The sequence below is a fragment of the Ooceraea biroi genome, chromosome 2 (assembly GCF_003672135.1).
Source record: "Ooceraea biroi isolate clonal line C1 chromosome 2, Obir_v5.4, whole genome shotgun sequence".
Classification (NCBI taxonomy): Eukaryota; Metazoa; Arthropoda; class Insecta; order Hymenoptera; family Formicidae; genus Ooceraea; species Ooceraea biroi.
The window spans coordinates 12622093-12694181 of record NC_039507.1 but is presented as its reverse complement, the minus strand read 5'-3'; the positions used below and the strand labels follow the sequence as shown (position 1 = coordinate 12694181).

Genomic DNA, 72089 nt, shown 5'->3' with positions numbered 1-72089 from the left:
ATAATGTTTCAAATAATAATATCTTATATCTATTATTTATTATATGCACAATTATCACACTCTACCAAATTACCTCCACGCGAAGACAGCCGCGCGATGGTAATCTAAACTGAACATAACGCACAACGCGAATCGAGATAACCAATCAGCGTCGCGGAAAAGAAGCAACAATGATTTCGATTTGATTTAACATGACTTTTTTAAGAGTGGACAAGGTCCGTTAGCTCAGGCGGTAAGAGCATCGATTTATTGAATCATCGAAGGGCGGGGGTTCGAATCACTCACGGACCAGCTCTTGACTTTTTTAAAGCGAATTACTCTATATATATATATATATATATAATATGTATAATATTTTTACAAATAAATAATAAAGTTATATTGAATATGCTATATCAAGTATGAATTTGAGAAGGATTTGATTTATTGAAATAAATTATTTATTACCATGTAAAACTTTCTTTAAAACATTATTTTCTAAACCTCTATATATTTTTTTATTTAATATCCACTCTTAAAAAAGCCATGTTAAATCAAATCGAAATCATTGTTGCCTCTTTTCCGCGACGCTGATTGGTTATCTCGATTCGCGTTGTGCGTTATGTTCAGTTTAGATTATCATCGCGCGGCTGTCTTCGCGTGGAGGTTAACAATTTGGTAGAGTGTGATAATTGTGCATATAATAAATAATAGATATAAGATATTATTATTCGAAACATTATTAATATTGAAAGTTTTACATGGTAATAAATAATTTATTTCAATAAATCAAATCTTTCACAAATTCATACTTGATATAGCATATTCGATATAACTTTATTATTTATTTGTAAAAATATTACATAACATATATATAGAGTGATTCGTTTAAAAAAAAGACAAGAGCTGGTCCGTGAGGGATTCGAACCCCCGCCCTTCGATGATTCAATAGATCGATGCTCTTACCGCCTGAGCTAACGAACCTTGTAGCAATTTAATATTTATTTTAATATTTTAATTTTTCAACGTTTTCTATTAACTTTTTTCTTATTGCGCCTTCTCAGAATAAATTGTTTTATAATAAAATTATTTTGAATATACTACAAATATTATAGCTAGTTATTGGGACTTAAATAATTGGACACTAGGACATATTGCTTTTTGATGGCCATGTATTAGTACATCAAGTCTACTCATATTTTAATTAAATTTTAATTCAATACTGCAAAAACTGTGAAAGTTCTTTGTTTCTATATGATACAAAATAGTAATATCTTTTTGTATATGCAAGCTATTTTTAATATAAATCTTAATATTTCGTTAAATTTTAGATATATTATCTTTGTATTTCTAAAGTGGCTAGTTATTGGGACTTTTACCTTATATATTAACGCAATCTGCGTCTTAATGCAGTCTTTATTTCTCCTGCACACTAAAATTCATTCATTTCTATTAACAATTATTGTCGTCTTAAACTTTTGTCTGCTACTGTATATAAATATACTGTATATAAATATATACTTTTATAATATAAAATTTTCATATAAAATTATAATTTTTGCCATTTGTGCATGTATGCTCACGTTAAACTTGAAGAAAAAGAATTTTTATTTCTATTTAGTCAATAAACATAAGGATATTTGAAAATAAATTAACATTTCGTCATTATAATAGATAACTACAGGATTCCCGTAGGCCAGGAAAAACAGGCCGTGATTACTTCAAACATGCCTGTCGGAAGTAAACCACCGGTAACTGCCTCGAAACACGAGAAAACCGAAGGAAACTCGACAATAACCGCGGGTGGAAAATTGGCAGTAGACGATGTAACGTTATCAAATAAATGATAATGTATATTTGAGATAATCTATATTTCAGGCAAATGAGCGTAAATTATTCAATATATCAACAGATAACAAAGTATACATAATAATTTCATTAAAGATACCATTAACATTAAGTAAAATTAAATAAACACAGACTATTTTAACAGATTAACTTTATATGCGGACAACGGAATATTCCGTGTTTTACTTTTACAAGATTATTTGTGGGCAACGAAAAATTCTCGTTTTTACTTCGTCTGCACATTTTCTGGGAGCCAGGGAAATTTCATATGTATAAAACTAGCTTAGTTATGTGCGATGTATTCTTTTAAATAGATATTTACTTCGTTATGGAAACTGAGATTTTATTTAATTGATTTTCTTTTTAATGAATACTTTTTATCTAGTGTATTTCACGAAATCGCCAAAAATAGCCCGCACATAAAGTGTTAAACATTCAGAAACAGCGATAGAATTAAACTATGAGTATAATATCAAGTTCATATCGAAGCCCGTTAAATCTTGCGTGCGCCGCCTCTTCATTAATTCAACAGCAAGTTTTGCAGGAACATCCGTCAGGAAACTAGCAAAGACTTTGAATCTTTATTAAAAGAACTCGGCGGGATTGCTATCGCGGAGTGCTCGCGTAGACCCACGGATGCTCACCGAACTTGTGAATACGTCCGAAACTTCCGAGTCGTTTGCGACTTACAAATTGGCCGAGGGAATGGTCGGGGGTTGAGTGGTCGGGATGGCGCGCGGACCAAAGTGTTTAGTTAGGCTGAAAAACAGACCTGTAGGATCGGGGGTATTTTTGGCACGGGTTCACGTACAGCAAAGTCCGTGGACGTGCTGTCGAATGCAGACGAGCGTGTTCCGCACGGTGTACACACAGGTGCGAGAGCCTGCTTTTAGCGGGCCGCGCAAGCGGGAAACGTATGGCCTGCTCATACATTTTCGTACATATTGAGGTGAGTATATTTTAGCCGGCGCTTTAGAAGGCGCCAGAAAGAAAGAGAAAGGAAGAGAAAAGAGAAACGGAACGGCGCGCTGGATACCTTGCTACTGGAAGCCTTCCAACTAGGCACGAAAAACTAGAATGGTTTGCAAAGTCGGCAGAAATATGGCAACCGTATAGCCCCGGTCTCGTACATCAAATATTACTGCGCGACCGGCTCGCGATAGTCCTGCCGTGTGCACCCTTTCACGATGTAGAGCGCGCACGCTTAACCCTGCATACGTTGAGCCCCGGGCCGGAAGGTTCGTGATAACGCACCAAATCCGTGGCGCAAGGACGGACGTAATGCCGCGGATGTCAGTCGAGCACGGCCGTGATATGATAATCCGAGAAAAGGTAGTCGCAATTTTTTTTTGGAGCGATGCACAGCTCCTATTTTATCCCTGAACTTTATCGCTGGCGGAAAAGACGCAGCCGCTTGTCTCTCGCATTTAAGAAGCACTTTGTATATTTCCTACAGCATCAATTCATCTTTTGCTTTTTTCTTTTTTACTTTTATTTATGGTTATATTAGGTTTATGACAATCGAGACGTAAATGATGTACCGAAATAATATTTTAAAACGAAAAAAAAGAAAACGAAATTGTAAATATTTTTTATGATATCATAGGAGTAAGGTTTGGATACACTGAGAAAGTATGTGAGAAAACTACTTTCTCAGGGCTGTTGAGCAGCTGAAAAAGTATCGAAAAACGTAGAGGGAGGATTTTTACAGACTCCATTTACGCGATAGATGTCCAAGAGGTCAGCTGTATCTACGGCGACGATTGAAAGTTATAGAAGGCCGACGTCTTCTACAACTTAGGGTTGAAGTAAAACGATTCTAGTCGTAGTCAGCAAATTCTCTATAGACTTTTCTAAGTTTTAATGGAGCCTGATTCTTGATAATGAAATATGCATGACTAAAATAACTAACCGTAAAGTTGCTTATGCGTCCAAGAATGACAACAATAACACAACTATGGAATAAGCATGAGAATAAAGCTAATAATTTTGCATTAATGAATAGATTGGATTTGATTATTATAATTAAAAATGTAATATCATTTAATTTAAATGCAGAAAATATCGCAATTCTAATATTTGCATAATAACAAAATATAATATTTGCATTATAACAAAATGTACTTTCATGAATTGATTCGTAAATAAAATTTTGCAATTAACAGCACACATTTTATAATAATTATAAATGAAATAAAGGAAATTGTTAGGCTTTATACGGTAATTACAATCTTCATGTAATTTTGGATTATTAATATTTCTTTTTGAGATTATTATTATAACTACATATTTTATATAAAACACATTACACATTAATTTTACAATTACTGTTAATTTCATATTTAGTTGTTATAATGCAAAGATTATAAAAGTTTATTATTAGTCTATTATTGCCTGTCCTTCCTCTCTTATATGGTATTGCATAACTATATATACGTATATTCAATGCTCCACGGATTATTTATATACCGTGAGCGGGAACGGTATATCGATTTCATACTGGCTTCTGAATACTCGAAACACGGCATGAAAATTAAGAGATGTCACGAAGATCTATTAGTGCAGTAATACACAGCCTACAATTGCACAAAAGTAATGAAGTACAGAATAATGCAACAACTTAATGATTCATGCATATAAAAATCGCAGATGTATTGCACGTAGTTATGTCTGACCACTGGTATGATAAATAAGGATTATTTTCGCAATGATAATGGAAATAATATAAATAACGAAATCTACTTTTTAGGGTAATGCAATAATGTACTGTTCCTTTGTACCATTACCTCAAAACCGCTGAGAGTAGCCTCAGTTATAATAATGTGTACATACAATACAAACTTCATGAAGCATTCAAGCAATTCACATTCGAAAGCTAGTTCTCTATCTTGTATTAAACGTGATATATATTACACATGTAGTGAGACTAAACATTTGAAACTATTTAGGAATTTTGGACAGGACTAAAACCGCGGAAATTCAATGAAAAAGATAAAGATATGTAGGAAAATAATATATAATATTATATTATATTATAATATTTAAATATTTAAATTAATATAATATTTATAATATTTATAATATAATATTTAAATTATAATATTTAGTATTATAATATTAATTATATACAATATTAATAATAAAATAGAAGTTGAATGAAAACCTATAATGTCTAACTAACAAGCGTTGTCTTAAAAATATTTAGATGATGTTTTATAACTTTACAATAAATAATTGCTCGCAGAAGATATTTCTTTATTCATTATTTTACATATACAACGTACTTTCGTTATATTAACGTACTTTCTTATGGATGTAAAGAAAATGTTTAATTCTGGTCAGAATTTAATAAATTTTTGTTAAAATGAATGCCAATTAAGCGTCGCTCTTTTCTATTATTTTTACACATGCAAGAACACGCGATATCACAAGAAACTTAAACTGTGCTTTTCCATAATCAAACAGTTTTAATGTTACCTTTTCTACGTAATAGTAATAGTGACATATGTAATATGATAATATGATAGTGTCATCGTTTCACTTTGTATCGAGAATATCATATTTTTTGCAAATACGACCTAGTATAGGCTTATTCGATGGAATTCTACATAGTTCAAACTGACTATAATGAAAATTGAAGCCGCCATTGTGGCACGGTTCAGATTCCAGCATGTTCTCGGAAAATTGAATTGTACAGTGGAGAACTATCCGGGGAGAGAAACGTGAGGGTGGATAGCGAGGAATCCCCCTGGAAAACAGGTAGGTGGAACTAATTTTCAATTTAACCGTTCATCAGAGTGACCGGCTGTGAGCAAACTCACTCGCGCGTTTGTTTCTGTGCTCAAGCAGATTGCGGCATTTATTGCTGGCGAATTAGTAACTGTCTCGATTTCTTGAAGGATTTACGCTTGTAAAGAATGCAGCGCACGGTATGCACAAACTAAAGTTAAAATTCAAATTCCTCGCATTATTTGCGTAAGTAAATTTCATTTCTGGCTAATGTCAGTTATTACACGTTGCGAAAGCAAAATTAATTCTCACACCGGGAGCTTCGACTTCCTCGAGGGCGAGTGCTTTCTTTCTTGCTTAGTTGTTTTTTCGTTTACTTTTTGCCCGCGCCGTATATTAGTTATTTTATGCAAGACTGAATATTGAATATGGAAATTCGCGGTGCTTAGGATCGCGATGGGAATCGCATGATTACGCGTAAGGTAATAACATAATGACGATGCCGGAGTAGATGGTAGAAGAATGTAAAATTGCATGAATCGATAAAAAAAAGGGTCCAAAGCCCGACGATCTATAATTTGCATAACTTGCGTCTTAACGTGTTCCCACAAAATTTGTGCAACGATTCTGCAATTTTTAAGAATTTCAGGTAATGATTCGTTACGAATGCAGGAGCGTATTTTGATCAATTATCTTTATTATCACCTGCTATGATTCCATTGGTCAATTTCAACCACGAGGAGTGACTTAGCTGCATCTGCATATGGCATAAATCACAACCCTCGGTACTCAGAATGCACGGCGGACGTGCATAGTCGTGAGACAAGACATAATTGTGTTATATGCGGTACGTCACTAATTGCTTGATACAATAATGATCTCGCGTTGGTAATTTTCCGTCACGACACAAACAGCACGAACGATATTTATCGAGGGAAAATCTTTTCTCAGAAAAATCACAATTTCTCGTATCATTTTAATGAAGAACCGAAATAGGTTTACATTTAATGACTCATCTTAGAACCATTGAGATTTTGTCGATACGGTATTCGTTAACTTTAAATGACACATCTCGCGGAATCGGGCGAACGTGTGCGTTCTTTTCTTTTTGGCCCCGGCAAAAACTGGCAGCTGTCAAATCGCGAAAAATGCATATCCTGTGAAACTACGGCGTTAGTCAGATGAAATTTCAATGGAAATAAGTTTAAACTCAATAATACCTGATATCTTTTTTTTATCCGAATCATGTATGCGTATCCAGTGTGGAGAAGAACGTGGAAAATTAGAAATCGATGTCGGGTATGTACGATATATGTATACTTGAATATATTGCCTTGTATTGTGCCGCATGACGTCGCGAAATGATGATACATTATGTTATAGCATGATAGATAAGGTCAGCAGTCGTGAAAATATTTTTGCAAGTGCACTTTTGAAATGTTAGTTTAGACAAACCAAAATAATTTATTTTTTAGAATGATGGAACACCGGGATTCTCTGTCACAGTATTTCGATTTTACGATCTCTCTAATACCCAGGTCAATTTGGATATCACCGTTCAAAGAGCTGGCGAGTAATAAGCAGCTGAATTGAATGGACGATTCTTGTATAAATAAAGAGAATTTACCATTTCTATCCTGGCCGTTACTCTCCACCGGTCCCGGGAATTTGCAGAAACAATTTTCAACGAAGATTAGGTTGGGCGGAATCTCGAAAACCTGGACTGTGCTAGACGGCACGATAGGATAATTTTATCGGTGGGCTACGTAGCTCGAATCCCATAGCAAGAAGGTTTAACTGTGCCATCATATGGACGCCTTAATAATCCAGCTGCACCTACCTCTTAATGGTACGCCATCCTTACCAAGGATTTCTGCAATCTTCGTCGGATCTCAGAAGTGTGCACGCTACATGCGTAATCCTATGATTCGACTAATCACAACTTTTAGGCAATAATAGAAAAAAAAATAGAAATCTCATACATATTATACATCCTCGTTGAAGAGAGGAAAAACAGTAATTATCAATTGCGTCTATCACATAAATCTATGGATAATCAAAGTGTTCTAAATCTCAAATTCTATTATTTATCTGGTATTATGTGCGTTTCAAGTATAATTTAGAATGTCAAGGGTTTACTTTGTTTTATCTTTATTTCTGATTAAATTTATGTCTCATCTCTCAATAAATATGGTATTTATTAATACTGGATCATAAATTTATAATCTTTAGTTGTTACGTAGTTCATATATTTCATGTATAGTACTTCATATATTTCATACTTAAACAAAAGATAGATAGAATTTAAAAAAGAGTCTAATCTTGCGATGTCTCTTGTGCGATGGCAGATATCTATATATGCCCTACTTTTTTTGCTCAGTCCATGGGAGAAGAAATAAATTCTGGCGTGAATCGCTCATCTGGAAACCGAGAGGTAAAGATAGAGGAGAAAGTGCTATTGTTCGCGCGTGGATGACAATCCCGAAAATAAAAATCCGCCTGCGGTACTTCATCCAATATCGGAAGAATGTCTTTGAAAGCAGAGAAGTGACATATTAAATACATCATCAGGATTTAATAGTTCCATGTGTGTGTGTGTGTGTGTGTGTGTGTTCATGATAATTTTATAAATTAAAATAGTAGAAGTATCTACATTTTGATAGTTGCTTTTCTAAAATATTATACATACATGTGCAACTAATCATTAATTATTTACTGTTTAATAAATCTTCATAACTCAACGTACTCAAATATAAAATGCATAAAATAAATAACAGGATTTTGCTTTTACATATTCCTCATGTATCATGAATATTTTATAGCGATAAAACATCTTTTTGACAATATTAATTAATAAAACATTTGCATTGATTAAATTATTAGAGTTGTGCGCGGTAAGCTGTATCTTCCATTCCGCAGCATCTGTCGTTAGCCTCGACAGTACCTTTTATCAATAATAAAGTAAGTATCCGATCAAAGCTCTCTCCGGCGCGGCGCCTTTTTTGCGCGTGAGACAAGTTATCGCCGTACGCTAAACTTGCTTCATTAAGACTTCCAGAAGAAAATGGCGTGCACGCCGGATTAATTATGCGCGTCACTAAATCGAAAACCGAAGTTTAGTGGCTGATGAATAAGTCGATAGCGGAGGTGCAATTATCATTATCCATCGCTTTTAATTCCGCCCCGCAAATTCCGTCCGCTTCCGACGAACGTCGGCATGCTCGCGAATTTATCGACAGTTCGCGAGAGTGAAAGAGAGAGAGAGAGAGAGAGAGAATATAAACATCGAATAAGATATTCCCGATGATCGCGATTCAGCCTGGAAAGTCATAGGAGCATTTTGCCACAGTAGTTTCTTAATATGCTAAGTGCCTGATAGCCCATAGCTATAACGTTAAAACTTTGTGACTCCTTATTGCGAGGATATGTGCTCGCCTATCGATTCGATGCGGTAATGCATATCGAGTTCGCGAGTAGGAAGTCTAAAAGCTCGCGACCCCGTCGCGGACGTTAATGCGTTCACTCCTCCTTCTCTCGCACCCCCGTAGACTACCCTATGGTATTCATTACCCCGCGCGTTTGACCGCATTCTTCGACTTGCTGGTAACTTCGCCGTTTTTCCATCTTCCGAGGTACCGTGGTGCTCCCCAAGAGAGCCGGCGATTCGAGATGCGTCTGTGAGAGTTAGTTGCCTGGCGCCTGGGGTGCTTGTGGGCAGGCCCTTCCACCGATGGGAAAGTCGATATTGTTTCCGGCAGCGCCACGTATGCAGCCATAAATTCAAAATAGATGCCGGATGTTGAGGGCACTTTCAGACATTGTGCTCCATATGACCGCTGTCACGACCGGTATTACGGAGTTTTCGCGACAAGAATTTTATTGCCAAGTTTCGACGAAATAATCCCGAGTTATACAAATACGTTTCGTTTGTATATCAGGCGGTACGAATTACCGTACATCGCATTTTAATGATATGTTTTAAATATTATTTAAATATTAATGATATGTTTTAAATATTATTTTTATAAAAACTCACGTTTCGATGGATTGCGTAATGGATATTTTGACAGAATTTCATAGATACGTAATACAAACTTTTGCAGAATTGGTATTTTCAATAGAGGATTATTTTAAATACGTTAAATTTCTACAAGATCTTTTTGCATTTTAACCACGGATGTAATTACGTGTCGATTTGATTTTACAACAGATTGCACGCTAGCATCAAGCTAGGATATCAAAGTATCGATTACATATGCTACGTATTTCTTCAAAGAATACCACGCTGTCTCGTTTTGTCTTTGTCCACTTGCATCTTGCAAACCCAAAGTGTTCTAGGAGTGACTAGATAATCACAAAATTAAATGATAGAACAAAAAGAAAGTAAAAAAAAATAAAGTCTCGTTAACAATTAAAGATGATTGCGTTGAAGTATTTTATCGCGCTTTTTCAAGTTTTACCGTCTAATTTTTCAAAAACTCTTGTCGCGTGCTAAAGTTTGCTTCGTCAGCCTGCTTGCCACAGTAGCTTCCCGCCCCTCGTTTATCTTGAAAGATCACTAAGAAGGGAACCGCTCGCGGAATATCTCGAAGCTTCAGGGACTTTCGGTTTTACGACATTGGATAATGTCGCGCGACAAGCGAAAGTGCGGGATGAAGGAAGAGGCGCGAATGCGAGTCACGTTTAGCGGTGGTGGCAAGACACAGCGATATCTTAGCTGACAGGTAAAGCGGAATTCTTGAAGACGCACGGATAAGAGGCACGTTCGCCCGTCGATGTGCATTCTACCAGATCTTAGATGAACAACGGAACATAAACCATGTCGTTTCACTACTCGTAGAAGAGAGTTAGGAAGCTGTCTTACGGCTTGAGAGCCCCAGGAAATTCAACGCAACTTGTACGTATACACGACGGAATCTTTTACCGTTTTAGACTTTGGAGGGGAAATCGTCCTCCGTGTCCGGAAGCTGCCAGAAGCATCTCACTTTGAATGTGCATCTGATATTACATATGATGCTTATATTTTCCAATGACGCTCATTTCGTCATAAATTGCTAATTTTTATTTTAATTTTTACTTTCATATTGCGCAATGTGCGCACAGATAAAGCTCCGTTTTAACTGCATATTTATTATATAACGGATGATACGGAGCGAGTGAAGGAATCTTTGGAATGTGTGAGTCCTCGAAGTTATAGAATAGAATGCTGGATCGTCGGATCTGTTGGCATCGGACCAATACATTGTGAGATCTTTGGTTCTTACATGCTTAAGAGCTCTTCCGACGCAAATATTCTTCGAGATCCAAGGGATGTTTGTGCAGCTCAGTCCTTAGATCTTTGAATTCTTGTACATTCAGATTCTTGCTTCGTTGCATCCTTCAGTCTGGAATTTGAACCCCGGAATTCGTATGTCCTCGAATCTGTGAGCTAGATTCTTGCGTGCACATTTTTGACCAAAGCATTTTTATTCAGAAAATACATTTAACTTAAAATGTATAATCCATGTTATGTTGAATATAATCTTAAAATCCATGATCGTATTGAAATAATTCCTTATAAAATTCGATTAATTTTATTTTTTAAACTTCTTGATCATTATCATTATACTAATTATTTTGGCTTGTCTATTATTTAAAAATCTTGAAACTTAACATTATATTACTTATTATATTTAATTTCCCAAATAATTTCAAAAATGGAATGAGCTATTAATGGATTAAAAAAATAATAATAATAAATCTCAAAATAATTATTGATTTATATAAGTCAACATTGTAATATAAATAATCAAATTAAAGTTCTATGTAACACTTTGCGTTCTTCATTACAAGCAGGGGCAATTTGTCAATTAGACTGTTATCGTGAATGGTGGCACTAGATCGACAAACTTGATTACTGCACGCGATGTTCAAGTAATCCTGTGATTGTCGACAGTCACTGTCAGTTTACAGAAACATTGCTGAGATTCATATACACGAATCTCATTAGTCGATGTAACATGTACGCTCGTCGTCACGAGTGGATTACATAAAACAATACCATTTTCAAGCATTGATAATAAAAATGATATACACCAACGAATATTATTTCGATTTGTCATTTTTCATGACATTTTCATGACTGCTTCTGACTTATCTTGGAAATTGCTTTTTCCAAAATAGTTTCCGAAACAATTTCCGATTATAGCGGTTTGAATACTTTTGGGTTGCGGTTCCGAAAAGGTCCAACCCTAATTTTCATGAAATTTGGTGAGATTATTTCAAATATTCCTAAATGAACATATCTAAGAGGATAGCGGAAGTTAGACCTTTTCGGAACTCATTCAGAATTCATATATTTTCCTAATTTTATTCATGGCATCAGATTTTTGAATAATTTTGTTCATAACATGAAACTTTTGAAGAGCGCCTTTTCAAGTCACTAGCTAGAATCTCATCTCGTACCATCAATCCGTTGTTCTGCGCCAGTGTTTATATTGGTTTCCTGAACCAATTGCATTCCATTTTCATGCTTTTAGGTGAAACCGTGTTTCCTTATCGACACGTTGATCAATACGTCCAATTTATCCGCGTGCATTTGTAGGATTGATATTTACGACTTGGATCGCTGCTGCCGCGGTCTCGACTTTATGACGTAAGCATCTCCATGTCACGCAACGTTCACGCTTGGCCGTACCACGAGCCACGGTATCTCTGTCACACTTTGTCAATAGCGATACGAGCGCCTATCGTCTGCGAATGTCGAACCGTAAAGGGCGACGATGTATTACTCCCTTCATATTTTCAGAAGCCGCGAAATGGATCGTTGCACGCTTCGATTTACCGCAGTAAATTATTGGAACGTTTTCCATGAAGAATGCCGTGATAGGCATACGTCGCAGGGACCGATTGATGTGCTAGCGCTCGTCTGCAAACATGTCAAAGCGGAAGACTTAATGCTTCGTGCGGACCAAACTCACGTTTAAACGCTAGCACTAATTCGTTGTAACAAGTTTGTGTGTCAAATTGATTTTTCGTGAAAGAGACCAGTTTTTAAGTATTTAATTAGTTTTCATTAGTATTAGCTCAAGGCACTTAAAAATAACAACAGTATAACATAAATTAAAAACTTGGAAATTATTCTAAAGAAATTTTTCTGTGTTTATTTATGGTTTATTATGGATAATTCTATATTATAATATATATGTAGCTTTTAATGGTTTTAATCCTCTTTATATCGATGACAAAATTACTTTCACAAATTAATCAAGTCGAATCATGGGAATAAATGTGTGTGTTAGCATATAAAAAATTATTACTTTATTCTATTTTCAATCTATGCAGGAATACCGCGATCGTATTTTATTTTTATTCTGTATTTTCTGGCTTCTTATTTCGTTTGTCTCTATTCCATGTTTCCGCTTCTTTACTTTCTTGTGCAACGAGTTCAGCCGCACGCATTCAGTTAGTCGAGCAGTGAAATGGATATCAAATGGTGAAATGGATACCAATTCTGGCAAATCATACTTTCTTTTCTTTTAACAGAAATATTATTTTTCTACAACAACGAAGAAAGAAACAAGTATATCTTATTAAATTCTCAACAATACGTTAATTTAAAATTCTATTTTGTGTTTTTTAATTATGACCACATAGATATTATTATATGCTGATGTTCTTGGCTAATTATACACAGAGATAACAAAAAAATATACCTTGAAAAATAGGGTACATACGTATAAAAATATATTTCGCTGGTAAGAAATGTTAATAACGCAACCAGTTCTCAATAAATATACAGCCACGAAGTTATTACATGTACGTTTGCAATGAGAGAGAAACTCTTCTACATCTAAATTCTACTGTTTACATAAACGTTTCCATAAATGTTGAACCCGTTAGCTTTCAGAAATTGTCGCGCTTTGGCACGATATAAAAAGTTCTAGTATAAAGAAGTTAGAAGTTATAGCATAGAAGTGTAGTAGGGGAGACTAGGGATAAAAGTAACACGGGACAAATGTAACAAACGCGATTACTAAAAAAAAAACTTTCATGTACGAATCTATCCACGGTTATACAACGTCTTTTGAACGTCCCTCTCACCTCAGTAGCGCTCGAAGCTCTTTCATGAGAGGTTCTGTGTCTGTTGCATCGATGCCATAAACACACGGTCAAAGTAAGTATTTTGTGTTTTCTTAATTTCTTAATATTGCATTGGAAATTTAGTTTACCCCTTTATTTATTGTTTATTATAAATGAGTCGCTATTCCTTTAAATAGTTTGATGCATATTTTGAGGTTAGTTTATTTTATAACATTAAATATTTGATCAATTGTGGCAAAAATCTAAGTCGGGACAAAAGTAACAGTCTGTTACTTATGTTCCGAAAACAATAATTGTTATTGGTGTTGATTTCTATTCATTTATATATATTTCTCTTACAAAAACGTTCTTATTATTATTTTAGAATGCCGAATATACGAAAAAGAAAAACAGATAGAGGCTTAGCACTAACAATAAATTCAATTATGTTTGCCATAATTGTCTTTCTGACAATGAGTGACTTTTTTCAATTTTGTAACAGATATCGAAGTATTTTATACCTTTTTTATTTTTTTAAATCTTTTTTTGTTTACCTATATGAATATCAATTCCAGAAATTTATGATTTTTCACTTTTTTAGTTAATTTTCTTCAGGTATAAATAATTGCATAACCTTAATTTATAAGAATAGTTTATGTTGTGTTATAAAAGAGAAGTTCCTTGTGATATTAAACATTTTTGTTTATTATATGTTTGTATAATTTCGTTTATTTTATGATTGAATAATTTTATGTTCGTATAATTTTGTTTTTATAATTTTATATTTCATTATTTATGTTTAAAATAATTATACATGTCGAGAATTATTTGAAAAAAGTTTATAAGGAATAAAACGTTTCACTACAGTGATCATATGTTTGTTTTAATTTTATTTTATCTTGTTAAAATCAACCTTCAGCCCTGTTACAACCAGCCCTAGGGGTAGGGACAATCGTAACAAATCTCGATTTTTATAAAATGCGATTTTTCCACGTAATTGTATAATGTGTATAAATTTTATCCATACCAAATAATAAGGAAAGAATGCATTAATCTTATGAGATAGAAAAAGTTTATAAATAAACAAGCAAATCGAAAATATCAACACAAATAAGCAAAATGTTACGTTTGTCCCTGGTTTCCCCCACAAAAATAGAATAGAATATATGTGTACATTTTACGTATGCAAATACTGCAGCAGTTGCACTTATTGCATTAAAATAAATATTGAAAGAAAGTGAAATTAGAGACTCGGGATGATTTAGAATTAGTAAACACTTGCAATAAATTTTTGTTTAATATATAAATGTTTCGTTGAAATTGTTATTGTAAGATCCTAGAAAACATATTCTACCATAGAATAGCATATTCTAATATATCTTGAAATTTCCACGAAAGAAAAACTTTTTAAATATCACTAAAATTATCAACAACTTATTCTTATATCTTTTATCGGACTTTCGTATGGAAGTATATTGTTGTAAAACTGCGTACTTTATACGAACGTATTGAAAATCGAGGTTATAGACCCCAACGTCACCCAATATAAATTCAAATTTTTCATCACCCTTGCGATGCTATCTTTTTTATGCTCGGCACACAACAAGTAGTGAGCGAGACTATATTAAATGGTGGAACACTAAAACTTGCAGACATGCGGATTGAATAATAATTTTTATAAATTATTTATATAAATTATTTATCTTCAAATATCAAAATAATAACGTCTTCTCTCTTTCTAAATTATTAATCACAATTATTAATCACAAGCACAATTTTCCAATATTCAATATGTTGCATATCTCATATGAAATAATACGATTCTTATTTTAATAAAGAAGATAAAATGATGGAATCAGCGAGGTTTGTGTTTGTGACGCGTAGGGATTCCTCGCGGTCGATTTCCTGAAATTAAGGCGACTGAGGTGACAGAGTACTTTACATTTTCTAGCTGCTACTAGCAGTCTTCGATCGATACCGGTCCGCGACAATTACAGTTCATTAAGCGGCAGCTTCAATCGACAAGCCGGTACGGAGGTGGCTGGCAATGAGGCTCCGTCCTTCGTCGCAATTTAACTTGGTCGTCGCGTCTTCATCGTCAGGCGTCAAGCGCATTGTGATTTACATCTCAAAGAAAGCGCCGAAGAGGCTTAACTTAACCATCGGCCGTCATTTATGCTTCTGCCGCCGTAAATCTGCAAATGTAATCATACCTTGCGCGACGAATAAATCAAGATGGTGCCGATGAAATCTGAATTGGAACGCTTGATACGCTCCTCGGTCCACGGCGTGGGATCCTCCCGCGGATCTGTCCTCGCGAGAAGTTTTATAACTACCGGAAACGAAAGGAACGGAGGAATACTTGTTTAGCGTGGTACGATCACCGTTCGCATGAGCGTAATCCCGCGAAGCGGAATTCCTAATTAAACTCCAAGCACCGAAAACAATTTACATTGATAAATACCAGCGATTTCATGTTAAATTAAGCACATTCCATCTGCTCGCCTTCCAGCAACCGCTTCGTTTCGATATCTTTGCGCGCGCTCGCGCCCGCGCCCGCGCCCGCGCGCGCACCGTCGCCCTCCGCTCCGCCTCCGTTCTGCTTAATTAACGTTCTCGAATGTATGTATATAGTAACCGTGATCGTCTAATGTAACGCCGTTACAGCCTTACAGGGGCCATTCCGCAACGCGCAAGTTTCGCGATGACGCGCTTACTTGGAGCTGCGGGTGGCGGCGTGTCCTCGGAGGATCCTCAATGGAATATTATCCCAGGGAACACCCGGTTAAACGGCGCTATCATCTTGAGAGACTCGTTTCGGCCCGACCATTAGCGCATTCGAGAACGTCAAACTTTGCATATCCGCCACGTCGGGTTCGCTCGCTGGCGAGCAGTCACTGATAACCGCCGCGCCGTCTCGTGTAAGGAGCGATACGAGGGAACCGGGGTTTCGATTCATCCCGAAGAACCCGTCGGTCCCTCCGAAACAGATCACGTAAGTCATGAGGGGATGGTTGTTCCATCTAATGGCAGTTCTCTCGCCACTAGTCGTCACCGTGTTTGATACGGCTGCTTAAGGAAACCAATTAATCCGCCAAGCGATACTATTAATTGCAATTAATTGGGTCTTTAAGATATCACTGTGATGCGTTAAAGCGGAGGTATCTCCGAGATCGTTCCGTAAACTTCCTCGTACCCGGGGATACTCCTCAATCGCTTTCTCTCCCTGAGCAAATGTCCTTCTTGCGTGAGTAAGCGAAAATTTGGCCGTTACTCGGTTCTTTATATGTAAGTTTTGTGTTGAAGGAGCTCCTTCCTCTTTATCTCTGGCGTTTCTTCCGGCAACTATTAAAACTGCCCGATCTTTTTCCATCGATCAGTCGCAAAAACGCGCGATGCTCGTGCATCGCGCCGCCACTCCGAGACAAAAGCTGTTACGAGTAGAGGGTGTAAATGAATGAGCCGTCCTGTCGTGAAAAATGGTCTCGGCCAAACTCCGAGGTATCTGCTAACGATTGGTCACTACAGTTGCACGTTGACGTGTTTTCTCTGCTACGAAAAACACAATAGATCAGGCCATTCTGTTTGTCATCTCGCATTTTTCGCGAGCTGAAATTCGCGACCAGCGGATATCTGAAGCATTGATTCATCAATCAAATCGTACAATGTACACCTGTGTTTTTCATTGTGGCGATACCGCGCTCCAATTTACGTCGATTAATTTGTCTCAATCAGCGACAGTCATTTATGCCTTCAATGATGTACCGAAATCCTGTCAATTCATACGCGATTATTTATTTTAGTGGGTTTCGAGTTCAGTGATTCAGTCTTAACCTTTTACATTGCTATAAAAAATGTCATATACACCCATACACGACATTGCTGTTAAATGATTTCACAATATATTCGCGATTTTGGTGCAACCCGAATGGCAACGGCTAAAGCGTAGGAGACTTTTGATTTTTCGAGTGGAATAAGCTTCCAGCTATTTTAGAAGTGTTGGGTAGTCAAGCGAAACGACCGGATGCCACTTTAAATGCAACGTAGTAGATCGCTGAAAGATTCGGCAAAGCCAGAAACTTTGGAAACCTTCTGGCAAAGGCGAGAGAGAATTTCAGGATCGACCTACGTAATTTCACTGAACATTTATCACGTTCTCCTTCGCAACTTTTCGAACGTGCACCCGAGGCTTTGTGCAATACAAAACCTTGTCTGTATTATTAACGACTTTTCAATTATTCTTTCCGTGCGCTGGAGTTTCACAAATACTTGGTATTGCCCAGGTCCCGCTCGCCGCGGATATTATCATAAAACAGTTAAAATATTATGCGGTATCGCCGGCAGTCGGCGTGCATTTTCCTCTTTACGCGTGCCCGCAGAATAAGCACACGTTATTGCACTGTGCACTTACAGTCTCAGAGTAATTGCGGGACCCCTCTGTGGCGGCACGGCGGCTACGAATGCTTTTCGCCGCTAATGAAAAGCGGTGAGCGTAGAGATGTGCGTCGTAGAGGAGTGACGGCAGGGGGTGAGGCAGGAAAAGCACCGATACCTTGAAAGCAGCACGACACAAAGTACGAGAGATCGAACTTCAAAGCGCATTGAGAGGCTTACGGAAGCTCGAGAGGAGATGACCTAAAAATTGAACCGAACTAATCTCACCAGCTCCGTCGCGCGCTCGCGATCACGGAGATCAAAGAGGAACGCCACGGTTTTACATCCGTATGCGAATTCTTCCGTTTCGTTTGTCGTATTTTGTCGCGCGATCGTCGAGGTATGTCGATTCCAAGAGATCAGACGAACCTGAATGTATAATAATTGAGTAACACGTGACTAAGTTAATAATTAAATTAAATATTTCGAGATGTACACCACACGATCGAGAGATGATATTCTCAGCCAATTTTGTAATAGACTATTAAGAACCTATAAATATTTTATCTTTTTTTTGCATTGGACATACATTACAGAAATTATTATTCCTCTATACAAAATGTATCTTGTAAAATTTGTAACGTAAATCGACATGCTTGTAACAATAATATTGTTCTGCGGAAATTCTTCTATCGTCATTTAATTGATATGTAAAACAGCTTTTTTCGGAAATTTCCGTTCAAGAGGCAAAAATTGAAGAGTAAAACTTTAACGTGGAACCTTAGTTAATCGGGTCTTTGCCGTAATCGGCTTAATTGCGAAGGAGTTTGCAGGCAGGCTTTGGCATGGAACGGTCTCGAGCCAAACTAGAAGTACCTACTTTACGGAGAAAATCGGCTGTATATCGGTGTTTGAAAACGTCGCAGAAGAGACAAACATAGGCTAAACAGTCAGTGTGTCCAAGATATATATAAAGGTATATATTTTCTTGAATTTTTCCAGTTATTTTAATCAAATTTTTTCACATCAATATTGTTGCACATTCTCTCTTCCTGTTTCCATTATAATCAAATTTATCCATTTCACGTAAAGGGAAATATTACGGTATAAAGAAAGCAAAATTTACGAAACGCGCTTGTAGCTAGAACTAATATTCTCTTGGAAACGCGCGCAACTTCGTCTGCTACGCTTGCTACAAGATATTATGAAATACATTTAATAACAGAAAATCATATTTTCCAGTATTATTTTCTCTATAAGATTATCAACAAAGAAGTATAGACAAGCGTTTTTAGAAATCAAATGTCGCAATAAGTAATAACATTTGCTAGAAAAATAGGTCGGTTTTTTATGTTTTTTTAAGTTAAAATCCAAAATATTTTTATCTATCGAACTAACCAGGATATCGAAAATCTAATTATGAAAATGAGGACAATAGATGGAATGAAAAATTAAGCGCGCCACCAATTTGCAAAGTTGGTTGGACAATGAGTTAAATTTGGCGATTAGTGGAGAAGTGAATATAGAACATGAATATGTCTTGCGATTATCGCGTCATGTAAAAGTGAATAAGTTTTAAAAGTAATTGTGTCTAGACATTGCGTCCAGCATTGCCATTTTAGAGTATCCTCGAATTTCTATTTAATGTCAATCGCATAATAAACTTTCGAAATATCAAGACAAACATTTTTGATACAGAATTATATCACAGAGCTATCACTTGCGTATAGTGTCAGACCGATTCCGTTTCATCACAGATAAACGTGGGCTCATTACGCGCATACACGCGTTTTCTTGCACGTGCGAGTATTCCTGACTGCCTGTAGCCACTTGCATTCTTTCGAAATGTATTCGGTACGTGACTGGTATCAAAGTGCTGGACACGAAAGTGCTTGAATCACAGCGGCGTGGCACGAACTCGTGTGTACGACTGCTCGCTATAAGCTCGGAATAAGAAAACTCCGCAGTGCCGGTGCGACCGAAAAAGGCAAAAGAAATAAAACTGATCATTTTTGTGACGATCTCAAATAAATAACGGATAAGGCAAACATATTAATATGTCATATCTGTAAACGTATCGAAGAAAAATTAAAAGATGGTTTGACCGTTACAATCGACAAGTCTCTTATTTCAAATATTTGAAGCTTCGCGCTGATCATTATTATAAAAAGCCAAACTGTTTTTTTAAACAAAATTAACATAGATGAATTTAAGTAAAGTTAGTCTCTTTACAATTACAATGTCGAGAGTGGAAGCGAGATGGAGTAATATATATCTATATATATTACTATTAATATTAGAAATATGAGATCAGACAGGAATTGCTAGATTGAAAACAGGTGAGACAAACAAGTTGACAAAGCGATGGTAATATATATAGATATATTACTCTATCTCGCTTCCACTCTCGATATTTTTACACTCAGTTCTAGTTTCTTGGCTGAAGCCACAATTTTTATCAATTTGGTTCCAACATTTCGTGAACATTTCAGTCCACTTTATCAAGGAGGTGAGAAGTATCAGGTTGCTTCAGGAAACCAGAATTGAAAGTCTCTTATTTTTTCGGTTAAAATTAATTCTTCATAAAGCTAGTGTTCACTATAAGTGATTATTACTCACTATAAGAGTGGCAACACTTGTGGCATTGTCCGATATATTATTGATAAACAAGGTTGATTACTTCAGAAATAAATGCTTGTTAATGAAACAAAAATGCAGAATATTGCGAGGAACTCTCTAATTTGCCATGCAACATGACGTCGTTGCAAGCGAACTATAGTTCACGTTCGCTCGCATGCCGATGATTGCTGGCAGTTCTCTGAAAGTGTAAACAGCTGGCCTTCATTTCATGCTGAAATTGTAGGATTATAATAGCAAGGAATTAAACACAGAGACACACCGAAACACGGGAATCTCTTTTAAATAATCGTACCAAAGAAACTTGCAGAATTCTCATTTAATCGTTCTTACAAGAAGCGTGATGTAACGTTTCTCAAAGAAAAGTTTCCCTCGATGACAATCTCTTAATACTACAAGTTGTACACGTTTAAATCTGATTTCTATCTGAATTCTGTCTGATGATACAGTCACCAATTCTAATTAGATTCCGTTCTGATTATTCTAGCTTCCGAATTTTCTCGTCTTTCGAGATTTCGTCGCGCTAATGTATTGTTACAGGACCACGGTTTGATTATCGTGCAATCTGTATACGAGATTCCAGTGTGTGTAGCGTGGATGCACGTATTATAACAAGTATAATGAATGGGATTGCAGTTAGCTCTCCTCGGAAACGATGATAGCATCGATCGCGGCTTCGTGGCCGGGCCACTTGCAAATGTACGGAAAGATGGGCCAAATGGCCCGATTCAAAGTGCCAAACTTCGGACGTTGGTCCGGAGCTCTTTTGTAAATGGCAGCTATCACTGCTGTTAAGGGTTGCCGTAGGGTTTCGAATTAGGTTGGAGCTATTCCGCTGGGTATGATACCGTTCCTCCTTAGTTTGCCAGTTTCTGGGAAATAACACGCCGTCGTTTCAGCAATAAAACAATTTCGCCCTTTATTTCCGCACTCGCAATTCACGCGAATTCATATTCATACGCTCCGTTTCGCGCAAATACGACTAACGTATATTATACAACAATTCACAAAGCCAGAGCTGCACGCACATGGTAAAAGCTCATTCAAAATACATAATTATAATCTAAAAAATAGTCTTTCAATATATTATGTACATGTATGTATGTACAAAGAAAAAAACGAGATCAAATGCAACGATCTCTAGATTCAACCGTCTTCAACAAAAATTTTACCTTGTTAAAGTATTATAGTATTATTAATATTTTATATCCATCACTGTTCTTTCTGCACCAAAAGATATTCTTATATATTTTCCCGTAACATTTTGTGGAATTTGTATTTACATGAAAAGAAAGTACGGTGCACGCGATGGTAAACGTGTCACAATCCCGTTTCAGGTAATTACATACCCATTGTATTGTGGTTTTTAGCCAAGACATATAATTCGGCGAGGCAACGTCCGTAATATTAAACTTCTAAAAACAGTGTAATTCTAAAAAAACCTCTCTAAAAAAGTGTATTATGAAAATTTATTTCTTCAAAAATATACATGAAATCAATGCAATTAGCCAAGTATATCATTATTTATTGAAAAATGAATTGTTCACAAATGGATATGAAATCAATGCAATTTATCTAATAGTATTTGTTTAAAAATGGATGTTGTCAGAGCAATATCCAAAAATTATATACAACAAGAGTTTTATGCATTTGAAATTAATCAAAAAATTATATGAAACAAAGATTTATACATTCCAAAGTATATGCAGCAAAAACTTAACGCATCCATTATCTCTTTACCCAAATTCTAAATCGCATAAAACGGGCTTAAACTGACTAAAATGATCAACAAAATCATAGTGAAGCAAAAACCTTGGCCCGGGTTGCATTACTTGTATTCTTGTAAATATGTTTATAATTTCAATAATTGTCTTGAAAATATAAAACATCTCTTCCTTATTTAATTGTTGCTTTTATATATTTATATTTCTACAAATATTGTATGTAAATCTTTTCATTACTTTACGCAAATAATTTCTATACTGTAAACCAATGGTGGGCTATTGCATTAATGCATCCAGGGCACGCCAAGTTTTTTGCTTCACTATGATTCCGTTGATCATTTTAGTCAGTTTAAGCCCGTTTTATGCGACTTAGAATTTGGGTGAAGAGACAATGGATGCGTTAAGTTTTTGCTGCATATACTTTTGAATGTATAAAACTTTTGTTTCATATAATTTTTAGATTAATTTCGAATGCATAAAACTCTTGTTGTATATAATTTTTGGATATTGCACTGACAACATCCATTTTTAAACAAATACTATTAGATAAATTGCATTGCTTTCATATCCTTTTGTCAACAGTTCAGTTTTTATATTCTGAATAAATAAGAATGATATACTTGGCTACTCGTATTGATTTCATGTATATTTTTGAAGAAATAAATTTTTATAATACGTATTATAAAAGTGTACACTTTTTTAGAAAGGTTTTTTAGAATTACACTGTTTTTAGAAGGTTTGATACGTTTTATGTACTTGGCGTACATATTTTTTTTTTAAAAAAGAGTTTTGTAGGGATAGAAGTTGTTGCGAACTTCTCATTTGTTCCTTCAAATACCTATGTTTGTACTCTCTACGCAAGCGGCTGATAGAACTCTTATATGTGTGAACCTCAAACATGTTTATATACCTATATTATTTCCACTTCGTGTGTCATTTCAGATTGTCCTTGGTCGTGGTAAGACCTATTCACAACGTTAGTGTAGTGATATATTTCAACATAAAGTGCTGTTAACGGTAATAACTAGTGATTGTACGAATTTCTTTATACTTACATTAAAATCGTCACAGTTCAAAATGCCGGTAAGTCATCAGAAATAGTTGATATTTATTCTCATTTATTCATTCTCAAAGATAAAACAAGATATAGTGATAAAGAGCAATCAATGTACGATAGAGATACTAGAAGGACGTAGAAGAGCACAATTTGGTGATACGAAAAATAAATGGTATTTTAGTACTTTGTCGCAAATTGTTATTATACACTGTGCTGAAAGTTGTTTCGCTATCAGATGTGACATACAAAATGAATAAACTTTTGAAGATCTTGTAAAATGACCTTAACATTATTAATAATACGATTTATTATTGAAAAGAAAAAGTGGGGAAAGAAAATCACGTTTTTTTATGGATGTATACGATATCTTATAATCATTTAATTTTTTCGGATGACGAAATATTGTTACAGATATTTGAAAGAAAACTTCACATCCCATTCCTACAACTATTTATAAGTTGTATAATGTTCACTACTGTAATAATATGTATACAAGCGGAAGATCGGTCTACCGAAAGTAAAATACATAGAGAACTTGGTTATCGTTTACCAAAAGATGTACAGCCTCGGCACTATAATATCAAAATAGAATTTTCTAAATTGCTGGACACCTTACGTGGCGAATGCAAAATTGATATTGTAATTTTCAAACCAACATCAAATATTAGGTTATACATTCCTGAACCGGAAAAAACCGAACAGTTAATAAAATATGATATGATAAAATTGGGTATTCAGAATGAGGAAGCAGGTAAACCTATAACTGTCGAACATACTCTAGGAACTATCGGATACTCCGAGGAGGTGAACATTCTAGACCTCTATTTCAATCACCAGATATCTCCTGGAAATTACTCCCTGTCAATCTCATACGAGACAAATATTAGTAAAGGCATAGAGGAAGGTTATTTTATTAAAAGTGTATTTCCGCCTGGAGCAAGACGACAGTGAGTTAACATTATAAGTACTCATCTAATTAAAATATAATACCTTAATATTCATTACTGTAAGATACATTAATATACAATAATAATTCTTACGTTATTATACGTGTTATAGAGTAATGACTCATTTTGAGATCCTATCTAATGTTTCAAGTAACATTAATATGTTAAACATTAGACACAGTTCCACAAAATCATTTATCTATAATAACCCATTTCAAAAAATTATTTGGACAATATAAATTATATTAGAAATGTTCTTAAAATAGGAATACATTATTGGCAACAAATATTCAGTCTATTGAAGCTCGACAATTGTTTCCGTGTTGGGATGAGCCGGAATTTAAAACAACATTTCGAATTAGATTCATACATCCTCACGGATATATGACTTGTCCAGATGCGTGTATCTCCACAACACATACACACGATGATTATACACAAAACTGGACCTCGACAACTTTTGCCACTGTTAATGCAATATCTACTTACCAAATGATATTTGTACTAACTGATTTAAAGCTTCTACCTCTCACTTATCCAGATGTATCATGTCATACATGCAATATCGAACCAAATGTGTTTAGTATGATATCGAGTAGATCTAGCATAGGAAAATATATGGAATTTGCAGGAAATGTGACTCTTAAGCTTCAAAACTCTACGTGGTACAGGAAACTTCCTAAAAGAGTCGCGTTTATAAATCAATATGCACTTCCTATGGCTATTCCATTTGATTTCATCGGAACACAGAGGCTCATCATTTACAGGTATCTGGACGATGATAAGAAGATTTTTATTAATTTTACATTTTAATAATATAAAATTAAATAGCATTTCTATTGAATGAAAAAAATGTATAACTCAAAATTGTACCACATTAGCGACACTAATTTCAAAATACAGAACGTGGATATTTTCATTTCTCATGGCTGATAATATTCATGTAAAATTTGACTTTCTATGTAACATTACTAAATTCTAATACGTTTATATAATTTATACATATTTATTTAGTAATCTATATATATATATATATATATATATATATATATATAAGCCAAATACCACTCACTCACTCACTGACTCATCAACGTGCAGCCCGAACCACTGCACCTATCGACTTGAAATTTTAAGGGTATATTCCTACTATCACGTAGGTGCTCACTAAGGGAGGGTTTTCCGAAATTCCACCCCTAACGGGTGAGAAGGGATAAAATGTGTTTTTATTTAATTCTACACATAAATATCGCGGGCGAAGCCGTGACGGGGGATGCTAGTATATAGTATATAATGTATAGTAATATAAGGATAAAGAAGAGACGTTCAAAATATTTTTCGACCTTAACTGGCCATTTAATGGTAATAATCAATCTCCACTACGTTTTGACCCTTGTTTTGGGTCCTTCTCACGTGAGGTACAAATAATCAAAACAATTTGGACATTGGCGATATCTACAGAAACACATTTCGTAATAAAATTCACAACCGGAATCCAATAAATAGCACCAATATAAACGAGATAGTCATAATATAAGAGTGTCAAAACGAAATAGTCATAATATAAGAGTACCAGAACAACCAATTAGATAACAAATGGACAGATTGGCAAGTAGTTTCTTTAAAACTGACATGTTCGTCTATGCTCTCTGGTAGCCAACAATTTGTGCGGTTGGCTACCAGAGAGCATAGACGAACATGTCAGTTTTAAAGAAACTACTTGCCAATCTGTCCATTTGTTATCTAATTGGTTGTTCTGGCACTCTTATATTATGACTATTTCGTTTATATTGGTGCTATTTATTGGATTCCGGTTGTGAATTTTATTACGAAATGTGTTTCTGAGGATATCGCTAATGTCCAAAGTGTTTTGATTATTTGTACCTCACTTGAGAAGGACCCAAAACAAGGGTCGAAACGTAATGGAGATTGATTATTACCATTAAATGGCCAGTTAAGGTCGAAAAATATATTGAACGTCTCTTCTTTATCCTTACAATCATCACTGGCGAAGATAAGAACCTGACATCTTCTTTTCATTATAGTAATATACATTAAATATTATGTTATAGAGAATCACTTCTTTCTTATAATGAAGAATCAGATACCAGTGTCCAGAAAAGAGAAATAGCAAGCACAGTAGCACGTGGAATGGTACATCAGATGATAGATAATGCAATCTCACCGTCGTGGTGGTCTCACCTATGGTTAAATGAAGGGCTTGCCACTCTTCTTCACATGGAAATTCTAGATGAGGTTCTTTTCTATTACTAACGCAAGCTGCAATAATATAATAGTATTGTATATTATGAAATACAATAGAAGAAGTTATTCTTACGACTAGATGATTTTTCACTATTAATACAAATATTTTTTCGGTTCAATATTCATTCAGTCGAATAAACTTTAATCAATATATTTAGATTATTAATTAATATATTTATATTTCAAATAAACTTTCTCTTTTATAGATTTTTACGGAATGGCGATTTCGTGATTTGTTCGTGGTTCAAGTTCGACAAGACTGTTTTCGCCTCGACACAAATTTCATGGAGCCTCTTTCATATGAAGTCCAGACATCATCCGAGATTAAATCCCTTTTCTCTTTTCCAATTTATGTCAAAAGTAAGTCAGATTAAGGATAATCAAACGATAATCAAACGATAATCTGTAATTATTTAATTCCAATTAATATAGAGAAAGCGTTAAGTTATTTAATTGTAACTAAAGTTTACTACGTATCGTATTTATATGCCGTATGTAACTGTTTTGCAAAATATGAGCACAAATCGGAGGGAATATGCAAAACACAATATATATAAAAGATGCATATTATATATTTCTTAAAGAAGATTAATTCATCTAAGCTAGATTAATATATAAAACAATATATATGACAATGTATTTTAAATGTACTTCTCTTTATTTACTTCTCTTCTTTACATATACACTTACAGCACCTGTCATATTGCGCATGGTAAAACATATTGTGGGCAACAAGTTTCAAGATAGTATTCAGAAAGTTTTGACTACGTAGTGAGTAACATTCTATAATACAGTATTAAGATAACGTAGTTTGCGACGAAATAAATTCAATAACGATATAGTTTTCGTGTGACTGTGATGTCTCATTATTATTTGATTACGAGCAATGTAAGCTGCGATATCAAATATAGAATTTCATGCAAACTAAGCCTTTTTAAGGTGATTTCACTCTTATATGCAAATACAAATTATTTTTCCTTGTTATAGAATGATTGAATATATTAAAGTGTGTAATGAAAATTATATTTCTAAATTTTACTATAACTGATGTATAACTTTATATATAACTTACCCTAAAAAACCTTTTTAAAAAAAGAAAAAATATATACGCCAAGTACATAAAAACTCCCAACTTGTCAAAACTCAAAACTAAATATGAAATCAATAATTAACTAGCCAAGTATCTAGAAGCAGTTTGAGTATTTTACCCAAACGTTTTCCATGCATACTCTTATCGCATGACGACATTGAAGTACTTGGCGTGCCCGAATCACATTAAAACGTCCTGTCCTACCTATAAGAGACACAAAATCATTTGCGAGTCATTATTGAAAATCATGAAGATACAAGATACAATACAAATCAAGATATTGTACAAATTGTGACGTGACGTTTGACGCCCGTCACAAGGTGCAACGGGACTGAGGAGGCACATCGATTCCGCCAGGGTCGTTCCTTCGTGAGGGGGAGCGATCCTTTTACCGAGTAACGGCGAGCGGGGTGCTAACCCTTTTTGTAAGTTTCTCAGAGTGTGAATCAGTAACCTGAAGATTATACTGAGGATCATCGCGGAAGACGCCGGAGGAGCCTGAGAGCTTGGCGGGCCGCGGGAGCCGGGGAGGTTCCAAACCATATAAGAGGATCGAGGCCACCGACCGTCCGAGCCGCTACGTTCAACCGAGCCAAGAGAAGCGGAGTCGCAGGTGCCATCAGCAACAGAACGATCCCGTGCCGAGAGACCGAACGGAGGAGCGTGAACCCGAAGCCTAGGAGAGGGTGAGCCATCCTCCTGTCTGACCTCAGGACCCCTCGTCTGGGCCTGGCCAGCCCGACGGGGACCATCAGGAAAAAAAGGAAGTCGGCAGGGCCAGCATATTATAACCAGCGCCTAGAAAGCGGCAATCCGTCCTACGCACAGTGGGCCAGGAGACCAGGAAAAATGGTCAAAAGTCAGTTCCAGAGATGAGGTCAGGCAAATGTCCTGTCATAATTTTGATAGTCTAAAGTAGTTATTTTGAAAATTTCATCCGATTTGATCAGCTTCTTTTCATTTGACAACAACTTAAACTTTCAAAATCATATATGCAATCGAAGATTTTACTTTCCAAATATTTCATTGGTACTACTGTATTTCAGCGAATAAAAAATATTTTATTATTACTCATCCACCATTATATATAGACAAATCATTATACTGTAGCACAAAGTAAATAGTGTAAAAATTAAAAAATGGTGTAACTTTATACTTATATATTTTATAATAATTCGAAACTGTACGCGCATGCAAGATGTAAATAATCGGTTTGTGAGAAGTGAGTACCATAACCAATATCAATGTTAAAATATAATTTAATTGAAAATTGATGAATATGTAATATATTTTATAGATCAACGTTATAATATTTTTCGTAAATATATTCTGCAATAGCCAGAAAAATGGATTTATTAAGCATTATCATATCTGTATTTACAATCATCGCAGTCTTCTCTAAAAGAGGGCGATAGATTTATGTACACGTACACATTTATTAAGTGTTCGCATAATACAATGCATTTCCGTCGTCGCATGCCAACAAGAGTATTAATAAATATGTATTATGTTTTATTAAAAATGTTCCAACAGTTGTCCTCAATCGAACCAGATCATTAGGTCTCACATACTTAATATTCTTTTTCGCCGAAATGTATTAGCTATATATTACGATTCGGCAGTTATCGAATCGGCCGCAAGGTGTTTATGTGAGGACTCTGAACTCGTAAGTAAAATAACACCAAATATATCATATGTACTATACGTTTGATTAACGAATAAACAAGTTGTTTCAAAATTTTAAGATTTTGAGTTAACTTGAGATATAAAGATCATTTGTAAAGATGTCCACATTCACCAAAAATGAAATTCTACAACAAATTTCAAATTCCCGTCAAATAGATTTGGGTGTACAATACATTTTGGCGAAAAAGAATATTAATATTAAGGAGGTGAGACCTGATGATTTGGCTCGATTGAAGAAAGCTGTTGGAACACTTTTAGTAAAACGTAATATTAAATATAAAGCCGCTAATAGAATGAAAGAGAGATTCGAGCAACAAAATAGCGAGTGGTTAAATTCCGAGTTTCATATTCCCATTATTAATACTGACATAAATGTTAAGGCACCTTCTGAAACGCGCATTGGTCGTCCTTTGTGGAATTTAACCAGAAATCTAAACGATCGCAACGACGAGAAGTTGCTGAGATTAGTGCCCAATGCAAACATAATCCTCTGCGAATTATAATGGCAGGTCGCTATGCAGCAAGGCAATGTGGGCAGAAAGACTTATATATAATTCTACGTAATCTTTTGAAAAGTTTTGAACATCCAAAAAATAATGTAAAATTGCTAGATTTACCAGCATCTGTAATTGTTAAGAAGACTCCTGAAGAAGGCTTGGCGTTTATTTTAGACAATTGTCTTTCTAAAAGTGTGTATGCGAATATACGCCTAGCATCAAAATCTTCCGGAGCTAATATTTGGCCATCATATAATAATGTTAGGGATATTAAAGCACAATGTAGGCCATCAAAGGAAGCAATTACAATTTGTGAAAATGTAGCTGAAGTTTCTGTTCAGGCACTCTTAAATCATACTGTCAAACGAATTGTTGACTTACAAACAGAATTAATACTTGCAACTTTGCAAAAAAGTGATTGTACGGAAATTGAGGCCGTCTTTATTTGCTCCTGGGGATTTGACGGAAGTACCGGTCATTCCATGTATCAACAACGATACCAAGATGCAGAAGATGCAAACGATGAAAGTTTGTTTGCAACCACTCTGATCCCACTGCAACTATTAACATCTACTGGTCTTATATTATGGAATAACCGAACGCCACAGTCTGCCAGATATTGTCGTCCGATCAAGCTCCAGTTCGTTAAAGAATCACGCGATGTAATTGTGGCGCAAAAGTTTTGTATTGAACAACAAATAGCAAAATTGCAAGTATTCGAGATTATGCTACAAAATTTTAGTATAAAAATACATTTTTCTCTATTTTTAACTTTAATCGATAGCAAAGTCTTAAACACTCTCACGGATACGAAATCGATTCAGACTTGCCCCATTTGTCACGCAACTCCTAAGCAATTCAACGATCTTTCGAACAAAATGAACGGATTATTTCTACCTGATCCCAATTCATTGCAGTATGGAATTAGCTCGTTACATGCATGGATTAGATTTTTCGAATGTTGTCTGCATATATCGTATAGAGTTACAATAAAAAAATGGCAAATAAGATCTGATGAAGACAAACTTGAATTTACTAAAAGAAAAAAACATGTTCAAGATCTTCTCTGGAAAAAGCTGAGTTTGAAAGTAGATATACCCATATCAGGCGGAAGTGGAACCAGTAATAATGGGAATGTAGCTCGTCGAGTTTTCGAAGACGCTGATCTTTTTGCTCACTGTCTCGGATTAGATAGTGAACTTATTCGGAAGTTTAAGATTATTTTGTTTGCCCTATCTTGTCATCTGCCACTCGATCCGATCCGTTTTGACGACTTATGTAGTTCTACTTCTGAGTTATATGTTGCTTCTTATGCTTGGTACCCGATGCCATCTACTGTCCACAAAATTTTGATTCATGGGGCTCAAATCATTTCTACAAGCATATTGCCCGTAGGAATACTTGGTGAAGAAGCATCAGAAGCCAGGAATAAGAATTATAAAAGATATAGAGAGTGTCATAGTAGGAAGCACAGTCGTCTGGCAAATATGGAAGATATGTTCTACAGAGTAATGGATACGTCAGATCCAATTATATCAAATATCAGCCTTAATAATCGTCTTAAAAAGCAAAAACGATTACCTTTTTCGCAAGATGTAATACGTCTGTTTCTAATACCTAAAATAGACGAAACTATCCATCCTGATAGTGAAGAATTAGAAGATTGCACTGGTTTTAATGAAACTATTTCCGTCTTAGACGAAGCGGTATTATCTACAGAAGAATAGTTTATGCACCCCGAATAGTGAGAGGCGATTACAAAAAGCATCTTAAAAAATCCACTGCAAACTTTCGCAGACACTGGATATTTTTTTAAAACTAATTGCAGGCGTTCTATTCGGCAAGTGTGACTTTACGATTTCCTGAAAATCAATTTCTGTACAAAACGACTAATTTTTATAAAGTTCAGTCGCCATGTTAGATCCCCCCATTTTGAATTTTGAATTTTTGACATCATATTCGTTATTAGCGACCTCAAAAATCCCCATATATCCAGTTTCATTAAAACTGACCAATTTTTATTAATTTCAGTCGCCATATCGGATCCGCCATTTTGAATTTTTAAATTTAGGCATCATATTCGTTATTAGTGACCACAAAAACCCCTATATCTCAAGTTTTATAAAAATCCGACAAAACCTTGAATTTTTGCCACTTTTCCTGGTCTCCTGGCCCACTGTGCTACGGCGAGAGATAGCAGCGAAGGGGGCTGCGACGGCTCGAGGGCGGATCGGTGGTGGATCAATGTGCGGATCGATGCGCGAGCGGGGAAGGACCTCCCGACGCGCCTCGCGACTCGTCACTGTGAGAGTGTGAGTCTGGCGGCCGATTGTGAGTGATCTTAGCGGAGGAGGCCCAGCGATCGAGCGTGCGAGGATCAAGGACGAGAGCCCATTCTGTAAGATCCACACTCTGCGTTTTCGTAAGTTATTCGATACGCCGGCTAGGACGTGGCCTCGTGACGTTAACAGGTGATTATTCGCGTCATTATTGTAATAGTCCCGGACATTTCCGAGGACAGAGAATCGGGAGTGAGGCCCGTCCGCCCCGGTGTCGCGTATTCAGAGAGAAACTCCCGCTCATGCAGGCCAGCTCCAGTCAGATGTAGCGTTGCGTCTAATTGTAGTACATTTCTATTGTCGCGTCCGTAATTGTATCGTTTTCGCGGCGTTGGAATGTAGAGTATCATAATTACTCGCGTTTTCGTTCTCGTTCCGAGTTTGGGTTATTGCGTTTTGCGTGTTCGTTCCGAGTCGGGTGTCGTTTTGCGTTTCCGGAGTCCGAGCAGTCCGGCGGTAAGGGCTGCCCGCGATTTGGGTCCAATAACGTCGCGGAGGGGCAATCCGGGATTGAGGCGGGGGCGCAGGGCGGTGGAGGATGTCGTGACCGTGGAGTCCGGCGTCTCCTCAGCCGTCTTCGCGGAAACTCGCGGGAATCACCGCGGTTTCGAGCGTCGTACTGTGAGGGAGCGAAAGGTGCATAGCTAAGGAAGCGGCATCGTACACTCGGCTCGCGTGAAGAAGTAAGTTGTATCGGTGTCATTGTGTACTCGCGTACGGGTGATTTGCGTGTTGCGTATCGCGTTATCGTTCGCGTTCTGTCGTTCGCGTTTCTGATTCGCGTGCGTATCTGATTTGCGTAATTTCGCGTATCGTGTGGTATGCCTGCGTGGTGGCTAATAGAGCGCGGTGGCGAATCGCTGTCTCTCCCGGACTACGTGTCCGGTCATATTGAGAAATATATTCTTTTACCTATATCAGTGTGTATTATTACTGCTTCCCTTCCAGTAGCCCTAGAATATTGGAACCCACCCTCTTCCGTTGACTAGTCGAGGTGTAAGGAGTATCGCGGATTTCGTGAGTGGCGCAAGTAGTTGCGCCTGGCGCCCAGACAAAGATTCCGAGGTTTAAATTAACGAGAGGGAGAAAGTACCGAGTGGAGTTCCAAGGGATAAGGGCAAGGCCCAGTCGTACTAAGATTCCGTGGTTTGTTGTGAACGCTTAGATCTGCGACGCCATCGTCGTCGTCGTCGTCGTCGTCGTCGTCGTTGACGTGGTGCAACGTCATCGTCATCGTTGTCGTCGTCGTCGATGTGGTGCAACGTCGTTGTCGTTGTGTCGTCGTCGTCGACGTGGTGCAACGTCATCGTTGTCGTTGTCGTCGTCGTCGATGTGGTGCAACGTCGTCGTTGTTGTTGTCATCGTCATCGACGTGGTGCAACGTCATCGTCGTCGTCGTCGATGATGTTGCTTGCAATTACTTGCAATTTATGTCTTTATCGTGAAATAAAACATTTCCTATGTATCACATTTTTTATAGTATTTGCGATTTATATCTTTATCGTAAAATAAAACATTTCCCATGTATTATTAAAATTATTTTTAATTCATAATAAATTAAATCATGCATGTGTGAACAGCAGCTTGAGGGACAAAATCGCTTTGCATGTGTATGTGCGAACATACGTACGTGAGTCTGAACCAGAATACGGAACACGGAACGTCACGATTCTAACGTACGATCAAGTGACGCGGTAGCATCGCGACGCCAAGTACATGAAAAAATAAATAGCCGCATGAGAAATAGCCGCTTGATACGGCACTGGCGCAGCATCGTCGAGGAGCTACCAAGTAGCCTTATCTCGAGTTTTCGCCTTGTCAGATTTTCCGATGAAATATTCTCGGAAACAAAGATCATAACAACAAATCTAATGATACTTTATTATATAATGTTGATACGCACTTTCGATTGCGAGTAACCCGAATAACATTGGTGCGGTCAATCTTGAGATCTCGAGTCGAGTTCATGTAAAATCATGTAAAATGTCACTTTCGATTTCCAGTGTTCATATTCAGTCTCACATACACACGTCACATTCAAAGCGAGTTTGTCCGCCAAGGCGCGTTTTCATGTAACTAAGGTGTAGTGACTCGCTTGGTAATAGTAGGCGTATCGCCCTAATTTATTCGTTGGTAATCAACGCGCGCGGTTCATCGAAATAATCAAATTTAATAACAACAATTTTAATTAAGTAATTAGTTTTCTCTTAAATTAATATAATCTAATTAAGATATCGCGAATCCGCTTGCGCTGTCTTTTTCAGAATCGTTTCTAGTTGTTTCGTTTCTAGTTGAACTTTCAAAAGTTATTAACATTTGTTTAAATAAAAAATAGCTAACTTTGCCATTTGTTAAGATATCGCGAATCCGCCTGCGCTGTCTTTTTCAGAATTGTTTCTAGTTGTTTCGTTTGTAGTTGAACTTTCAAAAGTTATTAACATTTGTTTAAATAAAAAATAGGTAACGTCGCCATTTGTTAAGATATCGCGAATCCGCCTGCGCTGTCTTTTTCAGAATCGTTTCTAGTTGTTCGAATTATAGTTGAACTTTTAAAAGTTATTAACATTTGTTTAAAAAAAAAATTGCTAACTTTTGTTGAGATATCTCGGTTCAACTACAAACGAAACGAAACAACTACAAACGATTCTAAAGAAGACTGCGCAAGCGGATTCGAGATATCTCAAAATTTAAAAAATTTACAACAAGCAATGAGATCCCACTAAAAGAACCTCACATAGGTAAAAATGTACACCAAGTACATAAAAAATCCCACCTTGTACGCAACAAAAAGTTTAAAAAACTATTTAGCAAAATCAAAACTAAATATGAAATCAATAGTTAACTAGCCAAGTACCTAGAACTAGAAGTACTTAGAAGTACCTAGATGTACCTAGAAGTACTTATTTTATCTAAATATTTTAAAGTTAACAGTGCTATTTTTCATCATGGTGAAAATGTTAATAATGGACATTACACGAACATGTTGCGAGCTAAGGGTACAGAATGGATTTCCGTAAATGATTTAAAAGTTGAGACATGTCATTGGCCTCGAAATGCTAAGGGTGCATACATATTTTTTTAGACAAATAATAATCTATTAATAACTGTTAATCTATTAATAATTAATAATAAAAATAATAATCTCTAAATAATAATTTATTTTTTGAATATTGAAATTCTATGCTATCAAAATTTTAAAAATGTACAAAAAGGAGTAAGATCCCTACAAAAACCTTTTTAAAAAAAGAAAAAATATTTACGCCAAGTACATGAAACGTATCGAACTTTCTAAAAACAGTGTAATTATAAAAAAACAACCTTTCTAAAAAAGTGTATTATGAAAATTTATTTCTTCAAAAATATACATGAAATTAATGCAATTAGCCAAGTATATCATTATTTATTGAAAAATGAATTGTTTACAAATGGATATGAAATCAATGCAATTTATCTAGTATTTGTTCAAAAATGGATGTTGTCAGTGCAATATCCAAAAATTATATACAACAAGAGTTTTATGCATTCGAAATTAATCCGAAAATTATATGAAACAAGTAGTATACATTCAAAATTATATGCAACACAAGCTTAACGCATCCATTGTCTCTTCACGCAAATTCTAAGTCACATAAAACGGGCTTAAACTGACTAAAATGATCAACGGAATCATAGTGAAGCAAAAAACTTGGTGTGCCAGGCGTGTATTACGATGCAATAGCTCACCATACAAAATACAGTACAAATCAAGATACTGTTACTCAAGTTTATAAGAGGTTTGTAAGACATGTCCAATGCGATCCGGGCACGCTAAGTTTTTTGCTTCACTATGATTCCGTTGATCATTTGAGTCAGTTTAAGCCCGTTTTATGTGACTTAGAATTTGCGTGAAGAGACAATGGATGAGTTAAGCTTATGTTGCATATACTTTTGAATGTATACAACTTGTTTCATATAATTTTTGGATTAATTTCGAATGCATAAAACTCTTGTTGTATATAATTTTTGGATATTGCACTGACAACATCCATTTTTGAACAAATACTATTAGATAAATTGCATTAATTTCATATCCATTTGTAAACAATTCATTTTTCAATAAATAATGATATACTTGGCTAATTGCATTAATTTCATGTATATTTTTGAAGAAATAAATTTTCATAATACACTTTTTTAGAAAGGTTGTTTTTTTTATAATTACACTGTTTTTAGAAAGTTCGAGACGTTTCATGTACTTGGTGTAAATATTTTTTCTTTTTTTAAAAAGGTTTTTGTAGGGATTATAATATCTCAGAATTGACTGCACCAATCTTATTCGAACTGGTCGCGATCGAAAGCTCGCATTCACATTTTATTATACAAGTGCCGTTAGATTTTTGATTACGGCTTTAATTCCTGAGATATTTTAATCATAAGTTGATATGACCTGTCAAATGGCATGAATTCCAGACAAGCTACTTGGTAGCGCGCGACGTTTATGCAATGAAATTGGTAACACTCGATATTATACAGTGACTCTCAATGTTCGGAAACTTATTTTTGATTATGTACTTGGCGTCGCGACGCTACCGCGTCGCTTGATTATAATTTTAATTATCTGAAATTATAAATTTATACATTTACAATTAGCTACTATGAATCTCTGACTCCTACTTATTTATGGGATATGATGCAAATTCACATGTCATGTGGACTACTGGACATATTCTTTCATCCAGAAGTATGTAACTATACCATAAAAGATATAATGGAGAACTGGATAACAACAAATAATTATCCTATTGTACACGTTCATCGAAATGCAAGCAAGCTGTTCATATTTCAATCTGAAGAGGTATTTTACAATGATAATGAAGGCAAAGCGCTACCTGGTCACTGGTTACCTATCACTTTCACTACATGGGAAGAGTTAGATTTCAATAACACAGCCCCCCATTATTGGATAACTCCAAAGAATAGCAATGGAATATCTGTCCAACTTACTGATAATAATGGGTGGATCATACTAAACTTACAACAAACAGGTACGTTAAATTGATATTCAGATTATTTATTTTTTACCTTATTTCCAGTTTTATATGATTTCAATATTCCCACAAATGATGTACATTACAACATGCATAGTTATTTTTTAACTATGAATCGCATTGACGGTATCATTTAATATTACTTATTATGCAATAGGATACTACCGTGTAAAATATGATAAAGATAGCTTAAGTTTCATTACAAACTATCTATGGAATGAAAACTATGAGAAGATTCATGTTCTTAATCGAGCTCAACTCATTGATGACACATATTATTTCTGGATGAGAGGAAAAGTTCTATACAGCCAGTTTGAGAATCTCGCAAAGTATTTAGGCCGAGACAGAGATTACGTAGCATGGTATCCTATGTTCCAAATTTTTATAGACCTATCGTATTTCTTACCATTTGCAGACAGCTTATTTATAAAGGTTAGATATTCAGAAATTTAGAAAAAGTTATGAAGAAGCATGTTATGCGTTATCTGCATAGCGTATAAAATGTCATTATAGTATTTGAATTAAAAATGACTAATTATCTATCAAGAGAACTATCAAGAGAATATCGAATTATATGCATTACTATTAATAACAATGTGCAAAAAAACAAAAATAAGAAGAACAACAGAAAATGTGTAACGTTACTGTTTTATACATTTTACAAATACTGTGTTTATAGATAAGACATTGCAAAATTATAAATGATGCAGGATGTATTTATGTGATAAATTAAGCGCGTATGCTGTGTATGGCATATGCTATCAATTCAACTGAACAAATTCAAAACTTTTTGGAGATATATATTGTTTATTGTAATATTAAAGGATTAATAACTTTTCATATTTACTTTTATAAAAAACAAAATATTAATATGATGGTCACATAAGTTTTTCAACGTTTATAGCAAGATATGCGCTATATATTGAAAAGGTTGCTCTACACATTATCATACGACGAAAAAGTCGATGAAGATGATCTCACTAAGTGGTTGCGCCAAGAAGCTGTAAAATGGGCATGTATTTTTGGTGATACAGAATGTCAGCACATTGCTACTGATAGATTGAAGGAACACCTAGAAGATCCCACAAATCGCAAGTAATTTCTGCAAGTACATTCTTTCTATGGTGATTTCTTTCGTACAATGTATGAAATTCGAGATATTAATAGTCGAAAATGCAGAACTTTTCGCGAAAAGCATTAACTGTTTGTTAAATCATGTATAATGAGCTTCTGCAACATTTTCTACAGATAAGTATTAATGACAATTGTATTAAAGTTTGTTTCTCTTATTATACATATTATATATTATTATATATTCGTATATAACATTTAAAAATAGTACAATACAACGTATTATGAGGAGACAAATCAAATGGGATAACTATATTAATTGGTTTTCGCTCTAAATAAACTTTAAAATACATTACATTGTTTAGTTTTTCATTGAGTCAGAATGATTGTTTTGTAACTAAATGTACGCATTAATATCTTTTAGACATTACTATATGCAGTTGTTGTATTATCCTTTCTTCTTCAGCAGTTTGTCGAGAGATTTTTCAATTTTGCGAAATCTGTTAATAATTGATTGTACCGTTTATGATAATGAGAACTCTGTTATTGAATTTTATTTAGTTTTTGCATGTTATAGACTTTCGCTGGAATGGAGAGAATGGACGTACTGTAAAGGTGCGATGAAAGCGGATGAGAGTGTTTTGCAGAAATTGGAAGAATTACACATAAATGATTTTAAAGTTTTTAATTATATTTCATGCTCCGAAAAACCCCATTTTGCTATTGACATGTTCTATGCTTCATCTGTTATCAAGAAAAACAGATATCCCACTCTTTTTTCTTATGCCATCTTTGTTGATCATGCAGTGAAACATACAAATCACATATCAGCAAAAAACTTAGCGTGCCCGGATCGCATTGGACATGTCTTACAAAATTCTTATAAACTTGAGTAACAGTATTTTTATTTGTACTGTATTTTGTATGGTGAGCTATTGCATCGTAAGACGACTCGAGCACGTCAAGTTTTTTGCTTCACTATGATTCTGTTGATCCTTTGAGTCAGTTTAAGCCCGTTTTATGATTTCATATCTATTTGTGAAAAATTCACTTTTCAATAAATAATGATATACTTGGCTAATTGCATTGATTTCATGTATATTTTTGAAGAAATAAATTTTCATAATACACTTTTTTAGAAAGGTTGTTTTTTATAATTACACTGTTTTTAGAAAGTTTTATACGTTTTATGTACTTGGCGTAAATATTTTTTCTTTTTTTAAAAAGGTTTTTGTAGGGATCTCACTCCTTTTTGTACATTTTTGAAATTTTGATAGCATAGAATTTCAATATTCAAAAAATAAATTATTATTTAGAGATTATTATTTTTATTATTAATTATTTGAAAAATAAATACATAAATTACAAAACGCTAACTTTGCCATTTGTTGAGATATCTCGATTCAACTACAAACGAAATGAAAAGCACTACAAACAACTACAAACGATTGTAAAGAAGACTGCGAAAGCGGATTCGCGATATCTCAACAAATGGCAAAGTTAGCTATTTTTAATTTAAACAAATTTTAATAACTTTTGAACGGTTCAATTACAGAGCACTACAAGCAACTACAAATGATTCTGAAAAAGACAGCGCAAGCGGATTAGCGATATCTCACCAAATGGCAAAGTTAGCTATTAGCTATTTGTTATTTAAACAAATGTTAATAAGTTTTGAACGGTTCAACTACAAACACTACAAACAACTACAAATGATTCTTAAAAAGACAGCGAAAACGGATTCGCGATATCTTAACAAATGGCAAAGTTAGCTATTTGTTATTTAAACAAATGTTAATTAATACCTTTTGAACAGTTCAACTACAAACGAAAGAATTAAAAACGATTTTGAATCTGAAAAAGACAGCGCAGGCGAATTCGCGATATCTTCACAAATGGCAAAGTTAGCTATTTTTTATTTAAACAAATGTTAATAACTTTTAAAAGTTCACATACAAACGAAACGAAACAACTACAAACGATTGTAAAGAAGACTGCGAAAGCAGATTCGCGATATCTCAACAAATGGCAAAGTTAGCTATTTTTCATTTAAACAAATGTTAATTTTTTATTCAATATCTTTATTTAATAGTCAGTGTATTATTCAATTTTAGTGTATCTTGTTTCAATATTCAGTGAGCACTAAAAATAGAAGACGCTCGTGTCGTGGCGAGCGTCAACTGAAATGTACTCAACGTATCAGACGCAATGTGAATTCTCCATAATCTAACGCGCCTATAATGTGAACGCACCTTAACGGACAAACTCGCTTTGCTTGTGTGCGTGCGAGCATACGTACGTGAATCTGAAACTTCTGACTCTGATGGAACTTAAGGAAACCGGAACGTCACAATTCTAGCATACGATTACGATATCTCAGGATAGACTGCACCAATCGCGTTCGGAGTGGTCGCGATCGAAAGCTTGCATCCATATTATGTTATTAAAGTGCCGTTTGATTTTTGATTACGGCTTTAAATTCTGAGATATTTTAATCGAAAGTTTGTGTGACGCGAAATTCCGGATAAGCTATACGGTAGCGCCTCGACGATGCCGCGCCAGTGCCGTATCAAGCGGCTATTTTTTTTATGTACTTGGCGTCGCGACGCTACCGCATCGCTTGATATGAGTGACCTGTAAACATGTTTATATATTCTTTCTACTTCTTGTGTCATTTCATATATTCGTATACCTTGGTTGTGATAAGATCTAACCACGACAGTGTATTGAAACGTTTTCAACATAAAGAGCTGTTAACGACAATAACAAGTAATTGTACGGATTACTTTATACTTTATACATTAAAATCGTTACACTTCACAATGTTGGTAAGTCATCATAAATAATTAATATGTATTTATTCTCATTTATTCATTCTCAAAGATAAAACAAGATATAGTGATAAAGAAGAAACAGTGTACGTTAGAGATACCGGAAAGACGTAGAAGAGCACAATGTTTTGATATGAAAAATAAATGGTAATTTAGTTCTTTGTCGTTATAAATAAATAGTGTTATTATACATTGTGCTTAAATTTGCCTCGCTATCAGCAGATGTGACATACAAAATGAATAAACTTTTGAAGATCTTGTAAAATAATTTTAACATTATTAATAATACGATTTATTACTGAAAAAGAAAAATTGGGGAAAGAAAATGACGTTTTTTTATGGATGTACACGATATGTTATAATCATTTAATTTTTTCGGTTGGCGAAATGTTGTTACAGATATTTGAAAGAAAATTTCACATCCGATTCCTACAATTATTTATAAGTTGTATAATGTGCACTACTGTGATGACATGTATACAAGCGGAACATCTTTTTACCAAAATTAAACCACATGAAAAACTTGGTTATCGTTTACCAAAAGATGTACAGCCGCGGCACTATAATATCAACATAGAATTTTCTAAATTGCTGGACACTTTAAGTGGCGAATGCAAAATTGATATTGAAATTTTCAAACCAACATCAAATATTAGGTTACACAGTCCCGTACCGGAAAGAACCGAAAAGCGAATAAAATATGATATGATAAAATTGATTATGAAGAATAATAGCGCAGATGAACTTACAGCTGACGAATATACTCCAGGGACTATCGGATACTCCGAGGAGGAGAACATTCTAAACATCTATTTCAATCAGCAGCTATCTCCTGGAAATTACTCCCTGTTCATCTCATACGAGATAAATATTAATAAAGGCATAGAAGAAGGTTATTTTCTTATAATTATATTCCCACCTGAAGCAAGACGACAGTGAGTTAACATTATAAATACTTATCGTATTAAAATATAATACCTTAATATACATTAATATAAAATACACATTAATATACAATAATAATTATTACATGTTATAGAGTAATAAATAATTTTGAGAGACTATCTACTATTTGAAATAACATTAATATGTAAAACATTAGACACGGTCCCTCAAACTTATTTATCTATGATAACACGTAACACTAAAACATGCTAACCGTTGTGCTTTAAATAAAGCATTACGCTTGCCTCCACTTAATTTTAAATAATTTTATTCAAAATATTATTTAGACAATGTAAATTATATTAGGAATGTCCTTAAAATAGGAACATATTATTGGCAACAAATATTCAATCTATTGAAACTCGACAATTGTTTCCATGTTGGGACGAGCCGGAATTTAAAACAACATTTCGAATTAGATTTACTCATTCACACGGATATATGATCTGTCCAGATGTGTGTATAGAGGAAACATATATACACAATGATTATAAACAAGAGTGGATCCGGACAACTTTTGTCACTACAAATGCAATATCTACTTACCAAATGATATTTGTGCTAACTGATTTAAAGCTTCTATCTCACATTTATCGACATGTACCATATACTAAATCCGATACCGACGAACCAGCAAAAATATTTAGTATGATATCGAGTAGACCTAGTGTAAGAAAATATATGGAATTTGCAGGAAACGTGACTCTTAAGCTTCAAAATTCTACGTGGTACAGGAAAATTCCTAAAAGAACCGCGTTTATAACTCAATATGCATTTCCTATGGCTATCCCATTTGATGTCATCGGGAAACAGAAGCTCATCATTTATAAGTAACTGCACAATGATAAGAATTTTATTAATTTTATATTTTAATAATGTAAAATTTAATAGCATTTCTATTGTATGAGAAAAAAAATGTATAAATTAACATTTTACTACATTAGCAACATGAAGTTCAAAATAAAGAAATGTGGACATTTTCATTTCTTATTGCTGATAAACTTTCATATTTAAATATCAGTTGACTTTATACATAACATTACCAAATTCTAACATGTTTATATGATATATATATATATATATATATATATATATACATATGTATATATGTAATATATACTATAAAATGTATAGTAATATATTAAATATTATATTTTAGAGAATCACTTCTTTCTTATAATAAAGAAACAGGTACCAGTGTCCAGAAAAGAGAAATAGCACGCATAGTAGCGCGTGCAATGATATATCAGATGATAGATATTGGAATCTCACCATCGTGGTGGTCTCACTTATGGTTGACTGAAGGGCTTGCCACTCTTCTTCATATGGAAATACTAGATGAGGTTCTTTTCTGTTATTAACGCAAGCTTCAATAATATAATATTATTCTATATTATGAAATAACAGAAGTTATTCTTAAGACGAGATGATTTTTTACTTTTAATACAAATATTGTTTCGGTTCAATATACATTCAATCAAATAAAGTTTTTCTTTTATAGATTTTTTCCGAATGGCGAGTTCTGGATTTGTTCGTGGTTCAAATTCAGCAAGAATGTTTTCGCCTCGATACAAATTTCATGGGGCCTCTTTCATATGAAGTTCAGACATCATCCGAGATTAAATCACTTTTCTCTTTTCCAATTTATATCAAAGGTAAGACAGAATAAGAATAAGAAAAATACAATCTGTAATTATTTAATTCCACTTAACATAGAGAAAGCGATAAGTTGTAACCAAAGTTTACTACTTATCGTATTTATATACCTTATGTAACTGTTTTGCAAAATATGAGCACAAATCGAACGGAATATGCAAACCACAATATAAAAGATGCATATTATATATTTCTTAAAGAAGATTAATTCATCTGTAAGAGGAATTAATATATAAAACAATATATATGACAATATATTGTAAATGTATTTCTCAGGAATATTATACATGTTTGGACATATAGATTCGTATTTTACAAATATCTATTTGTCTTTTATATATACACTTACAGCACCTGTCATATTGCGCATGGTACGACATATTATGGGCAACATGTTTCAAGTGATTATTCAGAAAGTTTTGACTACGTAGTGAGTAACATTTTGTAATACAGTATTAAGATAACGTAATATGCGACGTAATAAATACAGTAACGGTATAGGTTTCGTGGGACTCATTATTATCGTGATGTCTCATTATTATTTGATTACGATGAATATAAGCTATGATATCAAATATAGAATTTCATACAAAATAAGGTTTTTATGGCTACGTTTAAGTTGGTTTTCTCTTATATGCAATTACAAATTATTTTTCCTTGTTATAGAATGATTGAATATATTAGAGTGTGTAATGAAAATTATATTTCTAAATTTTACTATAACTGATGTATAACGTTATATATAACTTATTATAATTTTAATTATCTGAAAGTATAAATTTATACATTTACAATTAGCTACTATGAATCTCTGAATCCTACTTATTTATGGGATATGATGCAAATTCACATGTCATGTGGACTACTGGACATACTCTTTCATCCAGAAGTATGTAACTATACCATAAAAGATATAATGGAGAACTGGATAACAACAAATAATTATCCTATTGTACACGTTCATCGAAATGCAAGCAAGCTGTTCATATTTCAATCTGAAGAGGTATTTTACAATGATAATGAAGGCAAAGCGCTACCTGGTCACTGGTTACCTATCACTTTCACTACATGGGAAGAGTTAGATTTCAATAACACAGCCCCCCATTATTGGATAACTCCAAAGAATAGCAATGGAATATCTGTCCAACTTACTGATAATAATGGGTGGATCATACTAAACTTACAACAAACAGGTACGTTAAATTGATATTCAGATTATTTATTTTTTACCTTATTTCCAGTTTCATATGATTTCAATATTCCCACAAATGATGTACATTACAACATGCATAGTTATTTTTTAACTATGAATCGCATTGACGGTATCATTTAATATTACTTATTATGCAATAGGATACTACCGTGTAAAATATGATAAAGATAGCTTAAGTTTCATTACAAACTATCTATGGAATGAAAACTATGAGAAGATTCATGTTCTTAATCGAGCTCAACTCATTGATGACACATATTATTTCTGGATGAGAGGAAAAGTTCTATACAGCCAGTTTGAGAATCTCGCAAAGTATTTAGGCCGAGACAAAGATTACGTAGCATGGTATCCTATGTTCCAAATTTTTATAGACCTATCGTATTTCTTACCATTTGCAGACAGCTTATTTATAAAGGTTAGATATTCAGAAATTTAGAAAAAGTTATGAAGAAGCATGTTATGCGTTATCTGCATAGCGTATAAAATGTCATTATAGTATTTGAATTAAAAATGACTAATTATCTATCAAGAGAACTATCAAGAGAATATCGAATTATATGCATTACTATTAATAATAATGTGCAAAAAAACAAAAATAAGAAGAACAACAGAAAATGTGTAACGTTACTGTTTTATACATTTTACAAATACTGTGTTTATAGATAAGACATTGCAAAATTATAAATGATGCAGGATGTATTTATGTGATAAATTAAGCGCGTATGCTGTGTATGGCATATGCTATCAATTCAACTGAACAAATTCAAAACTTTTTGGAGATATATATTGTTTATTGTAATATTAAAGGATTAATAACTTTTCATATTTACTTTTATAAAAAACAAAATATTAATATGATGGTCACATAAGTTTTTCAACGTTTATAGCAAGATATGCGCTATATATTGAAAAGGTTGCTCTACACATTATCATACGACGAAAAAGTCGATGAAGATGATCTCACTAAGTGGTTGCGCCAAGAAGCTGTAAAATGGGCATGTATTTTTGGTGATACAGAATGTCAGCACATTGCTACTGATAGATTGAAGGAACACCTAGAAGATCCCACAAATCGCAAGTAATTTCTGCAATTACATTCTTTCTCATATTTGTTTTGTACAATACATGAAGTTTGAGAAATTAATATTCGAAAATGTAGACTTTTTGCTTTTCGAGAAAAGCACTTAATTGTTTGTTAAATCGCATATGTAATAAGCTTGTGCAAACTTTCCTACAGATTATTATTAATGGCAGTTACATTAAATTTTGTTTCTATTATTATACATATATTATTATACATTAGTATATAAAATTTAAAAATAGTACAATACAACTAATTATCAGGACAAACTAAATGGGATACATAAATATATTCAGTAGTTTTCGCTCTCAATATGCTTTAAAATACAGTAGTACATTTGTTTAGTTTTTCATTGAGTCAGATTTTTTTTAAATTAAATGTCCGCATTAATATCTCTTAGACATTGCTATATGCAGTTGTTTTATCATCCTTTCTTCCTCAGCAGTTTGTCGATAGAGTTTTTAATTTTGCGAACTCTGTTAATAATTGATTGTACCGTTTATGATAATAAGAACTTTGTTATTGAAGTGTATTTATTTTTTGCATGTTATAGACTTTCGCTGGAATGGAAAGAATGGACGTATTGTAAAGGTGCGATGAAAGCGGATGAGAGTGTTTTGCAGAAATTGGAAGAATTACACATAAGTGATTCTAAAGATTTTAATTATATTTCATGCGCTGAAAAACCCCATCTTGCTATCGACATTTTCTATGAGTCAGCTGTTATCAAGAAAGACAGATATATCACTTTTTCCTCTTATGTCATCTTTGTTGATTATGCAGTGAAACATATAAACAACATGACAGAAATTATGAAGGCGCACAAGTAATAAAATTTTTTTTAAATTGCTCTTCCAAAATTATAACAGGTTTCGTTAGTAATTTAGTTTAATTACAACTCTATTAATTCGTTTTTTTTTTTATAGTGCTTCACGTGTTGATAAAATCAAATTATTAGTTATTATTATGAATCACTTATATTCTAAAGAGGAAATTCAACAGGTAATTTTTATGATTGAATTCTTGTGTTTAAATTTGCTGACACTATAAACCTCTTGCGCTGGAATAATGTACTACGCATGTCACTTGTTGTTTATTGCAGTAGTGGGAAAGATGTGCAACGTCGTTTGTTAACTGTCTCTAAGATGGTAATAACGTGCTATAAACGTCGATTGCTGTTACAGAGTATTTTTAATACACTCATATACATACATATATTTATCTAAGTAGTGTGACTATATGTACTGTTTACATACAATATGTTTAAAATTTGCATAGAAACGATTTCAAGTAATAACTAACTTCCAATTTGTTTGGACGGTTACGTCACGAACATCGTTCAATTAATTTCCAGCGCAAGAGGTTAAGGGGATCCTGGAGTCGTCTGTACTACCGACGAAGTAAATGACATTTTTAATGAAATCTTTTTATTGGTTGCGCAGAATTAAAAAATGCTCTTGCACGATGAAAGAAATCCGTTTACACGATATCAAGGAACTAATCTTTTATTCTTGTCTACGATTTTACATGCGAAAAGTTGGCATGGAATTTTCCAAACAATGAATTTTTTTATTACGTTTCTAAATTCACTTCGAAAAACATTATCGTATTCGTTTAATATGTTTGCTAGTGTAGATGCTGGATGATAGCTATTTCGTATATACAAAGCTTCGAAAATTACAGGTTTGTTATCGGCTCGTTGCCTAACCTCGTACAATAAGCTGCTTAATATAACAATTTGGCGTTTTGTATGTACGAAATGACTATCATCCACACTAGCTACATATGAAATGAATACGATGATGCTTTTCGAAGTGAATTTAGAAACGTAATAAAACAAATTCATTGGTTGGAAAATTCCGTACCAACTTTCATACGCGAAATCGTGGACAAGAGTACAAGATTAGTTCCGTGATATCGTGCAAACGGATTTCTTTCATCGTGCAAGAAGATTTTTCATTCTGCGCAACCAATAAAAAGATTTCATTAAAAACTGTCATTTATTTCATCAGTAATACAGACGACTCCAGGATCCCCTTAGTACCGATCGACATCGATGATCGATCGGCGCTGGCTAAAAACCTGCTTTAATACTTTGTATTTACCCGTAGTTTATATGTCATACATATGCACACATCGCAGAAATAATATCTAATTATAAATACTAAAAATAATATTTAGGACAGAATTGTATCACAGCTTTATTACAACATTTGTTTCATATTTATAGTTTGAATTTGTTACTTGTTATTGCTATATATTTATAAATGTTATTTACATGATGTTACAATTTGTTTTAGGTGGGCAATCTTATAGGTTGTAGATACAAGACAACACAAATATGTGATAATATTTACAATAAACGCTTGCGTCAAGTCGCGTACCAAAAATCCAGGCTTATTAAGTTAACAGGTCGAATTGTTTAAATGTGTTACTGAGAGATAAAGCCATGTGTTTAGGCAATTATATTATAACTATTTTAACGTATATTTCCTTATTTAAGTAGGTAGTGTTTCGCAAATGTATATATTACGAAGTATTCAATCTTGTATTCAATGTGTTTAATTTTGAAGTTTAAATTTATATTTTAATACATTCTTCTAGTTAGTTTCTAGTGTTTAGTGTAAGTATATCAATAATAAGAGCGAAGCAGGATGAACGTGCTTATAATTAATCAATCATAGAGTACAAATTCTCACAAACGTTGAAGATGGTCTAATAATGAGATCAATTGCGTTCTTTTTTATCACACTGAAGATGGTCTAATAATGAGACCGAAACGTTCGTGAGAATTTGTACTCTATGATTGATTAATTATAAGCACGTTCATCCTGCTTCGCTCTTATTATTGATATACTTACACATAAGTTATAGAGCTATTTGTGACACTAGTGTTTAGTATTAATAATTAATGTTATTATTATTATATTGTGTCTGTTATATCTTATCTTATGTTTGCTTTTTCTAATTGTACATTTATATTGCACATTTTGTTCCTCTTATGTGCAGTGTTCTAATAAAGTGAGTCACTAAAATAATTATATAATGGTATTCGAGCAAACACAATTTTGATTTGAAGAAAAAACCCAACCCCGCGATTAATCGGCCTCGCCGTTGCCGCTGACTCAGTGATTTCTGAAGAACAGTGGAAGATTAGGGTGATCCAAGAATCGTTCTCGTTTCACTAGTGTTGTGGGAGGTCTCCAGTCGATTGAATTTACTCACAATTTAGATTAATACTGTATATTTATCCTAAATCTCATACAAGTCGTTCTTAGGATATATGTACTTGCGCGCGCAAGTCGCTCAGGCTTGCCACCCTAACAACTAGAAACAGCTTATTTTGTTGAATATTTAGTAGACAGGCGGTACTGCGAACGATGATAATCGGAAATTTTGCACACGACAAAATACTTTGACGTCGCAATAATTGGCCGCATTTTAGAATTTGCAATGCACGACAGACTCGACGATGTTTGCGACGTCGCGAAACCAGAGAAGATAAATCGACATCCGTTGAACAATCAATCTGTTCACTGCAATGATTATCCAATTAACTATTAAAAATGTATTAACGATTATAACTTTAAAGCCCGTGCCACACTACGCATTACGAACACGGATCGGATTGAGATTGCGGATCACAGATCGATTTAATTTCGATCTGCGATCCGCAATCTCAATCCGATTCGCGTTCGTAATGCGTAGTGTGACACGGGTTTGCCTAGACAAACGGTGCGGAGAAAACGCTTACAATTTCGCCAAAATATAATAGAATATAATAGATAATAATATAATTGATAATAATGTGAATGATTAAGTGGACCAATATAAGAAAATATTTATTTATATAGCGTATTATATATATTTGCACATCAAGTCTATACATGTAAAGATGAATTCTTTGATAAAGCAATCCATGAAGAAGATTTGGAAACTAATGAAATATATTGCAGTCATGTACAATCTCCAAAAAATCGCGACACGAATGTTGTAATCATCTTATGGAGAAAGGAAGAAACATTATGTTTCAGACCTATTTAACTTTTTGATTAACCTAACGTATTGTTCGATAATAATGTAATCATCCGTTACAAGATAGAAGTTATTGCGAACTTCTCATTCGTTCCTTCAAATACCTATGTTTGTTTTCTCTACGCAAGCGGCTGATAGAACTCTTATATGTGTGAACCTTAAACATGTTTATATACCTATATTATTTCCACTTCGTGTGTCATTTCAGATTGTCCTTGGTCGTGGTAAGACCTATTCACAACGTTAGTGTAGTGATATATTTCAACATAAAGTGCTGTTAACGGTAATAACTAGTGATTGTACGAATTTCTTTATACTTACATTAAAATCGTCACAGTTCAAAATGCCGGTAAGTCATCAGAAATAGTTGATATTTATTCTCATTTATTCATTCTCAAAGATAAAACAAGTTATAGTGATAAAGAGCAACCAATGTACGGTAAAGATTTACTAGAAGGACGTAGAAGAGCACAATTTTTTGATATGACAAATAAATGGTATTTTATTTATTTGTCGCGACTTGTTCTCATATATTGTGCTTAAATTTGCCTCGCTATTAGATGTGACATGCAAAATGAATAAACTTTTGCAGATCTTGTAAAATGATTTTAACATTATTAATAATACGATTTATTATTGAAAAAGAAAACCTACAGAAAGAAAATAACGTATTTTTATGGATATACATGATATTTTATAATCATTTAATTTTTTCGGATGACGAAACGTTGTTACAGATAGTTGAAAGACAATTTCGCATCCCATTCCTTCAACTATTTCTAAGTAGTATAATGTTCACTACTGTGATAATATGTATACAAGCGGAAGATCAGTCTACCGAAATTAAAACACATAAAGAACTTGGTTATCGTTTACTAAAAGATGTACAGCCATGGCACTATAATATTAACATAGAATTTTCTGAAACGCTGGACCGTTTAAATGGCGACTGCGAAATTGACATTGAAATTTTAAAAGCAACGTCAAATATAAGATTACACAGTCCCAAACCGAAAAGACGGCTGATGGATTATAATATAAAATTGATTATGAAGAATGATATCGCAGATGAACCTATGCCTATAGCTATACCTATAACTGACATATATACTCCAAGAATGATGGGATACTCCGAGAAGGTGAACATTCTAGACCTCTCTTTCAATCAGCAGCTATCTCCTGGAAATTATTCCCTGTCAATCTCATACGAGACAAATATCAGTAAAGGCATAGAGGAAGGTTATTTTATTAAAAGTGTATTTCCGCCTGGAGCAAGACGACAGTGAGTTAACATTATAAGTACTCATCTAATTAAAATATAATACCTTAATATTCATTACTGTAAGATACACATTAATACACCATAATAATTATTATGTGTTATAGAGTAATAAATAATTTTGAGCGACTATCTACTGTTTGAAATAACATTAATATGTTAAACATTAGACATGGTGCCTCAAAATTATTTATCTGCAATATAATAACATGTAACAATAAAATATACTAACCGTTCTGCTTTAAATAAAGGATTATGCTTGCCTAGTGCCCTACTTGATAATTTTATTCAAAATATTATTTGGCCAATTAAAATTATATTAGGAATGTCCTTAAAATAGGAATACATTATTGGCAACAAATATTCAGTCTATTGAAGCTCGACAACTGTTTCCGTGTTGGGATGAGCCGGAATTTAAAACAACATTTCGAATTAGATTCATACATCCTCACGGATATATGATCTGTCCAGATGTGTGTGAAGAGGAAACATATACACAAGATGATTATAAACAAGATTGGATCTCCACTACTTTTGTCACTGTTAATGCAATATCTACTTACCAAATGATATTTGTGCTAACTGATTTAAAGCTTCTACCTCTCACTTATCCAGATGTATCATGTCATATATGCAATACCGAATCAAATGTGTTTAGTATGATATCGAGTAGATCTAGCATAGGAAAATATATGGAATTTGCAGGAAATGTGACTCTTAAGCTTCAAAACTCTACGTGGTACAGGAAACTTCCTAAAAGAGTCGCGTTTATAAATCAATATGCACTTCCTATGGCTATTCCATTTGATTTCATCGGAAAACAGAGGCTCATCATTTACAGGTATCTGGACGATGATCAGAAGATTTTTATTAATTTTACATTTTAATAATATAAAATTAAATAGCATTTCTATTGAATGAAAAAAATGTATAAATTAAAATTGTACCACATTAGCGACATGAATTTCAAAATAAAGAACGTGGATATTTTCATTTTTTATTGCTGATAATATTCATATAAAATTTGACTTTTTATGTAACATTACTAAATTCTAATACGTTTATATAATTTATACCTATTTATTTAGTAATATATAGTATATAATGTATAATGTATAGTATATAATATATTAAATATTATGTTATAGAGAATCACTTCTTTCTTACAATAAAGAATTAGACACCAGTGTCCAGAAAAGAGAAATAGCAAGCACAGTAGCACGTGGAATAGTACATCAGATGATAGATAATGCAATCTCACCGTCGTGGTGGTCTCACCTATGGTTAAATGAAGGGCTTGCCACTCTTCTTTACATGGAAATTCTAGATGAGGTTCTTTTCTATTACTAACGCAAGCTTCAATAATATAATAATATTGTATATTATGAAATACAATAGAAGAAGTTATTCTTACGACTAGATGATTTTTCACTATTAATACAAATATTTTTTCGGTTCAATATTCATTCAGTCAAATAAACTTTAATCAATATATTTAGATTATTAATCAATATATTTATATTTCAAATAAACTTTCTCTTTTATAGATTTTTACGGAATGGCGATTTCGTGATTTGTTCGTGGTGCAAGTTCGACAAGACTGTTTTCGCCTCGACACAAATTTCATGGAGCCTCTTTCATATGAAGTCCAGACATCATCCGAGATTAAATCCCTTTTCTCTTTTCCAATTTATGTCAAAGGTAAGCCAGACTAAGGATAATCAAACGATAATCTGTAATTATTTAATTCCAATTAACATAGAGAAAGCGATAAGTTATTTGTAACCAAAGTGTACTACGTATCGTATTTATATGTCGTATGTACCTGTTTTGCAAAATATGAGCACAAATCGGAGGGAATATGCAAAACACAATATATATAAAAGATGCATATTATATATTTCTTAAAGAAGATTAATTCATCTAAGAGAGATTAATATATAAAACAATATATATGACAATGTATTTTAAATTTACTTCTCTCCTTTACATATACATTTACAGCACCTGTCATATTGCGCATGGTAAAACATATTATGGGCAACGAGTTTCAAGATAGTATTCAGACATTTTTGACTATATAGTGAGTAACATTCTATAATACAGTATTAAGATAACGTAGTTTGCGACGAAATAAATTCAATATCGATATAGTTTTCGTGTGACAGTGATGTCTCATTATTATTTGATTACGAACAATGTAAGCTGCGATATCAAATATAAAATTTCATGCAAAATAAGTTTTTTATGGCTACGTTTAAAGTGATTTCACTCTTATATGCAAATACGAATTATTTTTCCTTGTTATAGAATGATTGAATATATTAGAGTTTGTAATGAAAATTATATTTATAACTTTTAATATAACTGATGTGTGTAACTCTATATATAACTTATAGTTTTAATTATGTGAAATTATACATTTATACATTTAGCTACTATGGATCTCTGAATCCTACTTATTTATGGGATATGATGCAAATTTACATGTCATGTGGAATACTGGACACACTCCTTACTCCAGAAGTATGTAACTATACCATGAATGATATAATGGAGACCTGGATAACAACAAATAATTATCCTATTGTACACGTTCATCGAAATGCAAGCAAGCTGTTCATATTTCAATCTGAAGAGGTATTTTACAATGATAATGAAGGCAAAGCGCTACCTAGTCACTGGTTACCTATCACTTTCACTACATGGGAAGAGTTAGATTTCAATAACACAGCCCCCCATTATTGGATAACTCCAAAGAATAGCAATGGAATATCTGTCCAACTTACTGATAATAATGGGTGGATCATACTAAACTTACAACAAACAGGTGCGTTAAATTGATATTCAGATTATTTATTTTTTACCTTATTTCCAGTTTTATATGATTTCAATATTCCCACAAATGATGTACATTACAACATGCATAGTTATTTTTTAACTATGAATCGCATTGACGGTATCATTTAATATTACTTATTATGCAATAGGATACTACCGTGTAAAATATGATAAAGATAGCTTAAGGTTCATTACAAACTATTTACGGAATGAAAACTGTGAGAAGATTCATGTTCTTAACCGCGCTCAACTCATTGATGATACATATTATTTCTTGATGAGAGGAAAAGTTCGGTACAGCCAGTTTGTGAATCTCATATACTATTTGGGCCGAGACAGGGATTACGTAGCATGGTATCCTATGCTCCAAATATTTATAGACCTATCGTATTTCTTACCATTTGCAGACAGCTTATTTATAAAGGTTAGATAATTATAAAGTTAGAAAAAGTTGTTAAGAAGCATGTTATAAGTTATCTGCATAGTGTATAAAATGTCATTATAGTATTTGGATTTTAAATGAACACTTAATAATATCAAGAAAATATCGAAGTAGATGCACTAACATCAATTACAATATGCAAAAAATCCAAAATAAAAACAACAATGCAGAAAATGTGTAACGTTCCTGTTTTATACATTACATACATAGGGTAAAGGTGACAGTCGTTGGTGTACATTTGTCATTTTTCTATCTTTTATCATTTATTAAATTAGCTATTTTCATCTCAAAATAAAAATAATCAGATGTTCTTAAAGTTTAGAATATCAATTTTTCAACGACCAGTTTAATAATGGGCAGTATGCATAAAGACAAGTAAAAGCTTTTACTAGTGATTTTTCAAGTAAATACTTGGTTCCGTACGCACAAAAGATTAAGTATTTGCTACAAATAGTATTTACTTAATTTTCTAGTAAATACTTAAAAATACATATGCATAACACGGAATATTTATACTTAAAATTTGAAGTAAATGCTAGCAACATTTCAAGTACTAGTAAAAGATTATGCATATGACATCTAGTATTTGCTTTTACTTATACTTATTACTTATAAGCATTTACTTATTTTTATGCATATAACCCAATGTCATCTCTTTATCTAATAAGTAATAGCATTATATTTTAATCAACAATAACGAATTTTACAGTGGTTGGCAGTGGATACATAATGATTGACACTGAAGTAGACAGTTTTTGGCATTATATAAATTTGAAGTTATTATAATTATTATTATTTTATACTTGTAACTATAATAGCAAATCGAAAATTAAGAATTTTTCAAAAAATATTCTTTTATTTCTAACAATATTTATATATTTTTGGAAAGAAAAATTATATGAAATTAGCATTTACTTTAAACAAAATAGTACTAAAAAAGAGGCATTTTTACTTTAGGAGTGTATTTTTAAAAATTCACTCTTTGTAAAAAGTACACTTTTTGTAAAGTATTAAATATATAAATATATTTATATATAATTATATAAATATAATTTATATAAATATAAATATTAAGAAAATATTTAATACGCTTTCTACATCTGACAAATAGTTCACCAGAGTAAGCTCTTCATTTTCAGTTAAATAAGTGACAGGTCCATATCCAGGTTTTTTAAATTTATTACTCATACGAAATTGTATCGTAGAGCGGGGTATTTTAAATATTTTCGAAGCCTTAAGCTTGCTCATACCATTCTCTACTGCATTTATTGCAGCTTCAATCTTTTTCTCTTTTTCTTTATTTTTCATTTCCTTTAAAACAGTATAAAATTTCATATAATTGTTTTATTTTATTCCTATTTTCCACTGTGTTTCAAATAGTATGTCAACCACTAATGCTTCAAATTAATAACAGGATATTAGTGATTGGCAAAGGATTTCAACTACTATAAAAGTCTTTAATATCATGTATACAGTAATTGGCACTCGCAATTGTCGGGGTTAGAATTGCGGAAATGCGTTTAATTTTCATAAATACATCAAATATTTAATAAATGATTAGTACAATCTATAACAATGTCATTTATTACTTTTTAATAGCCGAAAATTACAATTATCCACTTACCTGTTTTAAGCAACACCGATTATAAAATATGTCTTACGTGATACCGATCCACTTTCTGTCAAAATCGTATTACCAATTAGAAAAGACCGTTATCATTAAAAGGTTAAGCCAAATAGTTTAATTTAATTAATTTAAATTTCTAAATACTGAAACTTTAACAATAAACAGTTTTTTATCATTCTTAGAATAGTATGCCAACAACTATAGCACTGCCAATGACTGTCGTCCTTACCCTACGTGCTTATAGATAAGACATTGCAAAATTATAAATGATGTAGGATGTATTTGTGTGATAAATGTAAGCACGTATACTGTGTATGGTATATGCTATCAATTCAACTGAACAAATTCAAAATATTTTGGAGATATATACTGTTTATTGTAATATTAAAGGATTAATAACTTTTCATATTTACTTTTATAAAAAACAAAATATTAATATGATGGTCACATAAGTTTTTCAACGTTTATAGCAAGATATGCGCTATATATTGAAAAGGTTGCTCTACACATTATCATACGACGAAAAGGTCGATGAAGATGATCTCACTAAGTGGTTGCGCCAAGAAGCTGTAAAATGGGCATGTATCTTTGATGATACACAATGTCAGCAAATTGCTACTTATAGATTGAAGGAACACCTAGAAGATCCTACAAATCACAAGTAATTTCTGCAATTACAATACAACGTATTATGAGGACAAACCAAATGGGATACATAAATATAGTCATTGGATTTCGCTCTCAATCTTCTTTAAAACACATTGCATTATTCCCTTTAGTTTTTTATTGAGTCAGAATGATTTTTTTAAATTAAATGTACGCATTAATGTCTTGTACGCATTACTATATGCAGTTGTTTTTATCATCCTTTCTTCCTCAGCAGTTTGTCAAGAGACTTTTTAATTTTGCGAACTCTGTTAATAATTGATTGTACCGTTTATGATGATAAGAACTTTGTTATTGGAGTGTATTTATTTTTTGCATATTATAGACTTTCGCTGGAATGGAGAGAATGGACGTATTGTAAAGGTGCGATAAAAGCGGATGAGAGTGTTTTGCTGAAATTGGAAGAATTATTAAACATAAATAATTCTAAAGCTTTTAATTATATTTCATGCGCTGAAATACCCCATCGTATAATCGACATTTTCTATTCTTCATCTCTTAAACGGAAAGACAGATATCCCACTCTTTTCTCTTATGCCATCTTTGTAAATTATGCAGTGAAACATATACACGGCATCATAGAAATTATAAAGGCGTACAAGTAATAAACTTGTTTTTATAAATTTCTGTTCCAAAATTATGGCAAGTTTCTTTAGTAGTTAAGTTTAATTACAACTCTATTAATTCATTTTCTTTTGCAGTGCTTCACTTTCTGATAAAAGCAAATTATTAGTTGTTATTATAAATCACTTATATTCTGAAGAGAAAATTCAACAGGTAATTTTTATGATTGCATTCTTGTTTAAATTTGCTGACACTATATGATTGCTTTGTTATTAGCTATTATTTTTTAGGGTAGAAACACAAAGAATGCAGGTTTGCAGCCAGCGCCGATCAGCACTGATCGGTATTAAGAATATATACGTTTTATCATATGAGACCGCACATAATAAAAACAGATTCGGACTTGTCCGAATATATTATATTCTTAATACCGATCGGCGTCGATCGGCGCTGGTTGACAACCTGCTTTCTTTGTGTTTCCACCCGTAATACATATATTATACATATACACGCATCGTAGAAATAATATCTAATTATAGTTGTACTAAAAATAGTATTTATAACAGAATGGTATCACAGCTTTATTACAACATTTATTTATAACAGAATGGTATCACAGCTTTATTACAACATTTATTTCATATTTATATTGTTACTTGTTATAGCTATATATTTATAATTTTTATTTATATGATGTTACCTGTTTTAGATGAGCAACCTTCTGGGTTGTAAATTCGTGAAACCGAAAATATGTAGAACTTTTGATGATGTTATCAAAAGACGCTTGCGTCAAGTTGCGTACCAAAAATCCAGGCTTCTTAAATTACATCTATAATATATCTAATTGTTTAAATGTGTCAATGAGAGATAAAGCCATGTGTTTATGCTATTATATTATAAATATTTTAATGCATATTTCCTTATAATTAGGTAGTGTTTTACAAATTTATTTATTACTAAGTATTCAATATGTTCAATTTTATGCTTTAAATTTATACTTTAATACATTCTTCTAGTTAGCTTCACTAGTGTTAATACTGTTATTATTATTATGTTGTGTCTATTATATTTCATCCTACGTTTGCGTTTACTATAAATTCACATTTATACTGCATATTTTGTTTCTCTTATTTAACAATGTTCTAATGTACAGAGTGAGTCACTAAAATAATTATATAATGGTATTCGAACAAACACAGTTTTGATTTTAAAAAAAGGTTCAACTCCACGATTAACCAGTCTCGCCGTTGCCGCGGATTCGGTGATTTCAGAATAATAGTGCGAGATCAGAGTGATCCAAGAATTGCGCGAGAAACAGCTTATTTTGTTGAATATTCAGCAAACAGACGGTATTGTGAACCATGATAATCGGAAATCTTGCACACGACAAAATACTTTGACGTCGCAACAATTTACCGCATTTTAGAATTTGCAATGTACAACGGAGCCGATGATGTTTGCGCCGTCACGAAACAATTGAAGATATATTGACATCCGTTGAACAGTCAAGTCAATCTGTTCAACGCAATGATTATCGAATTAATGATTTAAAAATTTATTAAAATAACTTAACGATTATACTTTAAAGCCCATGTCACACTATGTATTGCGTATGTAGATCGGATTGTAATTGCGGATCGCAATTCAGCCAATCAAGGTGAGCCAGCTTCGCTTTGATTGACTGAATTTCGATTCCTTATCCGCAATCTCAATCCGATCCGCGTCCTCAACATATAGTGTGACATGGGCTTAATGAAGTTAGACGGTTCGGAGAAAACGCTTAAAATTTCGCCAAAATATAGTAATAGATACATAATATAATATAATATAATATAATAATAGATATAATAGATAGATATATAATATTGTTACGTCCGGACGGCGGATTCCGCTCGACGCACCACTCGCACTCGCTCACACACTCGCCGAGACACTCGCGCACCAAATAAGACGACACTTCTATAGAAAAGCGACTAAGATTTATTATAACGAGAGCGGGATGCGATACACGTCCGTCGTTTATAAGCTCACGTTCGAATCTCACTTCGCTGTTGTTTATTATTCCCCCTGGTGATCCGTCGCCAGGAGGCTCGCGTCTTCCTCGCCGACGGCCGATCTGACGACGCTCAGCTGATCGGCAGCTGACCGGCTCTTCGTTATGCCGGGTGGCCAACCCGGACATAACAATATAATAATAGATATAATAATAGATAATAATGTAATAGATAAAAATACGAATGATTAAATGGACCAGTATAAGAAACTGTTCATTTATGTAGCGTATTATAAATATTTTCACATCAAGTCTATATAAAGATGAATTCTTTGATAAAGTAATCGATGAAGAAGATTTCGAAAGTATGCAATATATTGTAATCAATATATTGTAGGGGAGACCGGGGACAAAAGTACCATTTTGCATTTAAGATTTTATAACAATTAAAATATCAAGAGGCACGGTAGTGTCTCGCGCCAAGTATACGTGCAGCGCGAGAAGCAGAGTGCCTCTTTACGCGAGACGACATTTAGAAAGAGAGCCTTCGATTATTAGATCTCAATAACGGCTGATCCGATCAACTTCTAAGTAGGCTCAATGGATAACTTGGGTTCGAATTGCATAAGAAAAGTGTTTTTATTTTTCTCCTACGTGTCCTACGAGCGGAGATATTGCGATGCAAAGTTCGAAATGTCATGATTTTACGATTAAGATACTCCATTTTCTCCTTATCTGTCAAGTGAAGGCTAGAGAGACGAATGAAAAAATGTGAAGTTCGCTAATTTCGACGCTAGATGGCTCGAAATGACACGTAAATGTAGAGTAGATAATGCTCAATGCAGTATCGATCAATATCGTCGCATTTCGAATTTCGCATAACTTTTTAAATATTTCTTTACTTTTAATCATCTCTTAATACATTTTATATGGCACGGTAGTTAAGAGTTGATTAAAATCAAAGAAACGTTTATAAAGTTATGGAAAATTCGAAATATGACGATTTTGAGACACACACACACACACACACGCACGCACGCACGCACGCACGCACGCACGCACGTCTAGCCACACTGCTACAAAGTCGGGTAGCTGCGCGCCCATAAAGACGGGTTGCTGTGCGCCCACAAAGACAGGTCGCTGTGCGCCTGCAAAGACACTACAAAATGTGTTAAATCACAACAAAATTACCTTTTTGAAAAAAGGTACAAAAAAGCGCCAAGCATACGTGCCCGAAGAACGCATTTAAAGATAACCTTTATAAAACTAATGATATCAATAAATTTCGCCAATTATAAAAATCAGTATTTATGCAAACCAAAAAATCTATTACATTTATTCTATTTATTACAGCTATTATATTTTTATACAACTAAATATTTTAATACATATAAATATTGCAATACAAATAAGTGTTTTTTCAAAATACTTGGCGCTGCTAAACCGATTCAATAATTGTCTTAGTATTTAAATAATCTAAAGATTACAATCATTTCTTTACACTCTAAATTACATAACACAAGTACCGAAATACATAAAATATATGTTACAAATGTAGTTCAACTTATTCTATACTTAATTCTATACTTAATTCTAATGTCTCACACACACGCGCGCGCGCGCGCGCATTCACGCCCGCACGCATTCATAAGACAGAAAGAAAGAGAATAAGGCAATTAACATATTGATTCGGTTTAGCAGCGTCAAGTATTTTGAAAAAACACTTATTTGTATTGAAATATTTTTATGTATTAAAATATTTAGTTGTATCAAAATATAATAGATGTAATAAATAGAATAAATGTAATAGATTTTTTGGTTTGCATAAATACTGATTTTTATAATTGGCGAAATTTGTTGATATCATTAATTTTATAGAGGTCATCTTTGAACGCGTTCTTCGGGCGCGTATGCTTGGCGCTTTTTTGTACCTTTTTTTAAAAAGGTAATTTTGTTGTGATAAAACTTACTTGAGGAGGGAAAAAAGTAATATTGCTCCTGTACACGTGTACATTTCGTGAAGGCCAGCAAAAGACTAACGAATAAATACCTATCTGTTTAGCGTATATTGCCTCGCAATCACACAAATATACCTGGTATGACTTTAAAATTATTCACGTTGTTACAACTGTACCGTGGTACTTTTGTCCCCGGTCTCCCCTACAATGTCCAATAAATCGGGACACAAACGTTATTATCTTATGAAGAGAGAAAAAATAGTATGTTTCAGATTTATTCTTGATTTATCTCTGGCTTGGTAATCTAATAAATCGTTACAAAATAGAAGTTATTGCGAACTTCTCACTTGTTCCTTCAAATACCTATGTTTGTATTCTCTACGCATGCGGCTGATAGAACTCTTATATGTGTGAACCTTAAATATGTTTATATATTATTTCCACTTCGTGTGTCATTTCAGATTGTCCTTGGCCGTGGTAAGATCTATTCACGATGATAGTGTAGTGATATGTTTCAGCATAAAGAGCTGTTAATAACTAGTGATTGTACGAATTTCTTTATACTTACATTAAAATCGTACACTTCAAAATGCTGGTAAGTCATCAGAAATATTTAATACCCACTAAAAAAACCTCAAAAAGGTAAAAAAAGTACGCCAAGTACATAACAAATCCCACCTTGTACGCAACAAAAAGTTTAAAAATCTATTTATAAAAATCAGAACTAAATATGAAATCAATAGTTAACTAGCCAAGTACCTCGAAGCAATTCAGTGTCAGTATTTTATCCAAATGTTTTCCATGCATATTCTCTTATACGCAACAAAAAGTTTAAAAAAACATTTATTATAAAAATCATCAAAATTCTCTCTCTCTAAATATGAAATCAATTGTTAACTAGCCAAGTACCTAGAAGTACTTATTTTATTCTCAATATTTCCCATGCATACTCTCTTATCGCATGACGACATTGAAGTACTTGGCGTGCTCGCGTTGGACATATCTTCTTGTAAATATCTTATAAAATTCTTATAAATTTGTACAGTATCTTGATTCCTACTGTATCATGTATCTTGATTTTCAATAATAACTCACAAATCTTTTTAGTTGGAAGTATTATAATAAACACATTTACAGTTATACAGACTAGGAAAGTGATTATAAACATCTTTTTTCATTACTTAGTCGATACAAATAATTTACATGTAAAGTACAGATTATAGGTAGGACAGTATATTTTAATGCGAACCGGGCACGTCAAGTACTTCAATGTCGTCATACGATAAGAAAGTATGCATAGGAAATATTTAGAATAAAATAGGTACTTCTAGGTACTTGGCTAATTAACAATTGATTTTATATTTAGAGAGAGAGAGAGTTTTGATAATTTTTATAATAAATATTTTTTAAAACTTTTTGTTGCGTATAAGAGAGTATACATGGAAAAACATTTGGATAAAATACTGACACTAAATTGCTTCGAGATACTTGGCTAGTTAACAATTGATTTCATATTTAGTTTTGATTTTTATAAATAGTATATCCTCTAAATCTGTTCTTATTTACTTTGACATAAATCAGGCGGATTACATGGAAGCTTTAAGGAGTGATTTCTTGCCGCAAAGCCATCGCTCTTTGCGGCGCGGATCTCGATGCTCCCAGGGCGATGCGAACAACTTTTTCAAGGCTTCTTACGGCTCTCAAAAGATGGGCTGTACATCTTCCGAGTAAACATTCCGTGAGAATACAAATATGGCGAAGACAGGAGTCGTGCGCGAGTCTTCTCGCAAGTGAAATCAATACTGGTTTTTCAGTAGACCGTAATCGTTTCTACACCGATGGTATTTATCCAAAGGCAGAAGGCAAGCAAACATAATGAAAACGCAATATTTTCGTTTTATTACTGTTTCATCGAGTGTGTCTCCATCCCTTTTCATCCCCGTCTTCTGGATATCGACAATCTCCTCTTTGCACTGCACGTCACTTCATTATTGTAATTATTATTAACAAACGGATGGAGAGTTATTGTCAGGGATGAGATACTTACACGCAGTTAGTAGAATTTTATATTTCTCGCATATTGCTCCTTCAGGATATCTCATCAACCCGCTTAGACGAATAACGAAAAAAGAAGAAGCACGCAGGGTGAAAATTTGTCGCCCGTAAAAAATCCAGCTGACAGCTTATCCTCTTTTGCATCTGAAGTAACGCTGGTGCTCGAAAAAGGAGAGAATGCATAGAAGAGACGCCATTCTCTCGATTACTTCGTGCGTCAGCCTGACATTTAATTTCGCGCGAGAGCTATTGACATTTCGATCGCCGGCCTGTTAGATATCTGGTATTTGCGTTTTCCGCGCACATCCTGTTCAAAAGCAGCGAATGGTCTCGCTGACGTGAACGCACACCATGAATCGAGCAGTGCATCGTTTCCGAGTATTTAATTACCGGACTCGCAATTCTATTCTCGTGAGATGAGGTTTGCGTGATGTACAAGGAAATCGCTCGCTGGTACGTGCGGTGCGCCATATTCTACACAAAATTTTCTACATCAAATTGTAAGGTCATGCTGCACAGAAAAATCGTGATCTTGATCTTTTTAAGAATTAATCGATCGCTTCCTGATACAAAAAAAGACAAGATGGAGCGTGTTATTGAAAAAACATATCTGTTACAACAGACGACTCTTAAATTCAGCACGGAGTGCAAGCAACAGTAGAGTGTGGTGAAAATTTCGTTATCCAGGATAATATGATAAAATGAAGAAGTTCAGAAGTTTAGTAGTTCAGAGTTTACTATAAAAGCGTGACTCGAGTTTCAAGGAACCATTGCCTCACAGAGTGCTCAAGGTATCACACAATCTTGAACGATAAGGATTTTACTCCACGTCCGCCTCACCAAAAAGATTTCAGCCTTGCATCGCATAAGATAAAGGCATTTAAACAACAAAGTTCTGAAAGACAATAGTCTACAACTTGAAGTCTTGTTCGACATTGCATTCTTGCTGCCAAGTTGCAGTCGAGTAACGAAAACTAAGGTAAGAGTATAAAGATTAATTATGCGTCTCTTAATAATGACATATTTTTTTACGTTCTTTTGTAATTAATATTCTCAATTTCTCTTATTTTTTATGTTATTATTCATAATCCTTCGGTAGTCGCAATATTTTTCTCCCATGACTGGTCGCACTATATCTTACAGATATACTAATTTTCTCTTTATTTTCCTCTGCTTCTTGAAATATTTTTTACTTTTATTAGTACTTGGCTAATGGATCAGACATTAAAGTATAAAAAAATAGTGAAGAACAAATTGCCAAGTATTAGAATGTGGATAAACTGTAATTAAGAAAAAAATAAATAAAGTATTATTATAGTATCTTACGTATATCTATTGGATATTATGAGTACTGGAGGGATAATAGAAGATCAATAAGTTGCAATCGTTCTATATTTAGCTGATTAAGAAAAATGGCTCAAGCCATTACATGATAGTTCACGTAGAACAACATTTATACATATATTTATATTTATAGTAGTGTAGTACTGCAAGTGCTCCTTATAATGCAAGTGCCCTGTTGCATGAAAATGTTAGCAAAATACAACTTTATAATACCATTATCAAAATGTATAAGCAATGGAGCACTTTCGGAAATTTATCGCGCATTTCCTTTCGCCTAATCCACGTCCGCAAAATTCGGAAACTTTCGAGAGGATTACGAGAACGCCCGAATTAAAAGAGTAGAGTTTGGGAACTTTGCTACGGCTGAATGCATACGGTGATCGATGCTTGAAATTTTTGTGTACGTATCTCGGGCATTCCGGCCGTTACCATTGTCGAAGTTGGCTCGCAATTTTCGTCCGATATCGAAAATATTGGTTCAGCATTATCGTGAAAAGTCGGGAGCGCAATCTTGATACTTCAGTTGTCATTCGTCAAAACTGTAACAAGGCCTCTGGCGAACGGCGACCTCTGTATACGTTTGCGTATGTGTGTGTGTATGTGTGTCTGTCCTATTCTTGTCTGACAAAAATTATCCCAAGTTCTTCAAAACGGCTGAATTGCTATCGCCAATCACCAAAGTTCTTTATAAATTGATGCCAGTTGCTCGAGATGGGAAGTTGTTACTTGAAAATGCGACAGACATCTCGTTAGCAGAGTTGGTCTGTACGTATACTGAGACGGTATCTCCGCTTCTGTCCTAAGCATCCTCTGTAACTACCTTAATGGTAATAACACCTCAGTTTTTCCTGATATAATTGGACGAAGCTCATGAAATAGGGCGGACTTGGGATTCTCGGATACAGCAGGATGCGCGATATACACCTAACGTAGACGCAGTCTACCATGGACTATGTAATTGAGTTTGAGATAATTTAATAACCCTTTAATTTCATTCATCGCGGGAATCCTCTCACCACATCTCTCTACCTGAATGTACAATCTCATTGTATCATTATATATTGTTTATCTATTTATTTAAAGTATTATAATATAAGATGTACAGTGATACCGAAGACAAATCTCGAGGCAACGCGCTAAATGTAAATAAAAAATTTGAAAAATATTTTCACTTTACTATAAAAAGCAATTCTTTTATTCATTTATCTTTATTTCGAGTTTCCAAAATTTTAACAAGAAAATCTGAACGATATTATCTTTTATAGACAAACCACGTCGGTTACGCGCATCAATAAGTAACGCATCAATTCTGCTGTGCGGTTTATCGACATTGTAACCGATTCCGATGTATCGATAACGCTGTACGTTTCCTTCAAAAGGATTCTCTCATAAAATTTTCTTTCTGGTTAAATTCTCTCGGTAACGGCGAAGATCGGATTAACTTAGAGATTCTATGGCATGGAAGTGCGACATGGCCGACGTGTAATATACCGTGTGGAACGTAATTATCGACGGCAATTACGTAGCAGCCGCGAGGCGGTAGTTATTTTAATGCGGCCCGGTTCACTGACTCTCACCTGCACCGCCCTTGCAATTCAATTAGAGGATCGGAAAGGGAACGGAGCATATTGTAATTTAATCGCCGCTGTAAGGTCGTACTAGCATGATCGTAAAACTCTCGGATAGCACATTAATCCCCTTGGATCCCTTTCGGTTTCATCGAATTAGCCAACCGCTCTTGCTGGACACGACTATCCACCAGCTCGGGCTGGAACGCGAGCTATTCATCGAAAATTATCCTTTCCTTGTTTCAATCCCTTTTTCGTCCGCTTAACGTTCCAAAATGTACCGTCATTTCCTTATTTTCTCAATCATAGCTTTGAGAAAATACCTGATATTGTTTTATGGTGTATTTAAGCATCTTTTAACGATGGTTGTATAAATAATGTGACCTACATACAATTATATTGAAATGGTAAATTCAAATTATCAAACTGACATTGCAAATGTCGAGATATTTAATAAAAGAAATGCAAAAAGCAAAACTGTTTAAAGTTTAAATCATTCGCGCATTTGAGGGCGCAAGCGCGTTATTTGTGCGGCTGCAATATCAACCCCGTCTATCGATCATACCTTTGCTTCCCTCTGTTGGGGGTAGCGCGCAAACTTCTGGCAAAATTTCTCTTATCCCTCACTCAGCAAACCGGCTAGATACCCTTGCTACCTCACAAATACACCTCATGCGATAGCAGCTTGCACTCTCGGTTATCTGTTACGCGCGCTTGAAGTTGAAGGGCGTTGCAGTCTACTTCCTGTAAACTTTGATTGGTTTCGGACTGCTTGCTTGATCGACTTGCGCAGTTATCGATTATTAATTCACTTTTTCTCTACGCAATGGTCAATCTTTTCATATGTTTTTCTTATATCCCTAATTAAGAAGATATATTTATATATTTATTGGTTATACTACAAAGAAGTTCAATAAAATTTTAATTATATATTTTTGTTGAAAATTATTCTGTTAATGTGTATAGTCTAATAGCAGATATCATAATCGCGTGATAATTAAAAAATTGTACAAGCGCATAACTCACATTCTGCATGTAACTTTGTCGTGGAAGTAAAATGTAAAACAGAAATAGCGAATAAATAAATATAGGGAGAGAAGAATAGATAGAGAAAGAGACAAAATCAATGAACAGAAAAAACGATCGTTGGAGAAGTGGCGAATTGAAAGCAATACAATATATCTCCGATTTGCATGTAAAGAATAGCGGGAACGAGAGGCTCGCTAGCATAGAACAGTATACGTGATGGTACACAAAAATTGGGGGAAAAATAGAGAATCGAGAAATAAAATGAAAACAGTTAACATTGTTAAAATGTACATTCGATAATTATCTCGCTCGCTAGACAACGTCGAGATGTTTCCGTAATCTAATAATGTAATTTGAATTATTCTTTGATTGACCATGTGTAGAATTTGAATCTCTGTTAAAATCATTACCATTATTAGTAGCAAACTATGACAGGCGAACCGGATGAAATTGCAATTCGGAAATGAAAATATAATTATCGTATACGTACAAAGCCGGAATATTATAACGATCGCGAGCGAGCGCTGACGATTCCCGCTTTTGAATTAACGCTTTTCAGAATCCCCAGCAAATGCTTCATATTTACCCACGGCTAACAGTTGTTCGGAGAACACAAAACAGAGAGCAAACGTTAATAGTCCACCAGAGGAGGAAACGTCACGGGATATTCGCGGGAAAATCATTCGAGGCAAGCTCGCGTGTATTTCCGCGTTTAAATTTGTTCGAGACGTTTGGGGATGGAAAGGCACGAGGAAAACGCGCGGAAGCGTGCACGGGCGGCTCCTACGAAACGAATCTCTCGATACTCGGCGCATCTTCCTTCCACCTCGTGATGGGAACTTTTTTCGCGAAAGCTCGCGAAACCTTACAAAAATATCACAGCGGCAGCGGATCGTTTCGCCGGTGGCGGTTACATTTCGAGCGTAAAGCGCAAAGCCTGTGCGAAATTAAATTTCCCATGGCGCGACCAACTACCAGGCGAGTTCGTCGATGCAACTGCAGATCCGATGCAACCGACGGACGCTGCATTGCAGTCGGCGGTTTGGCAATCGAGCTGCGGTCGGATCAATGTACTCTCGTATATCCATGTATGAAGTTGCCGCTCGTTCTATCTCCCTCGTTCTACCCCCGCATCGACTACCTCTCGCTCCTTCCGCAGTGCACAAATAATGCAGCGACATCTGACCGAGTGCTCACACGCAACGTGCTAAAAGTGGCGGGCGCTGGGGCATCCGTGGGGGCGAGAGGGCGATAATCAACCCTCTCTCGCCTCGACCGCTTGTACTTCTGATATAGTGGTCAGGCCGAGTGTAATGGCGAAATATGTCCCCAAATCTGTCCGGGTCCCTTGATAACTGATGTCTTATTATTAATCCTTATTGCGCTAGCTGCTGATAAAGATACACGTTGATTCGGAGCGTCCGACCTCGCAAAAATATCCACCCCCTTTCCCACGCTGAAATCATGTAATGAAAAGTGGTCTCTAATTATAAAACTATATAGGCCATATGTGGCATAAATTTTGAATTACATTTTTCAATGCAAACGTAAATTCTGCGAAAGCCTGATTCGAGTGAAATAAAAAGAAATATAACTTTGAGATTCGTTTTATTCGTAGCCGGAAGTTACCATGAACGCGTCGTTTGTAAGGGATCCGCTTGAGCGTTCCCAAGTGGATGGTGACATCGGTAAGTTGTTCTTCCTCCTTTCGAAAAGTTTCTCCTCTAATTCTGAAAACATTTCGTCTGCTACTCTTTAAATTTAAAGAAGGAGAGACTACTCCCTTTGGAATTACTTTTTAGAATTATTTACACATTACGTGTTTCCTTTTCAGAAATTCAGGGAGATTGATATAAAGTTCGAGATAAAGACTTGCGAACGCGGATGATACACTGCTTCAATATCTTGTTTAAACTAAACGGCACCTTGCTCCCCGTGCTATCGTGCGCGTTCCCGTATTCTGCGCGGTTATCATGTAACTTGTATTCGACAATTAACCAACCGCTTTATTTTTAGCGTATCGCCGTACGTTCGCATATAAGCGAAACGCGTATGTAATAATTCGCGATATAAGCGAATTCGCATATACGCAGTGCATACACATATACGCACACGTCCCCAGAGCCAATAACGAAACTCCGCGACTCTTAACAATCTCGAGTCGTGGAGAATGGCTTTTACTGTTCGCTCCTAATCTCACGATATACAGCGTTTCATTATACTTAGCTGGTTCATAGAGTTTGGCAACTCGGGCAAATATCCGCCGGGTGTTTCCACACATTATTACAATACTAAATACGGTTAAGGTGTAATTAACTTCGCGTTCCCCACAGACGTACATACGCCTACCTATGTAGTTCTCTCGAGGTGCAGTAATTAGCTTTCATAATAAATATGCCGGTGCAAGAATGCGCATACGGCATCGCGCTCCGGAAATTCGCGCCATCGATTTATTTAACACGGTGGCAGTAACGGAGGTACAACGGTATCTCAACGGTGCCCTTTCTCCATCCGATGCCGAACGAAAATATTCGACGATAGTCCCATTCTATATATCACGAGCGAGCTACAAAGGAGATAAATATTTGTCTTCCGGAACACTTCCGCGCTTGCTCTGACAGAGAAATCATCCGATTTTCTCGTTCTTCTATATACATGTATATATATATCCAAAATCGTTCTGGACCAAGCACAGTAGAGTGTACTTCGTGTATTGCGAACGCAGTCTTTTTCTGAAACCCGTTTTAGACTATGCAATATATTGCGCTAGATTTGACGCAAGTTTTTGCTGCAAGAATTGCTTGCCGTTGAATTGTATTGTGTTTTATACTGTACATTTATTTAACGCAATATGCACTTGTATACGCAATATGTACAAACTGAAAACATGGAGAAACGTAGTTAGGTAAATATTTCGAAAAAGTCACGAATGTCAATGACCTTGACATATATTATAGAGGTCACCTCCCTGAGTGACCCACAGAAGGTTTTAGCCGTCGCCCGTTGTTTATTAAAAAGTTATTAACAAAAGTAATTTAATAGTTTCGTATGCGTTTTCGACTGTCCTTGCAAAGTGGGAACTTGATCTTCACATGTATTATAGGGGTCATCTTCGAGTAATCGGGATTCACCACGGGCGGGGTAGTCCCACTGGAGTTTGTTTATATTTTTTTCGGCGGGGGTGCAGGTGGAGGGTGTTCGCCGAAGGCGAATTAATAGGAACATGTATAACAAAACGAATAATACAGAGTAGCGAGGCGATTATCATAATCTTGCATTAATCATAAACAAACAAGTAACAAAAGTTTGTTCCCTTTTAAGGTTCTTTCTGCACTAGTGCAGGCAGTTAAAATGAACAGATGTATATACTTCTTGTATTAGTGCAGATAGTCCAGATAAAAAGAACATATCTCGAAACGTAGCGTATAACGTATGCATAAACCGTAGCGCATGTCAGCAAACAAAAAAGTGCTCAGGAATAGAGTACGTTTTCAATATCTTGCACAATTTACGAAACACATGCAATTTGTTTGCAATTTGTGTATGATATTCTGCAATATTTCTTGCTTGAAAAATTGCGTCAAATCTTGCGCAATATATTGCATAGTCTAAGCTTAAAATATATCACGCACAGAACATCAAAGAGAAATTCAGAAATCAAATCGTCGTCATATAATTTCTTCTCTATAGTTTTTCAATTAATTATTGATCATTTTAGAATCACTACATTCTGACGAGCGGAATTTTCCAAATGTCTCTTGAGAAATATCGATTAAATATAAAAATATACAAATGTCGAAAGTCGGTGGTAGATAAAAAGTTTATTCTTTTAAAATTTTGATAAACAGTCATTTCATATAAATTTAAATCATTAGTCTTCAGCATCGCACGTATTCTATTTGCATTTACGTGTCGTCTGGTTACCTAAACGTTTGAAAAGCATGAGCGTTTCGTTTGAAATTCGGAGGGAATAGCGAGTACGCCGTCCAGCCCGTGAATCGAGAGACACCGTGCATACGTACGTTGTACGTTCGTACGTTATTCTCGTCTGTCGCCAAGACCAACCGGAGAGCGCTCCATGACATAATGTTTGTCTTCTGAAAGAATTCCGTGGCAACGGTGCGAGTGAAGGAGCAGGTATTCGCGTGTTCGAGCACAAAAGCTAGTACTAGTCTCGCGTTCTGTGCGCGCACCGCTCCAACTTAATGCTGCGGATGCACTCGGTTAGCTTCAGCGCATTTGATTCACGCTTCTGGTGCACGTAATCCCGAGCTTTTCGTATGGCAAAGTACGGTCTGCCACTTTGAGCTTACTGATTCAACTGCCGTCTAATCCACGTGCTACGTTTCGCTCGAGACGGCGTCGCGTGATAAATATTTGGTTAAATGTTTCTGCGTGTATGTGCACACGTGTGTACGTGTCTGTGTGTAATGCGTGGAGTCTCCTACGGAAAATTCCGCATCCGAGCAGCGAACCGTGATCACGAGAATAATTGTTAAAACGGCAATTTAATCGGCAACGCGCCATTTGCATCGGCGCAATTTGTATTTCAAGATAAACGAACACGCGGACGACACTTCTGATTTTTACGGATTTCAGCGTAATTACTTTCCCGGTGATGCACGCGCACCGTA

The 72089-nt window shown here is 34.5% G+C and overlaps 3 protein-coding genes and 1 non-coding gene across 5 annotated transcripts; 3 read left to right on the top strand and 1 right to left on the bottom strand.

Annotated features, from left to right (window-relative positions):
• Positions 1 to 886: 886 nt before the first annotated feature.
• Trnan-auu lies at positions 887 to 963 on the bottom strand. The gene has a single exon. It is a non-coding gene; the product is annotated as a tRNA-Asn (tRNA).
• Positions 964 to 23257: 22294 nt separating this feature from the next.
• On the top strand, positions 23258 to 38356 carry LOC105281921. The gene is made up of 10 exons (XM_026967984.1): positions 23258 to 23435; positions 23821 to 24356; positions 24623 to 25123; positions 26426 to 26609; positions 26825 to 26983; positions 29493 to 29658; positions 30006 to 31617; positions 36860 to 37254; positions 37415 to 37689; positions 38162 to 38356. The coding sequence occupies exons 1-10, from the start codon at positions 23430 to 23432 to the stop codon at positions 38354 to 38356; spliced, it is 4029 nt and encodes a 1342-aa protein (XP_026823785.1). The 5' UTR covers positions 23258 to 23429.
• Positions 38357 to 41150: 2794 nt separating this feature from the next.
• LOC105279783 (aminopeptidase N) lies at positions 41151 to 49102 on the top strand. Its single transcript, XM_026967983.1, has 10 exons — positions 41151 to 41156; positions 41212 to 41306; positions 41816 to 42051; positions 44112 to 44190; positions 44559 to 44953; positions 45114 to 45388; positions 45861 to 46051; positions 46608 to 46880; positions 46981 to 47056; positions 48355 to 49102. Exons 1-10 carry the CDS (start codon positions 41151 to 41153, stop codon positions 48478 to 48480), a joined length of 1752 nt encoding a protein of 583 aa, XP_026823784.1. The 3' UTR covers positions 48481 to 49102.
• A 1193-nt stretch (positions 49103 to 50295) lies between these two features.
• LOC105281920 (aminopeptidase N-like) lies at positions 50296 to 58702 on the top strand. Of its 2 annotated transcripts, none has more exons than XM_026975601.1 (12): positions 50296 to 50438; positions 50827 to 51371; positions 51709 to 52209; positions 52517 to 52700; positions 52916 to 53069; positions 53373 to 53451; positions 53804 to 54198; positions 54359 to 54633; positions 56749 to 56939; positions 57270 to 57545; positions 57646 to 57721; positions 58218 to 58702. In XM_026975601.1, exons 1-12 carry the CDS (start codon positions 50433 to 50435, stop codon positions 58341 to 58343), a joined length of 2808 nt encoding a protein of 935 aa, XP_026831402.1. In that variant the 5' UTR covers positions 50296 to 50432; the 3' UTR covers positions 58344 to 58702. The 2 variants fall into 2 exon arrangements, with proteins under 2 accessions (XP_026831402.1, XP_026831403.1); XM_026975602.1 differs by having other exon boundaries at positions 57270 to 57307; positions 58218 to 58305.
• Positions 58703 to 72089: the final 13387 nt, after the last annotated feature.

What these genes read in the sequence shown, in the direction of transcription:
- LOC105281921 (XM_026967984.1), top strand. An exon ending in TGGAACACTTTTAGTAAAAC is followed by an intron (nt 29,659 to 30,005) that starts GTAATATTAAAT and finishes TAAAATTGCTAG; the next exon opens with ATTTACCAGCATCTGTAATT. An exon ending in CAGACAGCTTATTTATAAAG is followed by an intron (nt 37,690 to 38,161) that starts GTTAGATATTCA and finishes CAACGTTTATAG; the next exon opens with CAAGATATGCGCTATATATT.
- LOC105281920 (XM_026975601.1), top strand. An exon ending in CCGCCTGGAGCAAGACGACA is followed by an intron (nt 51,372 to 51,708) that starts GTGAGTTAACAT and finishes TCCTTAAAATAG; the next exon opens with GAATACATTATTGGCAACAA. An exon ending in CAGACAGCTTATTTATAAAG is followed by an intron (nt 54,634 to 56,748) that starts GTTAGATAATTA and finishes CAACGTTTATAG; the next exon opens with CAAGATATGCGCTATATATT.
- LOC105279783 (XM_026967983.1), top strand. An exon ending in GAAGATCCCACAAATCGCAA is followed by an intron (nt 46,052 to 46,607) that starts GTAATTTCTGCA and finishes TGCATGTTATAG; the next exon opens with ACTTTCGCTGGAATGGAAAG. An exon ending in GAAATTATGAAGGCGCACAA is followed by an intron (nt 46,881 to 46,980) that starts GTAATAAAATTT and finishes TTTTTTTTATAG; the next exon opens with TGCTTCACGTGTTGATAAAA.